Below are 72089 nucleotides of genomic sequence, written 5' to 3' on the forward strand. Positions count from 1 at the left end.
TTTTTGTTGATTCTGTGTTAGAGTCGTCTTCTATTTTCTGTATTTGTTCATAGACTGTGCTTTCTCGGGGAGGAATAATGGTATCTGGAGATGATTTTATTTGTTCTTGAGATATTGGTGTTTGAATATGAGCTACTACTGCAAATATGGCCCTTTTGTGTTTTAGAAGCTTTTCCTGATGTAACTTCTGATCCTGACGTTCCCGTGCCTTGCGGATTGTTTCCACTGATTCAAAGAGTGCTTCCTGCCAGGATTCTTCTTTGTACTTCATCTTTACTTTCCATTGAGGTTTTGTAATTAGGTGGGGTGGCCTTTTTAATAGGAAGGTGAGCTCACGACCCAATCCTGCTTTGTTTCTGTTGGGTTGTGAAGGAAGATTTATAGGTTCAGTGACCCCTTCCTTACATTTCCCAATAGGTCCTTTACCATCATATCCCATTTGCTGCATGATTAAGTATCCTTTTCCATACAAGTGTGTAGGTAGAACAATGTCCAGAGCAGCTGCTCTATTATCTTCTTTCTCATCTTTGTACAACCAGCTAAGAATATCTTTGTCTTTTGATTCATGTGCCAGAGTGCCCAATTGGATGAAGGTACCATCAAATTTGGTGATGGGCTGAGTGACCAGATGTGTTGATGTAGTAGGCAATCCATGAGATCTAGGTGATGTTGGCAATTTAGCCAAACATAAAGGCTCCAAAGAGTATTCTCCCATGCCCTGGTCTTTGATTTGCATCTTCTACTTGACGTCTCCCAATAAGGAGTTGGGCTTTGCTGTTTGTAGATCTGATGTCAAGGATCGCTGCTTTTCTCTATTATGAGGAACCAAACTGTCTTGGGCTGCCCCCATTGCATTGCAATGGATTGTGATCAGCAGATATGGATACTTCTTGTCTGTCATAAGGAAATTTTATACACTGGTGATATGTGGAAGGTACTGCTTGCATTTCATGTATCCAAGGTCACCCTAATAAAATATTATAGGTAAGGTCTATGTCTAAGACCTAACATACAGTTGGTCCCACTTGAATAGGTAATATCACAGTTCCTTTAGAGGATCTTTCCTCATCATCATATGCCTTTATGGTGATCTTTTTGCAGGGATCAATAGATTCTTCTGAGAAGCCTAATGCACGAATAAGCTTTAAAGTACATATATTAAGTCTGACTCCTCCATCTATTAAGACTCTTTTTACTCGGTGTTTGCAAACAATGACTTCAATATGGAGAGGAGTATTATGCGGATGACTCAAGGAAGTATTGTCATGCTTTGAGAAGGTGAGGTTATGAGGTCTTGTCATATGGGCGACCATAGCTTGAAATCTGTCTGTATCCAGATTTTGAGGTACATTTGTTTCCAATAGCGCTTGTTCTAATATGTCTTTGTGCTTTGGTGATAGTTTCAATAATTCCAGGATAGATATCTGAGCTGGAGTCTTGCGTAGTTAGCTAACCAAGTCATATTGGATTTTTGGTGTGGTAGTTGTAGGTGCAGTATGTCCCTTCAAGACATATTTCTAAGTTCGGGTTGTTACATTGACAGATTCATGATCATGCTTATCTCGGATGGTGATGACATTGACTTGATGATCTTTAGTTGATATGTGGTTGATGGTGTCGTTGTAGATGTGATTAATATGAGCTCCACGTGTATCATCCGAAGTTGATGCTCCATCTTTGTTGTAATTTGGGAGAAGATTTTTTAAGGCTCCGTGATCACCATTTGTTTTGAGACCATCCATCGTTAAGTCACCTCGATCAATCATGTCCTGTACTATGTGTTTCAATCTCATGCACTCGTTTGTTCTATGACCCTTGTTGTGATGGAAATCACAATAGTGTGAATCATTCCACCAAGGTGGTTTGATTGGGGGTTCATAGTTGTTGATTGGAGGCAAAGAAAGAATCTTGTTTGCCAAAAGTTCTCTGAATGCGGATTCTAATGATTGTCCCAGTGGTGTGAAGATACGCTTTTGGAAATTGTTGGGGTTGTTGCGTGAATTGTTGCTAGGCCCTGGATTCATGTTTTTGTTTTGAGTATCATTGGTGTTGTTTGTGTTGAGTTGTCCTTGATCAGTGTTTGGTGTATATGTGTTAGCACTGGGAGTAGCATTTTTAGGATTTTTCGTATTTTGAGGGTTTTCGGATAATGCAAGCACTAGTTGCTTAGATTTGGGATCATATGATTCTTTGTTGCCTTCGTTTTTGTTTTGAGTCCAAAATCGAGATTTGTCAAGGTTGGTGTTGTTCTGGTTATTGTAGTTTGATGAGTTTGTTCCCTCTTTGTAAAATTTGAGTGTTCCCTTTTTGACACATGCTTTCTCTACTTGAATGCCATTTTCAATCAATTTAGCGAAAGATTATGCATTGAAGTTTTAGTCTGTAACTCATTTCGCTATTCAAGTTATCGATGAAGATTTCCATTTTCTCCTTTTCGGGAATATCGTGAGGGTATCTGGATACCATACGTTGCCAGCGTTGAAGGAACACCATGAATGTTTCGTTGTTCTTTTGTTTGGTGTTGCAAACATCTAGCATGGTTATGGCATGTTGGATGTTGTAGGAATAGTGGGTTATGAATTTGTTAACCAACTCATCAAATGATCTCACAGGCAGTGTAATTTTGGATAACCATTCCATTGTTTGTCCTCCCAGGCTTCTTGGGAATAACCTCATCAGATAGGTGTCATCATGAGCAAATTCAAGACTCATGGTGCAAAATTCTCAAACATGATCCTGGGGATCACTTTTCCCATCATATTTATCAAATTTGGGAACGTCTAAGTTTGGAGGAAAAGGCATCATGTTCAATCTTCTATCAAATGGATAAGGACAGATTTCATTTAAAGAGTACCGTACTGTTGTCTCTTGTTGCATATCCTGTATTTGCCTTTGCAACATTTGCATTTGTTGGGTAAGGTCAACCAAAGGTATATTGTCTTGTTGAGGGAAAGTTCTTCCCTTGTATTTGTTCTCAGCTGAAAAGGTGTGGTAAATGGTATATTTTGCTCTGGTGTTTCTAGCTCAGGTATATGCATTTCTGGTATGCGTTGTTCTGGAATGTGTTGCTCAAGTATATGTTGTTCAAAGTTACGGGTTTCTTCTTCTCTTTGTTGTTCTTGATATGCATATTGTCGAGATCCAGTTTTAAAGATGTTTGGGTCTAAATCTTCAGAAAGTTTAACGCCTTTACTTGTAAGCATGAGCAGATATTTTTCTTTGTCATTTTCCATGAGATTTTCTACAAGCTTTTGGAATGAGGGTTTTCCTGACATTCCCGAAGAAGTGCTTCAGTAATTTTAGGTTCTTCTAAGGGTGGAACCTCAAAAGGATTTGACAGTCTGCGGTTCATACTAGACTCAGTGTGTGTCTCGCTTTGTTGGTTCTTTTGAGAGCGAGTAACAGGCATTTTAGTAGAAACTTTCAGTGATGAAAGGGGCAAAAGCCTCATTGATATGTTGTTTGGGGGTGGGTGGTTTTGGTCGAGATGTGTTATAAGTGATACACTCGTCGGGCAAGAATGTTGGATTGATTCTTCCGCTGCGGACAATGGTTTGATTAAAAGCAGACTTTTGACAGTATGCTCTTGTCTTCAAGGGTTCTTTGTCAAATTTGCTAGATTTGTTTTGGATATAACGTTTGACGTGATGAAGGAATACTCGATGAGATTTGAATAGTTGACGATTGATGTATAAAAACTTATTTCTCTTAATGAATTTGGAAAAACTAGGTTGTTGTTTCTTCAACGTGATGTTACGATAAAGGTTCTTTCTTCTCAGAATAAGGGGATTAGTCATGCATAAGTGATCAATGGTTTCCTTTGATTGGTTTGGATTCAGTTGATTCTTGTTTTTGAAAATTTCAAATCTTACTCTATCAAAATGAAGGTTTAGATGCCCCTTCACGACAGAGCATGTCAAATGATATGGATAGAAGCCTCCCGATATGGAAACTTGATTTGACAATTTGAAAATTTTAACAAGTGTTTTGAGATAAAAATCCGTAAGATGGTAAAGGATTATGTTGATACTGATGATGAGGTTTCCGGATTATGATAGGAAAGACATCTTTTATCACGCGATTCGCTTAGGATTCTGACAACTTTTGTTTTGACACAAATTTAGCTTGAGAAATAGTTTTAATGGTTTGTTTGTCACTCTGGTTTGATGAAAAATGATGTTGATGAAAAAAAGGCTTCTAAAAATGTTTTTGAAAATTTCAAAATTTTCCTCGGTTTTGCCCTCTATTTTTTTTGTTTTTGATCACGCGCTAGAACAGAGACTACATGTGCTACTAAAATGTCTCTATGCGCTAAAATGATAACCACACGCGCTAAGCTGCCCCCAGACACGCGCTAAAGTTTTTGGACTGTTAAAATTATTTTTCTAGCTGTTGAAAAAGCTATGCGCTATCTTGGGTCTGTGAAGTGCTAACTGTTGGTCTTTATGTGCTAATGTTTAGCTTTCACGCGCTAAACTGTTGCTTCTACGCGCTAGACTATTTTTCTGATGCGCTAAATGTGTCAACATTGATTTGACCTATGATAAAAATGCTACTGTTTGGACCTGACGCACTAACTAGATGTTTTATGCGCTAACAGAAGTACCCCACGCGCTAAGAAGTTGCTCTTATGCGCTAAACCGCCCTGATTTTTCCTTTGGTTGATTTTTTTTTTTTTTTTGTGAATTTTGAATTTTTGCTGTGAATTTTTCAAGTTTGATGGATGATTTTCTGAAGTAATGAATGCAAACACGGCATAAAAAGTACAACCATTTTGCCTAATCTAACAAAAAGTGTATGTTCTGCGAGGATGTGTTCAAATCTCCAATGTTTTAACAAGTTTGGATACAAATAATACACTTCAGAAAGACTCTTTAATCAAGGGTCATAAATAACATCATAGCCCACTAGTATCGATACTCTGTCAGCTCAAACAACCGTGTCACCCCCTAGAGGGCACCCATTTTTTTGTCTTTTGCCAGAAATTAACTCAAAGTGAATTGCTTCACAGTTGAATAGTTATCTTGGGAGATATATGGTGAGTAATCTTGGGGGCGGATTCTTCCCTACCCTTGCACTATGATGTTATAAATGTTTGGTTACTGACTCGGTTCAAAGTTTCTATTTCTATGGTTCGTAATCAGGCTTCTCGTTTGACCGTCAGTGATAAACTCTCTTAGGAGGCTTCCCAACCTTTAGAACAAAGGCTTTACGTATCTCAAAGATACTGGGGGAAGGCTAATCGTTGCGTGCAATCGTTGAAAAGAACTTTTGTCACTTTCCACATTTGATTATAGTGGGTTGGAATTCTTGGCGTCAAAGTCATTCCCCACTTAGGTCATTCCCTTCACACCGGCTATAAACGGCTTTAAAAGTTGATTCCAACTCTTCGGGAAGGCAGACCTGCTAAAGGATGTAAATGCTTGAAGTACAGAAAGATGTAAGAGTGGTCTGGATTTTTGATCACCCAGTTAAGGGGAGAGCATATTCCTTCCACTTTCGAGACAAAGCAATCAAGTTGGTTCTTTTTATTCTTTCAATTCAGTGATTTGTTAAAATCGATATGGAGATGTTGCTCCACGAAAACATGGTGTTTATTTTATCCTCTCAGGGCAATGATTTTCTGATCTATGAAAAGGAATTTTGGTCAACAAAGTAAATTCGATGTTTTGGTCAGCAAAAGAAATCGCTTAAAAGAAAATAGTCCGCTCCACCTGCAAGAAAATTGTTAGAGTCCTGCCAAAAGTCAATTGAATAGTTAGAAAATCTAGATTTTGGTGGACTTCTACAAGTCTAGATTTTATTTCGGTTACAATTGTAATTTTCTTGCTCACTGTCTGTGATGCGCTACAGAAAGGACTGTACACGCTAAAACAATATCTTTATGCACTAAAACAATATCTTAATGCACTGCATTGTGTTTCGGATGCGCTACTCTGTGCGTCGAAAGTGCTACTCTATTTTTCTCCCGCGTTGAGACTGCAGGAGAAGTACTGATTTGATGCGCTAAAAGATTGTTTTTACGCGCTGGTTGATGGACTTAAAGCGCTATATGGTAAATTGGATGCGCTATCTGACAGACCCGACGCGCCAATCTATTTTGCACATGCACTACTCTGTTTTTCGTCCACGCTGAGACCTACAGGAAAAGTTTAGTGGGGTTATGCGCTAAAGAAAGGACTGTATGCACTGAAGTAGAGACCCCATGTGCTTAACAGTGGACTAGATGCGCTACGCTGATTACTGGATGCGCTAAACAGTGATTTGAACGCGCTAATTCATTTTTCCCGCGTGCCTGCAAAAGTAGTTAGTTTCAAAAACCGATTTGATATTTGGGGTCGAGCTCCACGGTGGGCGCCAGAAATGTATGCGGGAAAAGTGGGCTGATAAAACTCAATATGTGAAAATATTGCTAAATGACTTGTCCACACACACACATAGGACTTCTTGGTGCAAGCTATAGAGTAACGACGTATTACTCAGCTTCCCAAGGTGGGTCCCATGGTTCTCTATCTTACAATGTCCCTCAAACCAATGTTTTTGCTCTTAGATCACTGAGCAAAATGGTTTAGGGATGGCAAGAACGAGGGATGCTTTGATGGATTTTAGTATGAAAAGTATGCTAAACTATGTATGATTTTAAAATGCAATAAACTAAATGATAAGATGACAAGATTAGTATGAGTACTATCCTAACATGATATATTTAGTCTATGATTGAGCTAAAATGATAAAGAAAGTATTCTAAACATGCATATTTAGACTAATTTCTATTCTAAAGAGAGGCTAAATGATGAGCATAAAAATGATATATGAAAGCTTGAATGTATTTGAGCATAAGTATGATACTACAAATTTGGAAGATGTTTAAAATGGAGGAATGAGAGCTCTATTTATAGTAAAAATAGGGGAATGGATGGTCAGGATTAAAAGATTTAATCAAGGGTTGAGTTTGAAAGTTGGGGATCCATGTTTGCAATTTGCACCAATGAAATGGTGACAAGTGTCAACATAGGGTTGGGTTGAGAGAAGGGGTTGGAGACATTAAATGCTTGAGAAGACCTCATGGTTATCTAGAGGGTAAGAGTCAAGCTTAAGTTAGGTTTACCCAATGGATTAAGACTTAATCCAAGGATAAACCTTTGTGCAAATGATTAAGAGATAATCATGGTCAAAGCATTAAAGGCCTGATGAGACCCTTGGGTTGGGTGAAGGTTGAGCTAAAACAAATTCTTAAACCATGTAAGAGGGTTTGAGTTAACCATTAATGGTTATTGAAGACTTTGGGGGATTAAGTGGTTGAAGGTTGGAAGCCTTTAATGGTTATCAAAGACTTTGAGGAATTAAGTGGTTGAAGACTTGAAGCCTTTAATGGTTATCAAAGACTTTGAGGTTTTGAGAAGTGACTTCCCTTTGCTTAGGGATGTGACAAATTTTAGAGGAGGGGTTAGGTTAATTAGAAGCGATTAGAAGATTCTAGAAGGGATTAGAAAGGGGTTTAGGATTTTGTAAGTGGATGGAGGGATAATAGGATAAAGTAATTTAATTCAATTTGGTTGCAATTTGGGGAAATTGAATAAATTAGATTTATTCAATTTTAGGATAACTATTTAATTAAATTTGAATTTAATTAAAAGTGGATATGGGGGATTTAATTGAATAAAATGATTTATTCATTAAATGGGTATAGTGAATTCTATTTAAATAAATTGAGTAATTTACTTAATAAAATAGAAGAATGTGGATAATTTAATTAAATTGGATTTAATCAAATAGAGAAATGAACATAAAATATTCATTTAGGAATATGGTCATTTTTATACGTCTACAGTGTCAGATCATGCAAGCCAAATATTTGGACAACAACCAACCATCCAAAGTTTTGATAATTTTGGATCCTCCAAAAGGGTAAGCTATATGGAATTTTATGATTGATTCAAGAAGTCTAGTAACTAAGTATATTACATGGGAAGTCAATAATGGTTTCAATGTTAACTTTTGGACAGACTCATGGTGTGGGCATCCTCCAATTGCTCAAATGGATAATATGGAAGATAATATGAATATAGCTATAGCTCACTGGGGTATAAAATTGAGTGACTATGTGTTAGTTGTAGAAATCTTTTCAGGTAAAACAATATGGAAAGACCCGACTCTTCTTCCTATATCCAATCAGCAATCCTCTTCCTTAGCAGATATATTCTTGAATAGAACAATTTTCATGTCTAATAGGGAAGATGTGATAATCTGGGCAGCTTCTAAATCAAGGCAATATTCAATTAAAGAAGGCTACAAAGCCACACAACAGGGATGTAGCAGTAAGGTGAGTAGTTGGACATACTCATTTTGATGGAATGATATTGTTTTGCCAAAAGCAGATTGTTTTGCATGGTTAACATTGAACAAAAGAATCCTAACATCAGATAGACTAGTAAAATTGGGCATCTCAGAAGTTTTCAATTGTGTGCTTTGTGGCTTAGAAGAAGAATCAGTGGATCACTTATTTTTACACTACACTTTTGCCTCTCAATATTGGTTCTTCATCATGAATAAACTCCAAGTTCTTATGCCCTTCCCGAAATCATTGTGGGATATGTTTAACTCTTGGCCTCTTCTATTTTCATCTTCAACTTTCTCAGGCATTTGGAAATGTGCCCCTTCTCTCACCATTTGGGCCATCTGGTGGGAGAGAAATAAAAGAATTTTCAAAAAAGAATCCTCCTCTCTGGATCAAGTTCTAGCCAAGTTAGAAAATTCGATTGTAGAAATCATAAATTCTTCTCTCTCTAATTCCAAGGATAATCATTCATTTACCAAGTGGGATAAGGTGATTGCAAAATCATGGAATGGTATTATTATACTAATTGGGATTCCTCCGAATTGGTCATCAGCTCATGTTAAAGATCGGTCTTCCATTAAATGGTTACCCCCTGCACCTAATTTCTTTAAGATCAACTTGAATGGCTCTTCCCATGGAAATCCAGGGAAGTTGGGAATTGGAGTTTGCATTTGAGATCATCACGAGAAAATGTGTTCTTTCCAAGCATCTCCCATCTCCTCGGGTACCAACAATTTGGCAGAGGCAAATGCTTTACTAGCCGGCCTAGTGTTAGCAAGGAAATGCGGTCTCTCCAACATACATTTAGAAGGGGATTCATTAGTTATCATCAATGAAATTACATCGAAAATGTCTAAGACATGGAACTTATTGTATGTTTTAAAGCGTATCTGGGATTTACTTGAGTCATTTTTAGATTACATTGTTAGCCATACATTAAGGGAAGGCAATTGTGTAGCTGACAAATTAGCAAACATGGGTTGTGATGGCATTTCCATTGAGTATGTTAACTCTCCCATCAAACTATCTTCATGCCCTAAATTTCTTGAATTAGTACAAAAGGAAATTATAGCACTTTAATGCCAAATTATACCTCAATGAGTACTCGCATGTATGCACTTAAAATGAAGCCTACGGATTGTATGAATGATAGGACACTCACATGTATGCACTTAAAATGAAGCCTGCAGATTGTATGAATGATAGGACAATGCAAGTACTCCGAGAGGTTGATGATGTCAGCTCACACGGGGAAAGGATATTTTTGGCTTCTCACACACTCCCTCAGCTGCACTAATGTCAGATGTTAGTGCAAGAAATTTTGAGTGTGGTTTTTAATAGTCTGACTAATTATTGCAACACAAAGATTGCCTTAATACAATCCTTCCGAAAACTATTTTTGGGCGACAAGGTATTTTTTGTTTATAAAAGGAAACTTGACTGCATTAGCTCACAATTATTAGTCGAAGTATTTGAAAGTTTTAGCAATTCATTGAGTGGCAAAATGGAGAATTTTTCTTGCAAAGCTTGCAGGCAATTGCACTGGGAGTACATGCCATGGAACGACCGAATGGAAGTGCGTATTGAAGAGCCCTCTGTGGCATTCCATGGCCACATTGATGATGGGGACCTCGACCAACTATTTCATCTGCAAAACTCGTGACTAAGGAGAGCAATTAAAGACTTCATTGGTGAGGAGATATTGTCCCCTCAAGCTAAAAGAATTTTATTTCCCTATCAAATTCTCAATTATTTTCTGTCCAATGCTTTTGATCTTTTGCAATCGATTACTCTGCTCGAAATAGTGTTTTTTAAGTTGGTAAGGCCTGATGTGCTTGAATCTACCAAGTTCTATGAAGCTTTGGCCAACTATAACTTGTGGCAGGGCTTGACTCTCCTAGGGGTTCTGTTTCCATGATATTTCATCCAAACTAGTCATGCATACATGGTGCTCTATGACCGAATAAAGCATGGCACAAAATTTCCGCCATGTGAAGAATGGCCTACAACAACTTGGTAGACAATTGGACGAGCACATTGTACACAGGGTCAGGATTAAAGTCGGGGCTCTTATAGTGATTTTGGAGCTAGAAAACATCGACTCCATACCACCAATATTGCAACCAAAGGAAAGGGGATGGACTCCAGAAAGGGTGCCAGACCTTAACGCAACTTTGCATGATGTGGCCTCGGGTTGGACAAATAGCTTTTCACAGTTTGAAATGGCAGAGGAGTGGGAGAATTTTGCATCGACTTCAATGGGGGAAGAAAGGTCTCGATAGCCCACATAGATAAATGTATGGGAGGTCATTCATCACCCACAAGAGGAAGCAGAGCTGGTGCAATGGGAGGATGACACTTCAAACCTCAATGCCCTTGAAAATCAAACCCTGGATAATTCTGCCATGGAAGAGTAAAAAGACAGTTTTTGTTTTTTGTTTTTTGGTACCAATAATATTTCCTTGATTCGATGTAAAAGGGAATTTGATGTCAGCCGATATGGCATGCTAATTTTGGCTTCTTTTTTGATATTTTTTATATTTTTATATATTATATCAAATTATACATAGCAACTATAGGCTTCCTAGAAAAATGTATATTTTGATGAAGCTTATTTTGTAAAATTGGGTGACTAGACCCTTTATAGCGTAGGTTTGGATTTTTGCATTTGTATTCAAGCTAGGATTCATAGTTTTCTTCCTAGTTCTTTCTCTGACGAGCTCTCGAACTAGGTTTTATAAATATTAATATATTAAGTGCTCGCCACTTTTTGTTTAAAAAAAAAAAAATCAACTTCATTTCCCTCTCATTCCAATTGTAACACATGTGGAAATTTCTAACTGCTATTGACCCTCAGTCAACCATCAATCACCTTTTCCTAACTAATTAGTTATCCCACTCTTTTTGAAATCACCTTTTTCTAACTAACTCATCTATTCGCTCATCATGTCAGTTAGATAATTGAATTTCTCAATCAAAGTTACATTGAGTGATTTTCTCCCACCAACTTGTCTAATCAAATCTCAATAGTTAGCCATGTTTGTTCTCAAATCAATCTTGATTGTTGAATCGAATTTCAAAAAATCTATAAATTTAAGCTCAATCTCCTTTTTCAACAACTATTATCTACGTATTATTGTGCATCTATATTGTAGCTTTTTCATAAGTGTGACTTTGAGAGCCATAATCCAACAGAAGGAGAAAAAAAAAAAAGACAATGGAGGCCAAGTGCTTGAGCATCAACATTGGGTTTATTTGTTTCATGATTGTTTCATTTTATTGATTTCTCTTAAGTATTGCTTCATTGTATGACAATTGGACTTTATTATTAGATTTAAGATTTAGTGGTTAAGTTATTTAGTCTAATTAACATGTTGATTTTCTCCTCGTTTACATCGGTAGACAAGAATGTTATAGGAACAAAATGGGTGTTTTGAAACAAATTGAATGAAGAAGGAGAAGTTGCAAGGAACAAAGCTAGGTTTTTTTTTCAAAGGATATTCTCAAGTGGGTGGTATTGATTTTAAGGAGACTTTTTCTCTGGTGGCTAGGACAGAGGCAATTAGAATGTTTCCTACATTTACAACTCACAAGAACTTTAAGGTGTATTAGATGGATGTCAATTGTCAAGTCAATATTATTGAAGGGATATTTAGAGGAAGAAGTCTACATAAAACAACCCGATGGCTTTCAGTTGATATAGGACCCAAACACGGTGTGCAGAATTAAAAATGCATTGTACGATCTCAAGAAAGCCCCTAAGACTTGGTATGCAAGGTTGGAAAAGTATTTACTTCAGAAAGGCTTCAAAAAAGGTACAACAAATAGCAATCTTTATTTTAAGGTTGAAGAAGATAAACTTTTAATAGCTTATGTATATGTTGATGACATTATTTTTGGTGGAGATGAAGGTGTATGTAAGAAATTTGTAGAAGAAATGCAAAATAATTTGAGATGTCAATGATTAGTGAGTTGTCTTTCTTTCTTGGACTTCGAGTTGCTCAGCTAGATGATGGCATCTTCATTTCTCAATATAAGTATGTTAAAGAGATGTTGAAGAAATTTGGTATGGAGAATTCTAAACCAATGAGTACTCCCATGGCTATTGATTGTCATTTGAGTAAGGATGATGAGTTTTGGGGAGTTTAGATCAGACTCTCTATAGGTCTATGATTGGAATATTGCTATACTTGACTGGTTCAAGACATGATATCATGCACGTAGTGTGTTTGGTTGCTAGATATCAAGCTAATCTTAAGCAATCTCATGAAAAAGTATTTAAAAGAATATTAAAACATTTAAAAAGGGACTCCAAATTATGGTTTGTGCTATAAGAAGGATAGTGATTTCTCTTTGAAGGCTTATCCTAATGCTGATTGAGTTTATTGTGTGGATGACAAAAGAAGTACTAATGGTAGTGCATTTTTCTTGAGACAAATTGATTTCCTAGAGTAGCATCGTAAATTGTACACCCTTGCTAGGGTGGTACAATTCCACGCTTGGTTTAGCACCCACCTTAGTGTGTTTTGCCTCTTACATTTCTAATCTCCTTTAAGTATTTAATTAATCAATTTAATTAAATCTAAATCTATGTTTCATCACTTTACACATCATAAAGTTGGGCCCTTTACCCTAAGTGTGCCCCTTTTCATTTTATTCCCTCAATTAATCATTAAACCATAAACCCTAATTATGTCATATTTTGATCTTTAAGGCTCAATTTTACATATCAAAATATCTCAGAATCAGTTGTAACTTTGGGATTCGCTCTAATATCATCAGATCTAACGACCCTGAAAATTTGGTGAAAAGTTGGTCAGACCGGGTGCACTTTTCACCTGGTCCCTGACGTTTTTCTCAAAATTTTGGGAGCACAATTCTATGATATTATAATGCTTAACCACAAAAAATTGGCAGTAAATTCAAATCCGAGGTCGACCTAAAGATGAAATTAAGATCTAGGGCTTCATACATAAGAGCTCTCTTTCTTCATTTAAAGGCCTGAAAGTTTCTGGCTAAGGGCTAGCGATCACAAGGAGCCTTCTATGTAGTGAAAGAATGGATCTTTGGAGTCTTCAACAAAATTAAACAACGCCTATCAAGAATTCATCAAGCATTCTTTCATCAATTGGGGGATTTTGAAGATATAGGAAAGCAATAGGAGATCACCGACTAAAGATTGGTTTGTACCTCTCCCTTGGGGTTGGGTATGGTTTCATGTTATTTCTATCTTTTGTATGAGCTTCATTACATCAATTTGATTTACATTCATGCTTTAGATCACTTTGCATCATTGATTTAGAGCATTTACTTTGTCAATTACAAGCATTTAGGGTTTACTCTTTAGGGTTGCTCTAGATTGTTTGCATTCATCCTAGGATCTTGCACACACACAAGATTCTTGTACACACTATTTTACTATATAGATATGCTATTTGTTGAGGTGGAAATCACCAAAATAGGTGTTTGACTAAGGCAAAACCCCATATAGCCACTCAAAACCCTATTTTCAGCTATAGGTGCAGATTCAAGATCCGAGCGTAGCTGCAAGTTTTAGGACCAATAGAGCACACAAAAACTATTTCGAGGGTCAGATTTGAACAAGCGTGGCACCCTGGTCCTCCTTGTTTTCAATAGAATTTGGCAGATCAACAGTTTAGAGTCCTTAGATCCCAGTCTGTTAGGTATAACTTCTAGTTTGCAGAATCAAGACAAGGGCATAGCACTCCTGTCTCAGACATTTTGGTTCAGATTTTTGGCACATGTGCACCTCTGAATTTGCCTTCTAATATGTACATTTTAGCAGTATATCAATTATTCTCAGTTCTGCATTTCCAGATTAGGGTTGTTTATGCATACTTGTATTCTAGGTTAAATCATTCAAATATGCACTTTGAATCACTTCTTCCCCTCATTTGCAACAAAGGAATAGAAACCCTAAAAGATAATCCTTGGCTCTCTCTTCCTCACAAGAAGTAGCCAAAGTGTGTTACCTCCCTAGGCTCTTTTGTATTCCATAGTGTGTACATGAGAGTGGGATTATGGCTTCTTTGCTTAGTCTCCCTTTTTCCCTTACACACCTAGTTCAGTAAGAAATAAAAAATAGCAGAGGTTAAGTATATTTTTGTAGCATCCTGCTACATTTAGGTGATTAGGAGAAGTCCCTAACAGTTATAATATGTGAATTAGGAGAGTGGAAATATATGGTGATTGTGGTAGTTGTCAAGTGTGTGCAGAAATGCTTTAAGCATACTTGAAGCAATGAGTTGAAGATATCTACATTTAGATAAATTCGAAAGTTGGCTAGAGGTAGTGAGCCAAAGACAACTGATGGTGCAAAAGTGTTGTGCTAGAAATTAATGAATCATTCATGATATTTTGAGGTTGTTGCCTTTGTTTTAAGTGTCTAATTTTTAGGGAGATGTACTTTCCTTGGTTTGTACCCTAAAATAAAGCTGTAAATCTCTTTTATTTTGTGAAGTTAGATTTGGACAATATCTCCAATCAACTCTTCTCACCATGATTTTTTCTCTATGGGGTTTTCAACATTTGCTTGGTGTTCTCTTGTGCACTTGGTTGATTTCTTGATCTCTCATTGGTGATAACTAAGTTTAAATATCTAATTAATAGTTGGAGCAAAAAAAATTAAGTTTTAAGGGATATTGATTCACCCCTCGCAATATCTGGTGTGTTCAACAATTGGTATCAGAGCCAAGTTCATTTGAAGTAGCTTAACCACTTGAAGAAGATTTGGGGTGGCTCAAAATGGATCTCACAAGGCACCTATGTTTGATGGAACAAACTATACTTTTTGCAGATTAAGAATAGAATCTTATCTAACCTCTCTAGGGATTGGATTTTTGCACTTATTTAAGGATGGTTATATTGCTTCTACTACTCCTCTAATTGATCCAACTAACATTAGGTTGTATGAGAACAATGCTAGGGCAAATAATGGCATTTTGAGTGGGATTGCTAATTTTGAATTTTTGAAAGTAATGAACAACTTATCTACTAAGGATGTCTGGGAAAATCTTAGCAACATTGAGGAAGGAGATAATAAAGTGAAGCAAATAAATATGCAAAACTTCAAGAGCAAATTTGATAACTTGAGAATGATAGAGGATGAATATATTGCTAGTTATATGCTCTAGAAAAGTATATGAAGTGGTTAATGGCATCAAAGGTCTTGGCCGAGAACTAAAATAGGATGATATTTTGTAAAAAGGTACTGAGATCTCTCCCTAAATCCTATAGTCTTAAGGTGTCTTCTATTGAGGAGTCTAAATATTTAGATAACTATGCAGTGCAATAATTATATGTTGCTCTCATTGGTTTTGAAATGAGACAATTTCACAAAGATGACCCAAAGAAAGAAGCTACTTTCAAAGTTAGTGAGAAGGTGTAGGATGAAGAACCTAATCAGATTGATGGATTTGATGAGGAATCAAACTTTGTAATAAGATTGAAAAAGGACATCGACAGACACAAAAATAGGTTACCCTTTATATGCTTAAATTGTGGAAGAATTGGTCATTTTGCTTTTAAATGTCTCGTTTGAGAATCAAAAGATAGCAAGAAACAAGAAAAGTTCAAAAGACTCTTCAAAAGATGAGGACCATGATGATTCAAATGATGAAACTCTCTTCATGACCTTGAAGGTTAGTAATAATGATGTTGATGTTGAAAAATGCAAGAAGTCTAGAACCTTGTAGACTAACAAGGACAATGAAAAATTAATGGCAGTGTAGATTGCTTATCATGCAAAAGAAGAAGAAAATGTTTGGGTGATTGATAGTGGTTGTTCCAATCACATGATTGGTGATAGGAAGAATTTCATCAACCTTGAGAAGTGAAACGATGGATTAGTCAAATTTGGAGACAAAGGCTCTACGCTAATTTATGAAAAAGGTATAATAACTATTGATGGAAAGAATAAGACTAGGGATGTTCTCTATGTCAAGAGGTTGAAGCATAATTTATTCAATGCCATTCAAATATTTAACAAAGGATATAATCTCATGTTTTATGATAAGGATGTGAAATCAAAAGGCAAACTATGAAAGACTAGTTGTAGAAGGATCTAAAACTGAAGGACCTACAATGGTTATCACCTAAAAGAGGCCAATGGGAGAAGGTGTCTATTGACTTATACTAGTGATAGCTAGTTGTGGCACAAAAGGATGGTGTGCATTAACTTTGAAAACCTTGTGAAGTTCAACACTACTCATGTGATGAGAGACCTACCTAAGATCATTAAGCTTGCTAACATATTGTATAAGGAATTTTAGATGAGAAAGAAAACAAGGACACTTTTCAAGAACAAGGAGTACTCATCTAAATGACCTTTGGAATTGATGCAAACTAACTTGTGCAGACCTATTACGACTCAGAGTCTTCAAGGTGAAAGGTATTTTATGTTGCTCATTGATGATTACTTTAGGATGACATTGGTTACATTTTTGAAAGAAAAATCAATAGCTCTTAATAAGTTTAAGATTTTCAAATCTATGATTGACAATGAAATGAATGATAAAATCAAATGTCTAATATCTAATAGAGGAGGTCAGTTTACTTCAAAAAAGTTTGAGAATTTTTGTGTAGACCATGTAATTAGGAGACATTTCTATGCTCCTATAACCCCTTAGAAAAGTGGGGTAGTGGAAAGGAAGAATAGAACTATTCGAGAAATGGCTAGGATAATGTTAAAAGATGCTAATCTACCTGATATATATTGGGAACAAGCAGTTCATACAACTGTCTATATTCTTTGCATGGGCCAACTAAGGGTCAATGACTCTAAGACTACTTACAAACTATGAAATGAAAGACTTGGTACTATAAATGTCATATTTGAATCCTAAATATTGCAAACCCTAGTTCTAGCCACAAAACCTTAGATCTACAATTAAGTCTAACAACACATCAATAAAGAACCATCAAGCATGAAAAATCATAATAATTATTCAAATGATACCTTCACACATTCAAATGGATTTGATCTTCATTATTTTCCTATCTCCATTGATATTGTTTTGATTGTCGCTCTTAGATTTATATGCTTTCACAATAGCTTGATGGGGAACTAATGTGGTTGTAATGGTGTAGGCTAAAATTGATTCGAGAGAATGTAAGTATGCTTGAATATTCAATTCCTAGAAAGAGGGGAAGAAGCCTCTTTTATAGAGAACATCTTAAAATTGGAGGGATAGGATCAAGAGGTGGTATAAAAGATGGTGGTCTAAGATTGAAGGGTAGGTAGAGGAAATAATAAAATAAAGGGAGTGGTTAGGATAAATGAGGGAAACAAGCTAAATGAATTAATTAAATATATTAAAGAACTTGTTTAATTAAGAGAGAGATGGCCACATTAATTAAATAAATAAAATATTTATTTAATTTGGGAAAAGGGGAATTTTTAAAATAAAAATATTTATTTAATTAGGTTAGGACAATTTTAGGTGTCTACAACTACTGTTAAGTATTTCAAAATTTTGGGTAGGGGATGTTACATCAAAATAAATGAAGAAGACTTGAGAAAGTTTGATTCAAAATTTGATGAAGAGATCTTTCTTGGTCATTTAAATAGAGGCAATACCTATAAATGCTACAAAAAAGGCTAAGGAAGATAGTTGAAAGTGCAAATGTTAGGGTAGATGAAGAAACAAGTCAAAATACACAAGAACTAGAGGATTGTGGATCAGGTGAATCATTTTGCATAAAAGAAGAAGAAGATATAAAATAGAAGGAGCAAACATAAAAAAAGGCTCCTAAGATTCTAGCCAAGTATGTTTAGAAGAATCATTCAAAAGATCAAATTATTGGAGATAAGAATCAAGAGTGTAGACTAGAAGGTGACTTGCAAAAGCAAGTGAGTAGGGTTTTTTTTTGTGTTTTGGCAGAGATAGAACCCAAGACCTTTGTTGATGCCAACAAAGATGAAGGATGAATACAAGTTATGGAAGAAAAAATAAATTAGATTGAGAAAAATAAAACATAGGAGATGGTTTCTAGACATACTGATAAAAATGTGATAGGAACAAAATGAGTATTTTAGAAAAAATTAAATGAAGATGGAGAGGTGGTTAGAAATAAAGCAAGATTGGTTTGAAATGGTTGTTTAAAAGTACAAGGAATTTATTTTGAGGAGACTTTTTCTCCAGTGGCTAGGACGGAAGCAATAAGAATGTTTCTTGCTTTTGTTGCTCACAAGAACTTCAAAGCTTATCAAATGGATGTCAAATATGCCTTCTTGAATGGAGACCTAGAAGAAGTCCACATAGAGTAGCCTAATGGGTTCTAGTTATTATAAGATTGGAAATGGTTTGCAAACTCAATAAATATTTGTATGGCTTTCAAACTCAATAAAAATTTGTGTGGCCTCAAACAAGATCCTAGGGTTTGGTATGCTAGATTAGACAAGTATCTACTTTAGCAAGGCTTCAAGAAAGGTACCATAGATAGTAATCTGTATATTAAAATTGACAAAGACATAGTTTTGATAGTTGTTGTATTTGTTGATGATATCATTTATGGTGGAGATGATGGAATGAGTAAAAAGTTTTTTGAGGAAAAGTAGAAGTAATTTGAGATGTCTATGTTAGGTGAATTATCTTTCTTCCTTGGACTTCAGATCACTCAACTAAATGATGATATATTTATCTCTTAAGCTAAGTATGTTATGAAGATGCTAAATAAATTTGGTATGGAAGATATCAAACTAATGAGTACTCCCATGACATCCGATTGCAAACTGAGCAATAATAATGAGTCACCTTGGCAAATCATACTTTATGTAGGTTCATGACAGGAGGATTATTGTACTTAACTACATCTAGACTAGACATTATGTATGCTATGTGTTTGGTTGCAAGGATTCAAGCTAAACCAAGAGAAAAAAATGTGAATGCAATAAAGAAGATCTTCAAATATTTGAAAGTCACTCCAAGCCATGGATTGTGGTACCAAAAGGATGATGAATTTTCCTTGAGTGCATATATTGATGTTGATTGGGTTGGTTGCATTGATGATAGAAGAAGAACAAGTAGTAGAGCTTTATTTTGTGGAAACAAGATCGTCTCATGGCTTAGCAAGAAGCATGATTCATACTCTTTATCAAATGTAGAAGTAGAATATATTGTTGCAACATCTTACTGCACTCAAGTGTTGTGGATGAAGTAGATCTTGAAGGATGTCAAGGTAATATATAATGAGCCCATTCCTATATTGTGTGATAGCACCAGTTCTATTAACATTTTAAAAAATACGGTGGTGAATTCTAAAACATAACATATATCTATTTGGTATCATTTTTTGAGAGAGAAGGTAGCAAATTAGGAAGTGAGATTGCAATATGTACATACAAAGGACAAAGTTGCTAACATACTTACAAAGGCACTTTCAAGGGATATATTTGAACATCTCAAGAAAAAGTTAGGGGTTGTTACCCCTCCCTCTTCTAACTAGATGAATATATGGTGCATATGTCCAAGGGGAGTGATTCAAGACTTATCTTTATCCTTAGACTAATGGTGTCTACCATTCGCAAGGAGTTGGTAGGTGGTTGATGTTGATAGGGGGAGCATGCAAAACAATGAAGATTCAAAAAAGGATCTTTTTCCCTTTGCCCTTGATAAAAAGGGGGAGAGAGAGTATAATGTGTGTTGGGCCATCAATGCTAAAGGGGGAGATTGTTGTAGATATGGTGTCATCATACTGTGTTGTCATTGATGTCATCCCTCAATGTGGTGTGATGTCTTTGATACTTGCACTTGTTTGTTGATGAGGTGTAGCGATGATAATGAAGTTAATGGTTAGTGGTATTGTGATGACATATTAATTAAGATGAGGATTGAATGCATTAAGATGAGGATTATAAGTATTAAGATTATGATTAGAAGTATTATGATGAGTTGGATAGAATGCTTAGCATGTTGTAAACTATTGATTGATATCTCTTGCTATTACTATGTAAGGAATTGGTGTTACAAAGATGTTCTAGTCTCCACATATTATTAAAATAATAAGAATATGAAAAGTTGTGTTGTTGACTATTTCAGAGAATGCTTCACATTTCTCTACAGTTGATGATATGGAATTATGGTTTGGAAATTAGCTTGTATGTGTTGAGAACACTATATCTATATCTTTTTAGGACATTCAAGTTGTCAAAAATGGTTTAGGTTATTGCAGTATGTAGGCAATTTTGTTGTACGATAGACAAGACTAGGAAATGCTCTACATTTATGTGTTTGCTCCCACAATTTGGTGGGAATGATTATGTTGTCTATGTAATGTATCAACTCAAGTTTCAAGTGTTGATATGTACCACAAGTATGATCGCTAAAATTCTATCTCAAGACTATGTTTTCAGACCTACTTGAAATGAAGTGTTTTGCATTTGCTTGTTTGCACCAGCTTAATCTTGTGTGACAATATGAAATAATGGTATAGAAGTTATTGTAAAAGACATATGATGTTGTCCTATTCCCTGCATTGGTGTTCTTGATCATTTTGAAACTATTTGGTTATTGGATTGAATGCATTGGAAGGATAAGTGGTTGTTTCGCCAAACTAGGATACTTGTGCTAATTGCATTGAGGTTTGTGCCAACATGGAGAATTGTGCTAAGGAGATACGAGTCCATTCTATCTCTTATCTTAGCCCACATTTACTTCCCTTCCATCGTGGAAGTGTTTGGGGTTGACCTCCTTGGGGGATGCATGTTTCATGCCTACACAGTTTATCCCTATTGACATGCAATATGTGTGGCACCTTTTGATGTTCTTGAAAGCATGAAGATATGTTATAAGATTGAATTAGGCTATATTTTTCTTCTAGATTGGACAGTAGTTGTCTCCTTTCTATGTTGATGTTGTTTGCTCCGACCTCTTAGATAGTGCATGTTTCACCATACTTGGCTAACTTGATGAAGATTATTGATGCTTGTATAGGATACAAATGAAATATCAAATTAGTTGCAATGTGTGGATTAGGAGAAGGGAAGTGTGTGTCAATTATCAAGTGTGCAGAGAAACACTTTAAGCATACTAGAAGTAGTGAGTTGAAGGTATCTAGATTCTAATAAGTCTAGAAGTTGGCCAGAGGCAACTTGAGATGAAGGTAGCTAATGGTGCATAAGTGTTGCGGTGGAAATTCATCAAGAATTCATGATATTTTGCGGTTGTTGCCTCTTTTGTAAGTGTGTAATTTTTAGGGAGTCATAGCTTCTTTGGGTTGTAGCCCTAAAGTTTAGTTGTAAATCTATTTTATTTTCTGAGGCCGGAATTTGATAGTAGCTCCGAGTAGCTCTTCTCACCATGTTTTTTTCCCCTATCAGGTTTTTGACATATATTTGGGGTTCTCTTGTGCATTTTTGTTTATTTCTTTATCTCTCATTGGTGCTAAGTAAGTTTAAAGATTTGATTAATAGTTGGAGCAACAAAGATTAAGTTTAAGGGATACTGATTCACCCCTCCTCAATATCTAACTTACATTCAACATTTATTTCCTTGTAATTTTATGACTATTTTTTTTTGGGGGGGGAAACCTCCTCTCACATACCTATACTTCCTTTTATGACTAGTACTTGTATTATATTTCTTAATCCTCAAGTTGCACACTACTTTCACCCATCCCTTTAACAACCTTTCTAACAATATTTCATTTAACTTCGAAGGTCACTATGTTTATAGTCATATTTCATTTAAAAATATAGGCAATGAACCTTCTCTATTTTTGTATATTTATTGGGTGGTGAAGGAAAAACAAATTTTACATTAGTGCAAATTGTTCACTAGGGAGTAGATTCTTTAAAAAATCTCTCATCCATTGTAGAAATCGATAGTGATGGAGTCTATTGATTCCCAAGGAAGGACAAATAATTTATAAAACATCTTAGGCCAGCCAAATGGAGGTTTTGGTTATAATTATGGTGACATCAAACAATCTATTTTGGGTATTTTTCTATGTTTTTGTATTTTTATTTTTAGGCCATTTAAATTAGAATGATATGATGAATAATAAGATTGTCAAACATGGGTTGTATTTTATTTTGACTAAGATTGCTTTGTTCATGCTCTAATCTTTCTAATATAATAAGAATCCAAAATTTGATTAACATGCTAGGATTTATGACCTTGTCAAGTAGGGATATCAAAGTCAAATAACTCTAGCAAGCTTTAATAATTTCAACTACCAAGGAGTACATAGGTCACTACCAAGTGCACTGACTGTTCGAATCTCCTAGAGCCTTAATTTACTACTTTTAATAAATTTTCAATTTCTTGTATTGAAAAAATTTAAAGTATGTAATCAAATTAGAAGGTATACATATATAGTTTGATTATTTTATATAAGCTCTCAATTAAAAAAAAGAATCTACTTTATTTTCTATTCAGTAGTATCAATCTTAGAATGTTTGAGTTTTTTCAATTATCGTCTATAATATATTAAGTTCCTCAAATGGTGCATTATACCATAATTACTAAATTAATTTAGATAAACAATAAGAATTATTATGATATTTAAATTAAAGCTTGACCAATAGTTTAAAGAGTATATTTCTTTGCTAATGATGTTTACCATTTTATCAAAATGAAGCAATCTCACTCAAGTCCTATAGGAGTAATAGAGGTATTATTGTGGACTTAATCATTGATAAGTTGTATAAATTGATATAAAGTAAATGAACTTTTATATAATATTAACATTTTTATTTAGTCACAATTTTTTTTACAATCTGATGGTTGGACACCATACATTATTAAGTTTGCTATGCTAATATTTTTTTTCCTTGATAAAAGGTTGAAGCCAAGATTTGACAAATATTTAAAAGGGAGTATTACACCTGCTTTCTAGATCAAAATACTCTAGACTATGATCCAAAACTACATCAGATGTAGTAGATTACATATATTTGCCAAACTCAAAAACTTTTGAGCAATAAACTAGAACTAATCATATAGCTATAGATAAAAAGATAGAGAAAGCCCGAATATCTATAAATAAAATGATGGAGAAAGTCTAGAAGCGGAAAGGAGAATTTGAAATTCCTAAAACTGGTCTGACCCAATTTGAACTCTATCCAGACAACCATTTCTCCAAACTACTATCAGCCATAGCTGGAAACATTGTAGAAAATTGCGAAAGATTTGGATCAAGGGTGGAATGGCTCTCCTTTTGAGCCTTCCTTTCCTTCTTTCTTCTAACTTCCTCCCAACCTCCCTCTTGGGAGGGATTCTCTTGTATTGAGCTCAAGGGGACCCCCGAGAGTCCCAAGCTCCTCACCACTTCCTTGTAACCTCACAGCTATCAATGGTGCCTGTTTTGGCCAAATTCTTTGGGGGCACTTCTATTTTGTTTGATTCTTCCATCATCCTAGGATTTGAAGGAGAAGAATATGCCCATTGCTTATCCTCCTTACCCTTGCAAACCTCCTTGTTCAAGACTTGCAAATATGGTTTCTCCTTACCACTCAATGAAGATTTATTGTTTGTGATCTCTTTTTGAGTGCTCCCCACATCCTTCTCGATTGAATAATGAAGAGGGAAAACCTCCCTCCACCAAGACGCCTTCGTCTTGATATTTTGTTTATCACATTTGGCTGCCAAATGCCCAGTTTGGAAGCATTTTTTGCTTCTGAAGGGAATACCTTCATAATCTACTAACTGAAACCACATCCCTTTATTGGATTGTAGAACTAATTATGTGAGAGGGACCTTAGATGAGTCCATTTCCACTAAGATGCATGCATAAGTGGTGTGAAAATAATCCAAAGAACCCTTATCCATCCCTAAAAATTTCCCCAAAGAATCACCCATAGCTTTGAAACAAGATTCGAACCAGAACTGTAATGGTAAATTAGGGAGTCTTACCCATATCGGGATCCGATCAAACGATTCAATAAATAGGTTAAAAGTTGGATACTAGGGTTTGAGCAGTAGAGTACATTTTCCCTCCCAGCTCCAGAATGATTTGTAGAAGATTTTGCTCCTATCCTCCAAGTTGTTAAAGATTACCATGAAGAAGCCTCGAGCACCTGGATAAATATGCAAATTCCCCTCCAAAACAGGGTCCCAGATCTCTGAGATCCACTTGTGAAGCTCACCAAGGCTTGGCCATAAACCTTGAAACCTTCCTATCAACCCCAACTTGACAAAGTATTGTTCACTTTCATAAACTTCCTTGGCAGTCTCTGCATCCAAATTTATAGTTGCCCTAGCAGCTGCTTTCTCTTCCCAGCACTCAGGAAAGTCCCTATTGTGGGCACCCCTAAAACCAAATAACTGTTGATTTCTTTCTTCTCTTTTTTCCCCCTTATCCAGAGGGGAAGCCATCGACCTATGACCCACTCTGCTCGCCTTCGAGAGGACCACTTTCCTCTTACTGCAAAAGGCATTTCCCCCTTTCTCATAACCCTCGAGCTGAATCTTCCTTGCTGCCTCAAATCATCTACGCCTAGAACCACCATCACACCGAGGGAAACGTGGGAAGGAGATAGATGATGACCCATGTTTCCATTCCCTCCCATCGAAAGAACTTGTCGAAACCCTGATAGACGCAGGGAGGTGTTGCAACAACATCGAAAAAGTTGTGTTAGTTTGCTATGCTAATATTAAAACATAATAATAAAGCTCCAATTTATAAATATTATGTAAAAGATTCTTTTAAAAATAATAATAATAATAAAAAAAAAAAAAAACTTAAAAATTAATCCATAATTTTTTATTAAATCTATGCCTTTTTTTATCACATGATTATTTATTTATGTATTGAATAACTATCCAAACTTGCACCTAAGACCTAATTAGAAATAATAATAATAATAATAAAGGTTCTTCTATAATATATGTATTAGAAGAATGCTAAAAATATAGCTAAAGTCTATCATGAAATGTCCAACATACGAGCTATAATATACATGTTAGTCGTGAAATTTATATTTTTTTAAAAGAATCGACGCTTTTTTATGGGAGGAAAAATATTTTATGATTATAAATTTAGTATATTTTGACATTTCAAGAGGTGGGTTAAGTTAGAAGTTAAGTTAATGTTTGAGAGCATTAATTTAACAAATTTATTGGGTTAGGATTTTGAAATCATTTTGCGTTTACATTGAGTAAAAATTGATCTTAATAGTTTTATTATAAATCATTCAATTTTATTAATAAATCGGAAGCTATTTGATGACATAAATTTTTTGAAACATAAACTTTTAGAATTTTTTTTTTAACCCATTTAATATGAAGGGAAACATGTTCATGAAGGAATTTATAAGGGTTTTAGAGACATTTCTCCCATTTTAGTTTACTCACATTTAGGTATAACAAATGTCACATAATGACAAGTCCTAATCATTGTGTTATAGTTGATAGTACCTAGTAAAAGGGCTAGTAGATTTGATTTTTCTAATATTTGCTATAAAATTTACTTACAAATTCAAGAAAAATGACTTTTAGAAGTTGATTTTATTAAATAATTTATTTTCTTAACAAATTTGAATGTTGACATGAAAGATCAAATTTGACACTCTAAGAACTAATATATTTGTTTAAATTATTATTTTTAATGAATCAGTATATTAGTCAATGTGATAAGATGAGATTGAATGATCAAAATGACAATGTAGGACTATACTTGATATAAGATCTAATTAGAATACGAGAAAATATCGAAAACAACAAAAAATAAAAGATATATTATATCTTATTATGGACAATAAGAATTTAAATAGTATATTTTACCTTTAATTCTAAGTTAAATAGTGTGAAAATAAAATAAAATAAAATACATATTATTTTTCTTATCCTAACACATCTTATTTATTTGTACAAATAAAACTCAAGACTTGAATATCACGAAACGAAAATAGAAATTTCCTTCTAAATTAAAGAGGACTATTAAACACAAAAAACCAAACAAATTCTACATTAGCTATTGTAAAGAAGATGAAGCCACTAAAACATGGCTTTGTCAAATCACAAGACAAAATACATACTTGTCATGAGCGTAAATGTGGTTAATGAAATGAATTTATCATTCTTGTTTAGAAAGTAGTGCCCATCCATTAAAAATGAAATATATGTTTAAATTTCCATAACACACATTTTGAGAAACATAGAAATAAGATACTCATTGATGAACTTATTTTACAATAATCAATTCTTCTTCAAAGCTCTGTTAATTGAATTAACATAATATAATGACAACAAAATAATATACCTGTTCCATAACAATATATTAAGACATGATAACCTACACACAACCACAACTTCTACCCATAATTCTGGATATATATGGGCATCTACTTTGCATGCAATACAATTGATTTGAAGTTGTGTGCGGGAAAAGTGGGGAGATGAAACGAAAAATGTAATTTCAAACTAGTCCGCACACCAATGGGACTCTTGGTGTAAGTTATGGAGTTATATTGAATAACTCAACTTCCCAAGGGATGTTCCATTGTTCTCTATCTCACAAGACCCCTCAAGCCAATGCCTTTGCTCTCAGATCACTGAGCAAAGTGACTTAGGGATTATAATCATGAAAACGAGGGATAATGATCAATCTAGCATGGATGCAATCCTAGTTATGCATGATACTAAGTCTAACATGATTTAAACTAGCATGGATATAATAATAAGATGAAAGGATCAGTAACAAAACTATCCTAGCATGCTATACTAGTCTACCATGATTATTATGTGATAATGCAAATTCCTATTTAAGATGCTATGAAGATTATTTCTATCAAAGAGAGGCTAAATGCTTGATTAAAATGATTTAGATTAGATGCTTAGTAAAATGTTTATAAGTTTGATATTAAAGACTTGGATATCAAAATGGAGGAATGGGGGCTCTATTTATAAGAAAAACAGGGCAATGAAGGGTCAAGATTGGATAATCTTATCAAGGGCCAAGATTGAAAGTTATCAGTCCATGTTTACAATTCTCACCAATGAAATGGTGACATCAACATAAGACTGCTTGAGAGGAGATGTAAGAAGCATTAAATGCTTGAGAAGACCTCATGGTTACCTTAGGAGGTAAGGATTAAGGTTAGGTTAAGGTTATCCATTGGATAAAGCTTTTACCCAAAGGATAAACTCTTGTGCAAGGGTTAAAGGAATAACCATGGTCAAAGCAATGAATGTTTGATGAGACCCTTGGGTTATATGAGGGTTGAGTTAGAGAGAAAGTCTCTAATCATGCAATAAGGTTGAGCTAACCATTAATGGTTTGGAAGAGTTTCAAGGTTAACTTGTTGGAGACATAAAGCCTTTAATGGTTTTCAAAGACTTTGAGGGTTTGAGAAGTGACTTCCCTTTGTTTGGGGATGTGACAATATTTAGGAGATGGGCTAGGCTAAATTAGAATTGATTAGAATAATCTAGAAGGGGGTTTAGAGAGGCAAGTGGGAGATGTAGGATTTTGCAAGTGGATGGAGGGTAATTTTAATTAAAATAAATTACTTTATTTCAACTAAAATAGATGCAACTTTCATAAATACAAGTGGGGGATTAAAATAAATAACTTAGATTTATTTACTTGCAAGGATCAATTTAATTAAATATAAAATTAATTAAAAGGGGAGAAAGGGGAATTAATTAAATAAAGTGATTTATTTTAATTAAAGGCTATGAAAGGCTTGGGTGAACTTAATTAAATAAATTGAGTAATTCATTTAATCAAATAGATGAATGTGAATAATTTAATTTAACATAATTTAATTAAATAGAGGAATGAGGTTAAAATGAATATTAAATATTCACTTAGGAAAGTGGTCATTTTTATATGTCTACATTTTGCCCCTCTTTGAAGTGACATGTGTGCACGTGTTGATTCAAAGAAAATTGTTGGATATGTCGTCAAAATTTTATCGATATGATGCCCCAGATTTGATGAACGATATTGATGATGCCCCAGATATGAAGAATTGATTTGATATGAAAATTTGATATGAAATTGATGTCGATGTGAAACTGATATGAAATTGATGTCGAGATTTGATATGATAATGCCCCCTTGGGAGATCATTCATGCACAAAAGGCATGAATGATCTGTCAAAAGAAGAATAATGCTATTTGAAATATATAAGAGTGGATAGTGACGACATGCATGGGTTTGATAAGATTGATTAGATTGATTGGATTGAGATTAAGATTGATTAGATTGAGATCAAGTCTGGTTTCAGGTATGACACCTCATGTATAAGACAAAGATGATCAAAACGTCTGGTTTCAGGAATGACACCGCCTGTATAAGACAAAGATGATCAAAGCGTCTAGTTTCAGGAATGACACCGCCTGTATAAGACAAAGATTATCGAAGTGTCTGGTTTCAGGAACGATATATCCTATATAAGAGCTGAACAAAACGTTTGGTTTCAGGAAAGATACATCTTGTATAAGAGATAATCAAAATGTCTGGTTTCAAGAACGATATATCTTGTATAAGAGCTGATCAAAACATCTAGTTTCAGAAAAGATACATCCTGTATAAGACATGATAGAAGATAGTTTGGAATAATGATGAAGATATGAAAGTGAAAAAAGATTCCATGATGATATGATAGATATGCATGTTTCTATGATGATGATGTAATGCTTTAGATAATAATGCTCTTGACTTTGATTATGATGTATGAGCCATGATGAGATGAAAATGTGATGATGTATTGCATTGATTACTTTGATTTGTATGATAATGATAATGATGTGAGAAGTATCTTGAAAATGAGAAGTATGATAATGATATGAGATGTAAGAATGACATGCCGATGATAATGATAATGAAATGATACTAATGCAAGATTAAAATGATATGCCACCTAATGCAAGTTTAAAATGATATGCAACTAAGTGATCACCCTCATTTTCTCATTGTCATTCATGTGTAGTCACATGTTTTTGCTCTATTTTGGTTTTTCATCATTGAGCTTTCACTATGTTGGAAGTTTATACAAGCATAATGGTATAATTGAACCATAATGTCCTGAGAAAAACTTACATGGATTTTGATATTGCAAGACAACACAAGCGTCGAGGTATAATTAAACCAAGACGACCTGAGTTTTGCTTTCGTATAGACAAGATTGAACCATTTGTATGCGCAAAGTGGAACAATGTCTTTAGTGATATGTTTCTAATCACGTCTCAAGACAAAATTTGTATAGTACAAGTGATCACCTCACAGATAGAAAACCAAAAAAATATCAAACTCTCCTGCTAGTTTCTCTAGCTCGATGCATCATTGAGAAATCAAGGAGATCCAATGATTCAAAATTTGAAGTGCAAAATAGTCAAAACTTCATACAAGATGTAAACAAATTATATTTCAAAAAATCATCCATCATGTGTGTTGAAGTTGTTAACTAGATCAATGTTTTATTTTCTCGGCTGTTGAGCTTTTGCTTGACAGGATTTTCTTGGCGTGTTGCGATTCTTGTTTGCTTGTTGTTGGAATGCTTGAAGTTGGATGAATGTTGCCCCTAGTTATAGATATCGATCGATGTGGATATTTACAGTGATTACCAAGCCATGGTGGGATATAATGAATTGATCTTCAGATAAGCAAGGACAATAGCTACACTAAGTATGTCTGGGATAATGTTGCATATAAAGTGTTGGGCGATGGCCATTAGTCGTGACTTCAGATGCAAAAGATATGAGTAATGATAGATAGAGGAGTTGTTCCCTCACAAATAGCACCTGTTTCCAGGTTTTCACCACTTGTTTTTATTGCACCTTTTTGTTTTTTTTGTTTTTTTATTTTGCATTTTTCTAATTTTTTAATTTTTTTGTATTTTTTACTTTTTCCGTGCATTAGACCACTCAAGTATAGAATTTCTTCACATGGATATTGTTGGTTGGTTCATCGAGAACATCGCCTTCTGAAGTTGTAAGTTGATAGGCACTCGATTGATAGGCTGATATAATGACATAGGGACCCAACCAGTTAGGTTCAAACTTCCCCTTCTTTTCTCTATCATGTTGATTTCTAGGATTTTCTTTGAGTACGAGATCACCGACTTTGAAAATCCTAGGGATAACTTTATGGTTGTAGCTTCTGTACATGCGTTGCTGGTATGCTTTGAGGTGATTATAGGCATGTTGTCATTTTTCATCCAAAAGCTCTAGTTCTTGCAATTTGTTGACCTGATACTCCTCATCTGGAATGAGGCCTTTTAAAGATACTCCGAGTGATGGAATTTCTACCTCAAGATTTAAATTTTCTTCTGATCCATACACAAATGAATATGGTTTAGCTCCTGTAGGTGTCCGGATGCTAGTCCTGTATGCCCAAAGTGCCGGATTGAGTTGCACATGCCAATCCTTTCCTGCATCATTTACTGTCTTCTTTAGGATTTTCAATATTGTTTTATTTGATGCATCTACTTGACCATTCCCCTATGGGTAGTAAGATGTAGAAAAATGATGTTGGATTTTGAATCATTCACATAATTCTTGTACATCTTGATTTTTTAAGGGACGCCCGTTGTCTGTGATAATAGAACTCGGGGTGCCATATCTGCAAATTAGATAATTGAGAATAAAAGAGGCAATTTTCTTTCCATTTACCGTGGTCATTGGGGCTACTTCAATCCATTTTGTGAGTTACTATGTTGCAGTGATAATGAACTTGTGTCCATTTGAAGAGGAAGGGTAGATTTTCCCTACTAAATCAAGTCCCCACTGACAGAAAGGCCAAGATATTTTAAATGACTGCAATTCCTGTGCTGGTGCATGGATAAGATTGCCATGGATTTGGAATTTAGGACATTTCTTTGCAAATTAATAAGAGTCTTTCTCCATTGTCGGCCAGTAATATCCCATTCTCAGAAGATTTTTAACAAGAGTAGGACCACTTGAATGTGTGCCATAGATACCCTCGTGAAGCTCATGTAAAGCAGAGTCAGATTCATTACGATCAAGGCAACTAAGAAGAGTACCATCTAGACCTCGATGATAAAGGGTATCAACAGTTAAGGTATAACGGGCGGCTTGCTAGATAAAGTTGCATATTTTATTTCGAGATAGGTCAATGCGTAGGGTATTGGTTTTAAGATACTCATAGATTGTCTCGTATAAAGGAGAGTCTGAACTGATTAAGGTATAGATAACATGGGATACAAAATTGTCATAGGCTGGGGAAAACAGTTGCTCTACCAGAAACTCATAACGACTTTGTTGCTCTAGAAGTTGCATCGACTGCTCTATTGTCCAACCTTGGTATTTGCTCGAAGGTGATGTGTACAAAATACTATTTGAAGTCATCCACCATTCTTTTGTATGGCAGTAGCTTGTCATCCTTTGTCTGATATTCATTGGTGATCTGATTTATAACCAATTCGGAATCTCCATAGACCTTCAATTATGTGATTCTCCATTCTACGACCATTTTGATTCCTGTGACCAGTGCTTCATACTCAACGATGTTATTTGTGCATGGAAACATGAGTCTATATGATCTTGGAATGGTGTGCCCTTCAGGAGTGACGAACAAGATGCCAGCACCTAAGCCATGTTGAGTGTAGGAACCATCAAAGTACATGGTCCATTGCTTGGGGGTAACAGTAAGGACATCCCAATTTAGAAATTTGACCTTCATTGGTTTCTTATCTGGTAGTGGTGCTTCAGCTAATTGATCTGCAATTACTTGTCCCTTGATAGCCTGACACTCTGTGTATTGGATATCAAACTCACTGCGAATCATGACCCATTTAGCCAATCGGCCTGTAAGAGCTACTTTTTTGAGTAAATACTTGAGAGGATCAATTTTTGCTACTAGCTTGATTGTGTGAGCTAGCATGTAATGTCGGAACTTTTGAGAGGTGAATACCATAGCTAGACAAGCCTTCTCAATGAATGTATAATTTAGCTCATATCCATTTAATGTTCCGCTAATGTAATAGATAGCTCATTCCTTGCCTTCTTGATCTTCTTGTGCTAACAGTGCCCCCAATGATATGTAGAGAATAAGTGGCTTCCCTGCTATTGGTGGTACCAGAACTAGTGGGTTCATTAGATATTGCTTGATTTGATAGAACGATTCTGCACACTTGGCTTCCCATCTGAATGGTATGTTTTTATGTAGCAAATGATTGAATGGTAAAATTTTATCTGGTAATTGTGCTATGAATCGCCTAATAGACTATAGTCGTCCTTGTAGAGATTTGAGTTGGCTAATGTTCTTGGGAGGTGGCATCTCCATGATAGCCCGTACCTTCATTGGATCTACTTCAATGCCCTTTGCTGACACAATGTAGCCTAATAATTTTCCAAATGTCACCCCAAAGACACACTTCTTAGGGTTTAGCCTGACTTGGAATTTCTCCAATCTTTGAAATATTTTATTAAATATGCCCAGATGTTCTGCTCAGGTAAATGACTTAGCCAATAAATCATCCACATAGTCCTCCATGAAGGTATGCATCATATCATGAAAGATTGTTGTCATTGCTCTTTGATAAGTTGCCCCGACATTCTTCAAGCCAAAAGGCATGACATTCCAACAATATGGTCCCCAAGGATAGGTGAATGTTGTTTTATCTTGATCCTCTGGAGCTATCTTGATTTGATTATAGCTAGAGAAACCGTCCATTAATGATAGCATTGCATGGCCTGTTGTGAGGTCTACAATTATGTCTATGTTGGGCAAAGGAAAGTCATCCTTTGGACAGGCTTTGTTAACATCTCTAAAATTTGTGCATATCCTGATGCTTCCATCTAGTTTTGAAACTGGCACAATGTTTGAAATCCATTAAGCATAGTCTATAGGTCAAATAAATCCGATGTCTAATAACTTCTTTAGTTCAGCTTTGACCATTAATGCTACATGCATATTCATCTTTCTTAACTTTTGCTTGACTGGCTTAGCTCCTGGACCAATAGATTTTGATGCATGATAAGTTTTGGATCTATTCCGGGTATATCTGCATAGGACCAAGCAATATTGATTTGAATTTCTTTGAAGAATCTGATAAACTCTGTTTTTTATTCTTCTGTCAGAGATTTTGCTAGGTGTATGTTTTTAGCTGCTTCTTCTGTACCAATGTTGATTGATTGAGTGGGCTCAATCAATATGGGTGATCGGTCCTGATAGTGTTCAGGAAGAGTGTCAAGTCTCCCATCCTTAGGTGCCTTAAAAAGGTTTTCACCCTCAGATACATCTTTTATTTTTACTTTTTTGTGATCTAGTGCTGCCATTGATTGATTTTCAGCATTAGATCCTTTACTTCTTTCATTTTTGCAACTAAGAGACTTGGCACCCTCCCGATTGCAGATATCATTATTTTGTTTGCTGGTAGAGTTTGTTTCCAGGTTGACAGTACATAGGTAATGGACAATGGATTCATAATCTAGAAAAATAGGTATGTCATGGTGTTCAGGTTCATCCCAGTCTATGAGATCAAGAAATATGAGTGGTAAAGAGTCATTTGGTGGGTCAAGGTCGGCTGCGGTAAGTGTCATGATAGAGGTATCGTTAAGGTTGTCTGGGATATTGGGTAAGTTAATGATATTGTCAAGGTCTTCTATGGTATCATCTTCCATGTAGACTTGCTCGTAGTGTCACTGCTCATTTTCCTTAGCTTTGTAGATATGTTGTGGACCAAATTCAAGTAATCTAGACTTTGTGCCTTGTCCTTCTTGAGAAAGGGGTGTATGAATAACACCTTCAGGGATATCTTTAGTAATATTTGAACAACTACCCCATTCATAGTCATTAGAATTAGTTTCATAAGTATTGTCCTAGAGTCTTTCAGTGCTGTTGACAGGTATGTTGCAAGGTGAAAAGAGATCCCTCATAATTGATACCAATCTGGTAGTTTTCTCTGATTCTGTATCAAAACTTGCTTGTACTCTTTGCATCTATTCATATACTTTTTCTCCTTGGGGAGTAGTGATTTATTCAAGAGGTGATTTTGCCTTGTTTTGAATAGGTTCATGAATGTGGTGTACTTCCTCAGAAGAGGCTTCTTCTCTTTGAATGGCCAACTCCTCTTGTTGTTTCTCTATTTCTTGGTGTTCTCGCTCTTTCCTTATTGTTTTTGCTGCTTGGTGTAGTGCCTCCTACCATGAGTACTCGTTGCATTTCTTCTTTTCTTTCCAATGAGGTTTTTGATATTTATTTTGCTTCTGCCTTGGGGGTAGGCTGTGTCCATATCCCAGTCTTGTTTTGTCTTGAGAAAACTGTGAAGGAGGGTCCAATGGTTCTGTAATGCCTTCTTGACGCTTTCCTATAGGTCCTTTGCCCTTGTATCCCATCTGTTCCATGATCAGGAATCCTTTTCCATAATGTTGTGTTGGTATGGATACCTCCATAGTAGCAGCTTTGTCTTCTCCCTCATCTTTGTATAGCCAGCTAAGGATGTCTTTTTCTTCTGATTCATGTGCTAGTGTACCTAATTGAATAAACTTGCCTTCAAATTTGGTGATGGGTTGTGTTGCTTGATGTGTCGATGCAAAAGGTTGTCCATGAGATTTTGGTGATGCTGGTAATTTGGTTAGACACATGGGATCGAAAGAGTATTCTCCCATGCCTTGCTCTTTGATTTTCATCTTTTGTTTGAAATTCATGGATAAAGATTTGAGCTTTTCTTGATGATGATCTAATGTTGAGGAAGTTTGAGCTTCCCTGTTATGTGGAACCAAGCTGTCTTGGGCTACCCCCATAGCATTGCAATGTTGAAAGGGGTTATTATTAGTAGAGATGGAAATCTCCTGTCCATTATATGGGAATTTGACACGCTGATGGTAAGTTGATGGTACTGCTTGCATTTCATGTATCCAAGGACGACCCAATAAAATATTGTATGTTAGGTCTATGTCTAAGACTTGGCACATAGTGTCTCTTTGTATCGGTCCTACCTGAATAGGTAGTATCATTGTTCCCTTGGATGATTGCTCTTCGTCATCATATGCCTTGATGGTGATCTTTTTGTGTGGATCAATAGACTGCTCAAAGAAGCCTAATGCATGGATAAGTTTTAAGGTACAGATATTGAGGCCAACTCTTAAAACTCTTTTAACTTGATGTTTGTAGACTAAGACTTCAATATGAAGGGGAGTATTATGTGGATGACTCAAAGAGATATTATCATGTTCGGAAAAGGTGAGATTATGAGGCCCTGTCATGTGAGCCACCATGACTTGAAATTTGTCAATATCTAGATCTTGAGGTACATTAGTTTCAACTAGCACTTGTTCCAATATATCCTTATGTTTTGGTGAGAGTTTGAGCAACTTGAGTATGGATATCTGAGCAAGAGTTCTCTGCAGTTGACTTACCAAATCATATTGAGTCTTGGGGATAGTGGTTGATGTTGATGTATGCCCTTTCAAGACATATTTTTGAGTTCGATTTGTCACATTGATTGATGTATGGTCTTGTTTGTCTTTGATCCTTATGATGTTTATCTAGTTATCCTCTGTAGATATGTGATTAATAGTGTTGTTGTAGAGATGATTTATGCAAGCTCCCTGTGTATCGTTTGATGATGAAGCTCCTTCCTTGTTGTAATTTGGAAGAGGATTTTTAAAGGCGTCATGATCACCATTCATTTTGAGACCATCAACCGTTAAATCACCTCTATCGATCATATCTTGAACAAGGTTTTTAAGCCTCATGCAATCATTTGTGTGATGTCCTTTGTTTCGATGAAAATCACAGAAATGCGAATCATTCCACCAAGGTGGTTTGATCTAGGGTTCGAAATTATTTATGGCTGGCAATGTGATAATCTTGTTTGCCATGAGTTCACGGAATGTTGATTCTAAGGATTTCCCCAAGGGTGTGTAAATGCGTCTATTTGAGAAATTATTGGTGTTACCCCTGGGATTTAGATTAGTTCCTCAATTTGTGTTGTTGCCTTGGGTATTGTTGTTGGTGTTTGCATTTGAAGGTCCCTAATTGGTATTTGGTGGATAAGTGTTAGTGCCTTGGTTAACACCCTTTTGATTCTTGGTAGCCTGAGGATTACCTGATAAAGCCAATACTGGTTGTTTGGACTTTATATCATTAGCATCAGTTCCTCCCTCATTAACATCATTTTTGTTTCTGGTCCAGAATCTAGATTTGTCAAAGGTGTTGTTGTTGTTGTTCTGGTTGTTAAAGTGAGAGTTGGATGAATTAGTTCCTTCTTTGAAGAACTTTAATGTCCCTTTTTTTATGCATGCTTCCTCTACTTGGATTCCATTTTCGATTAACTTGGCAAAAAATGGTATGCATTGGAGCTTGAGTATATAACTCATCTCACTATTTATATTATCGATGAAAATTTCCATCTTTTCCTTTTCAGGCACATCTCGAGGATATCTTGAAACCATACGTCTCCAACGTTGAAGAAACACCATGAATGTTTCATTATTTTTCTGTTTGGTATTACATACATCCAGCATGGTGATTGTGTGTTGAATATTGTAGGAGTATTGTGTGATAAATTTATTGACCAACTCATCAAAGGATCTGATGGGAGGTGTAAGTTTAGACAACCACTCCATTGTTTTTCCTCCCAAACTTCTTGGGAATAGCCTCATCAAATAAGTCTCATCGTGAGCAAATTCAAGGTTCATGGTACAAAACTCCCAAACATGATCGCAGGGAACACTCTTACCATCATACTTATCATATTTGGGTAAATCTGAATTCAGGGGAAAAGGTATCATGTTTAATCTCCTATCAAAGGGGTAAGGACAAATTTCATTTAAGGAATATCGTCCTGTGGTCCCCTGTTGCATGTCCTACATTTGTCTTTGCAGCATTTGAATTTGTTGTGTAAGAGTAACCATGGGTGCATTTGTTTGGCGAGGAAAAGGTTCTTCTCTTTCGTTATCCCTAGTTTAGGCATGGGTGTGTTCTGGTATGTTATGTTGTTCAGGTATGTTTTCAGGGTCACGTGTTTCCTCTTCTCTCTATTGTTCTTGATAAGTGTAAATTTGAGACCTTGTCCTAAAGATTTCAGTATCGAAATCTTTAGGAAGTCTAACTCCTTTGCTTGTTAGCATGAGCATATATTTTTCTTTGTCAGCTTCTATGAGTCTTTCCATAAGTTTTTGGAATGAGGGGTTTCCTTGACATTCTTGAAGGAGCTCCTCAATGATTTCTATTTCCCCTAGATCAATATAATCGAACGGGTTTGATAATCTTCGACCCATACTAGACTCTGGTTGTGGTTCGCTTTGCTTGTTTCATTGAGAGCGAGTTACACCGGGCATCTAGTAGAAACTTTTCATGACAAAGAGGACAAACTCCTCTTCTTCTTATTGTTCGAGGGTTGGTGGTTCAAATCGAGCTATGTTATAAGTGATGCAAACTTCTAGGAAGAAAGCAGGGTTGATCTTTCCTCCATGATTCAAGCGTTGACTGAATGCTGATTTTTGGCAAAAGGCTCTACTTTTCAATGGTTCTTCATCAAATTTGTTTGACTTGTCTTGAAGATACAATCACATATGATGGAGAAAGGTGTGATGTGATTTGAAGAGTTGACGATTTATGTAGAGAAATTTGTTTTGTTTGACAAGTGTTTTGGAACTAGGTTGTCGTTTCTTCAACTTAGTGTTGTGATGAAGACTTTTTCTTCTCAAAATATGAGGAGTGGTCATACATGAGTGATCAATGGTTTCCTTTGATTTGTTTGGATTAGGGTACTTCGTTTGAAAACTTAAGCCTACTTTTATCGAGTAGAGGTTTAGATTCGCCTCTACGACAAAGTGCGTCAAATGATATGGATAAGAGTTTCCTGATATGGAGACTTGATTTGACGACTTAAGTTTAAACTATGTATGTTTGGTTGATGGAATCTATTTAGATGGCGGACCTTTTGATCAATGTGATGGTGTTACCTGATTTTGATTGGAGAAAGTTTTATCTCTAGCTAGTTTTGGATTCGATAATTGTTATTCTAAGGATGCTTGCTGGATTGTTTGGAATATTTTCTCTAATGTTCTAGTTCAAGTTTTGATTGGCGAGTTCGACTGAGGATCCAAAAGGGTATTCAAGACTGACGATAAATTTTTTCAAAACTGCTCAGTTTACTCTATTTTTCTAAGTTTTACCTATGTGCTAGGACACAGACTGGATGCGCTACTATGTGATCTAGATGCGCTATTTGAAGCCACCTATGCGCTAAGCTGCCTGTGCTACGCGCTAACTCAAAGTTTTCAAATTTATTTTGATAGGGATGATCAAGTGTTATTATGTCCTGACTATGCGCTAAAATTTTGACTCAAAGTGCTAAGGTTTGCCCCCAATGCGCTAGACTGATGCTTGAAAGCGCTAATATGGTCTCCCAAAGCTAGCGAAATGTTTATCAGGAGAAAAAGTGTTATGCGCTAACTTGGTGGATAAAAGCGCAAAAGTTGGGTTGGTACGTGCTAGACAATGCTCCCAATGCGCTAAGAAGTTGTTCTTATGCGCTAAACTATCGTGATTGCTCTGTTTTGGGTCTTTTGGTAATTTTTAACACTTGTTTGATTTTTGATGGATGATTTTCTGAGAATATAAACTGAAAACGCAACATTAAAAAGACAACCAATTTTGCCTATGCTAAACAGATAGTGTATGTTCTACGAGGATGTGTTCAAATCCCCAATGTTTTCAGAAGTTTGGATACAAAGAATACAAATCAGACAGACTCTTTATTCAAGGGTCATCAACAATATCATAGTCCACTAGTCTCGATACTCCATCAGCTCAAACAATCATGTCACCCCTTAGGGGGTGCTCGTTTTTTTGCTTTTTGCCAGAAATTAACCCAAAGTGAATTGCTTCACAATTGGGTAGTTATATTCGGAGATATATGGTGAGTAATCTTGGGGGCAGATTCTTCCCCGCCCTTGCACTATGATATTGAGGATGTTTGGATACTGACTCGGCTAAAGGTTTCTATTGCTAAAGTTTTTAATCAGGCTTTCGTTCGGTCTTCAATGATAAACTCCCTTGGGAGGCTTCCCAACCTTTAGAACAAAGACTTTACGTATTGTAAAGATACCGGGGGAAGGTTAATCGCTGAGCAAAACCATTGAAGGGACTTTCGTCATCCTCCACTTTTGATTATAGTGGGTTGGAACGCTTAGCGATAAAGTCATTTCCCACTTAGTTTGTTCCTCTCTCACCAACCATTTAAATGGCACTCTAAGAGTAACTCGGGAGGGCAAACCTGCTAAAGGTTTTAAGTACTTGAAATACAAAAAACATAAGAGTGGTTTGACTTTTTGGTCACCTAGTTAAGGGGAGAGCATATACCTTCCACTTTTGAGACGAAGCAATCAAGTTCTTTTTATCCTTTCAATTCAGTGATTTGCTAAAGTCTATTTGGAGATGTTGCTCCAAAAAAGCATGGTTTTTCTTTTAACCTCCAAATCAATGATTTTTTATCTAAGTAAAGAAGTCTTGGTCAACAAAGCAAATTTGCGATATTAGGTCAACAAAATGTAAATTCGAAAGGGGAAAGATTTCCCTCTTTTTGCTTAAACTTTTGAAAGTGAGGTTCTTTTACTAGCACAAAGAAAAATGGATCCTTTTAAACACCAAAGGATGGTGAGGTTTGTTTTAAACTTTGCAAGAAATAAACATTGTCTTATTCTTTTTATAGCTTCCCAAAACGAAATGTTTTCTCTCTAAGAAAGCAAGAAAATGGTATTTTGTTGTTCTTTTTACTTTGCAAAGATTTGATTAATTTTAAGCCCAAAGGAAAGATTTGATTAATTTTAAGCCCAAAAGAAATATTTAATTAATTTTAAGCCAAACAGAAAGATGTGTTCTTTTTATCCAACTTTTAAAAAGCCTAAAAAAAATTAAAATTTCTAATTCTAACTCCTTCAACCTACAAGAAATGGTTAAAACCTTCAACAAAAAGAAGTTAGTGAAAAGTTAAAATCTAAGGTGGGCTTCTACAAGCCTAAAATGTATTTCTCTGTTACAAAATATTTCTTTTGTTCAATCAGTCATATGCACTAAAGTTTGGCCTGAGTGCGCTACAGAAAGGAATGGATGCACTGACAAACGAACTGGATGCGCTAAGCTGTTGCTTGGATGCACTAAATTGATGCTTCAAAGCGCTAAAATTTATCAGTTACCAGTGGAATAGTTATGCGCTAATAGGACTGCAAGATGCGCTAAGTTTTGGGTCTGAAGCACTAAACAGTAAGTAGGATGCACTGACAGACAACCTGGATGTGCTAAAGGCACCGACACGCTAACTCAGCTTTTCCGCGTACCTACAATGTTAGTCCTGCATTAAAAATGATGTTATAAATGGAGTTATGCCCCACGGTGGGCGCCAAAAATGTGTGCGAGAAAAGTGGGGGGATGAAACAGAAAAGTGTGATTTCAAACTAGTCCACACACCAATGGGACTCTTGGTGTAAGTTATGGAGTTATATTGAATAACTCAACTTCCCAAGGGACGTTCCATTGTTCTCTATCTCACAAGACCCCTCAAGCCAATGCCTTTGCTCTTAGATCACTGAGCAAAATGACTTAGGGATGACAATCATGAAAATGAGGGATATTGATCAATCTAACATGGATGCATTCCCAGTTATGCATGATACTAAGTCTAACATGATTTAAACTAGCATGGATATGATAATAAGATGAAAGGATTAGTAACAAAACTATCCTACCATGCTATACCAGTCTACCATGATTATTATGTGATAATGCAAATGCCTATTTAAGATGCTATGAAGATTATTTCTATCAAAGAGAGGCTAAATGCTTGATTAGAATGATTTATATTAAATGCTTAGTAAAATGTCTATAAGTTTGATACTAAAGACTTGGATATCAAAATGGAGGAATGAGGGCTCTATTTATAGGAAAAGCAGGGCAATGAAGGGTCAAGATTTGATAATCTTATCAAGGGCCAGGATTGAAAGTTATCAATACATGTTTACAATTCTCACCAATGAAATGGTGACAATTGTCAACATAAGACTGCTTGAGAGGAGATGTAAGAAACATTAAATGCTTGAGAAGACCTCATGGTTACCTTAGGAGGTAAGGGTTAAGGTTATCCATTGGATAAAGCTTTTACCCAAAAGATAAACTCTTGTGCAAGGGTTAAAGGAATAACCATGGTCAAAGCAATGAATGTTTGATGAGACCCTTGGGTTAGATGAGGGTTGAGTTAGAGAGAAAGTCTCTAATCATGCAATAAGGTTGAGTTAACCATTAATAGTTTGGAAGACTTTCAAGGTTAACTTGTTGGAGACATAAAGCCTTTAATGGTTTTCAAAGACTTTGAGGGGTTGAGAAGTGACTTCCCTTTGTTTAGGGATGTGACAATATTTAGGAGATGGGTTAGGCTAAATTAGAATTGATTAGAAGAATCTAGAAGGGGGTTTACAGAGGCAAGTGGGAGATGTAGGATTTTGCAAGTGGATGGAGGGTAATTTTAATTAAAATAAATTACTTTATTTCAACTAAAATAGATGCAACTTGCATAAATACAAGTGGGGGATTAAAATAAATAAATTAGATTTATTTACTTGCAAGGATCAATTTAATTAAAAGGGGAGAAAGGGGGATTAATTAAATAAAGTGATTTATTATAATTAAAGGCTATGAAAGGCTTAGGTGAACTTAATTAAATAAATTGAGTAATTCATTTAATCAAATAGATGAATGTGAATAATTTAATTAAACAAAATGTAATTAAATAGAGGAATGAGGTTAAAATGAATATTAAATATTCACTTAGGAAAGTGGTCATTTTTATACGTCTACAAAAGTCATCAAACATGTCCCAAACATTGATTGACAAGCATTTGACTTAGTTTGGTAGCAACAAGGATCACCAAAAGCTTCATTTGTTGATTGCAAGCCACATGGTAATCATAACTAACATCATTAAAGTATAAAAACATATTATTTCCTTCAATCTATTAATCAATACCCATGAGTGTTACATCATTATGGTAGCATTCACTAAAGGCTTGAGATTTTTTTTTTTTTTTTTTGTGTGTATGCTTTCATCTTTCTCTATCTTGTCAACACTATTCAATATATGGCTACAATAAGAAAAAACATGTGAGAACTATTATATAAACACAAACAAATCTTCTTGTTATTGTTTCTGGATTCAATTATGTGCCATTTTTTGCATCTTGCATTGTGGATTGTGGAAAATTGGTATCTTTAACAAACAAATCTTGTAGCTTGCATAAATGTGGAAGAAAAATCTTGAGTTAGTAGAATACACAAGCTTTCTATTGTAGGCTTATTGATTATAATGAAACCAATTTATGTGACGATAAAAAAGAAACTCACATTTTTATGCTCTTGAAAAACAAGTTAAAAAAATCCTTTACATAGTTGCTTATGATGACAAATTTAACAAGGCCTCGCCACATGATAATCAAGAATGATAAAATAAGATTAGGGACCTTGGAGATGTATTGTAGTAGTACACTTAATATCTAAAAGGATGTATATTACAATTAATGTATTTTATTTTTAAATATCTACACAATATATAATTATATCCAATCTACAAAATCATTGTAGTTATATGTAAATATTTAATACTAAATTTGTTGACACACATCAACCTTGATTGTATTTTATATTCATATACATAGTAATTGGGAGGGGATGTTGAGTACATTGGGAGGGGATATTAAGTACATTGTTGACATCAATTGAAATAAATGAAAGCAAGTACCAAAAGTGTTTATATTAGATGAGTTGCAAAGTTCATTACAAAAGACAATATACAAGCATTTAAACCACATTAAATTTGTAAAAACTACGACACTTTGTAAGTACATTCACATAATACAAAATATTTCTACACTAAGACAACATTGTCTTTTCATTATTCAACAAGAAATTAAATATTAATAATTCTTTTTGACTTTTTAATTCCAATATGAATACTACAAACTATTATTGAAACTTCATTATGCTTTGATTGATCTATTAAAACAAACAACTTTTTTCACATTGAAGACATCAAACTTCCACAATCCATATTATTGAACATTGTAATTTCTGGATTTTATAGTGTAAATTTTTTGGCATCAATATTTTAGATCACACTTTTGTGATTCACCGTCACAATAATAATGAGTCAAGGAAGCAAAAACTATAAAATTAAGGCTCCTTGTGTTAGCTCACTTGATCTTAGTTGTTGCTTTAGGCAACCCGAATCATGGGTTTGACTCCCAGTTTAAATGCAACAAGTAGGGCGTGCTCCATTAGACATTGTCTTAAAGATTACAAAGAAGGCTCATACTCTAAAAAAGCTAAGCTTTCACAATTCGACTAACCTATCTATAATTAAAAAATAAAATTATAAAAGCTGTTTAAATTGATTACAATCAAAAGAGTACTATAAGAGCAATTAATAAATATGTGTAAAATGGAGCCCTCTAGGTATCTAAGATTTTAGAAAATGTTCCTTGTTTGGTGGAGTTATAATTAGAAGAGGCTAATCTCCATACAAAATGACACTCCAAATTTTATTTTTAACAAAATGACACTCCAAATTTTATTTTCAGATCTGCAAAATATAATGTCTTTCTATCAGATTTTTTGAGATTTAATGACAATGAGATGCAGCGCATGAAGATTTAACTCCTGAAAATTTTCACAGAAATCTGTTGTATTTTACGATTTTTGAAAACTCTACAACATTACCGTTTGGTGTGTATAGTTTAGCCACTTCCTAATTGATAACATTAGGGTAAGGCATTACGCAGCACCGCCCTTGCGATGGGATATGCCCCACCCCGGGAAGCAGCTAACGTTAATAAATGCCGTCTTATCTGAGCGAAAGAGTAAAAACATAGAAGGAGGAAGCCACGTGTTCTCCCCGTTTGTTAAGCGGAACACAGAAGAAGATTTGCTTTGGGTTCCCGATGACATTCGGTAAAGTGTGAGGAAATTCCGTTTGATTGGGGGGCATTGGCGGAACACTTGTGTCTTGGTCAAGGGCTTCCGCCTCCGCCATAGCGGGAAGTTGAAAAACATAAGTATTTGGAACGCACTTGTAGGTATGCCCAGCAAATGTTTGGATCCCATCATTTTCGCTCTTCGCTTCGATCTGACGAGGGAGAAATATGGCCGCTCGCTTACACAGGTATGTGTGTTTTTGTTTTTGTTTTTATGGGGTCTCTGGCTTCCCCGAGGGTTACAACTTAGGGTCTTAGGGTTTCTTGCTCTCTTTCCTCCCTGTTTTGCCGACTTCATCATTGAGGTAGGGGAGATTAGTTCTTAAGATTCTGAGGTAGGGTTACAAGATGAGGAAGGGAAAGGATTTGCAGAGAAGGGTACTTTGGTTTTTAATTTCATTTTTTTAAAGTTTTTTGGTGTGGTTTTTTAATTACGAAGAGTGTTGTTAAATCTTTGTGTCTTTTTTGGGTAAGTTATTTTCGCAAATTTGTATGGAAACAACTGTGTTGTTACTTGTTTTTTTGATGGATGGCTTCTCGAGTGGCTCAGGTTCGAGTCTCGGAATTTTAAGTAATTGAAAGAGGAAAAGGGCTTTCAGAGTAGAAGATCTTGTTTCCATGCTCGAGGAAGTCTTGTGAAGGGTTTGGATAATGATATCGGGTAGGAGCGTGGGTTAGACAGTAAAAGTTTGGAAGGAAGGGTGCGCCTGTACGTGATTTTATACCATGGAGGAGATGAGTGGTGATCCAGTTTGCAGTGAGAGTGAGAAAGTTTTTGAAGAACAGGATGGGTTGCCGAAGTTCTCTGCTGAGCGAGTCGGTGAAGTTGCAGAGAACAACGAGAGTGATGGAAATGAAACTATTGATGCAAGGTGTTCCATCGGTTCAGAATTAGAGGTTAAGATGGAGCAGGGCGATACGGAGGCAGACGTCTCAAAGGAAGGCTTGGTTTCAGGTATCAAAGATGATAGTTCTGTTAGTGATGGAGGAAATGTTAGCAGGGAGGGAGACCGATTCCAGGAGCAAGAGATGGCAGAAGGTCTTAATGATGTTTTGAATTTGTGCTTAAACATGACAGTGAATACTCAAGGGCTAGAATTGGGAGGTAATCTTTACGTTAGTGACACATTGCCACAGTCCTGTTATGCAGTTAACGACAACAATATACAAGATGATGCTCTGATTGGAAATGCAAGCAGGGAAGGCTATGCTATACCCAATGAATCAGTAAACGCAGATGCTGAGATTCAGAAGTTGGTAGTCCAGGAGGAAACAGAAATAGAGGTGACCACAGTTCAAGATGGTCATATGTTGGTTAATGGATCAAACAGGAAAAATGAGGAAGATGAATCTGAAGATGTCCCATCTTTGGAACATCCGGAAAACAATTTTCTGCAAAAAAGTGCCAGAGGGTCTGATGCACCGGAAGAAATAACGCTACTTCAGGAGGGGGTTTCAGTCACTGGGGAGGTGAGTGGTCTCAATTTTTTTGCAGAATCAGTTGCTGTTGGGTTGGGGGAGAGAGATGTACATGACTATAGTGATGGACAAGGCATTGAAGAACAAGCTAGAACAGGAGTTGAAGATATGGAAACCAAGTCAGAAGTTCGAGACGGAGACTATAGTCGAGTTGGACTTGGAGATGGATGTACTATAAATGCCCCCAAGGCTTCTGTGGAGCAACACTGTGATGATGTTACTTCTGCAAAAGAACACCATTCAGTAGCAGACAGTTTAGTTGTGGCACCTCATATTGTACATTCAGCCAATGAACGAGCAGAAAAGAGCAGTGGAGATGCAGTGTTCGACGTAAACGAAATTCCCAATGACATCTCAAATCCACTGGTAAGAGAAGATGAGACTTGCAAGCGTGATGACCCAGTAGTGGAAAATTCAAGTTCACTTGAAGATCTACCAAAGGGACACTGTTTAGATGCATTTCGTCTATCAGAGGATGCAAAAAAGGAAGAGCATGTTAAAGGGAATCTACAGGCTGATCACAATGAAGAACCTTTAGTAGATGTGTTTTCTGCGACAAGTTTAGATGCAACAATGCAGTTAAGAGATAAAGTTTTGACCTCTTTTGCAGACAAAAGAACTTATATGGAAGTTAAGATTGTTCAGGATGAAGAAGACATTCCATTAAGGGACCTGATACAAACCAAAGGGAGAAAATGTGAAAGATCTATGCCTGCTGTTGGTTTCATTTCTGAGACTGAAAATATAGAATTTACAAATTCTGAGGCATCTGTATCTAGGAAAGCAGATATGGATCCTAACACTATTGAGCATGCCAAATTACAGAAACAATTGACAGATGCAGCTGCGTCCAATCACAACTTCAAAACAAAGGCGTTTGAAGCTACTTCTGCCGGTACTAGGAAGTTCCTTGAACTGCTTGAAGAAGAGGAGAAGAATATGCAGAGTCGGTTGTCGATTTCACCTTCATCACAGCATACCAGAAAATTTCGCCACAAAAGGTCCTCTGCTGAAAAATCAAATAGTGACAAGATTAGTCTTCGTTATTGTCTTCCAGAACACAAATTTTCTGTTGGGGACTTGGTCTGGGGCAAAGTCCGGAGTCATCCCTGGTGGCCTGGGCAGATTTTTGATCCCTCAGATGCATCAGAAAGTGCCAGCAAACTTTTCCAAAGGTTTCGAAAGGACCGCTTGTTAGTGGCATTTTTTGGTGATGCCACCTTTAATGTGTGTGATGAATCTCAATTGATGCCTTTTCAATCTAATTTCTCTGAGATGGCAAAACAGACGACTGCCAAGGCATTTCAAAATGCAGTAATGAATGCATTGGATGAACTTGCTAGGCGGGTGGAATTGGGTTTAACTTGTTCTTGTCAGGTTGAAGAAACTCGTCACATACTTGAGACCAAAGCAATGGATAATTTTGGAATACGCCAAGGTGCAGTTGTCAATGATCATAAAGACATTTTGCAGGCTGCCAATACATTTGATCCCTTAAAGTTTCTCTCTGCTATCCAAGCTTTTGCTAGATTTCCTCATATGGAACGTGACCTGGAAATCACTGTAGCTTGCGCTCAAGCATCTGCATTCCTTACTTTTAAAGGGCTTGTGTTTTCTGGTAAGATTTCATTGGGGACTTCAGATAATCAAATGGTTTCCATAGAAAAGCAAGGTTCTGCAGGGTTAGGTCCCTCTTCACAAACTCGTCATATCTCTTCAGGGAAGCATAAGCGCAAAGCAGAGGAAAAACATCCAAGGAGGACAAAAAAGAGGAAAATTAATGATTTGATTGCAGAATGTGAACCATCACATGAAGCAGAAGATGACTTGAATGCTGATGATTTAACACTACTTGAAATTGCAGGAAGGATTAAAAAAAGAAAGCTCAAAGACTTGATTGCAGAGCATGAACCATCAAAGGAAGAAGCAGAAGAGGACATAAATGACTGCGATGAAAAACTGCTCGACTTTGCAGGTGCAGGTTCTTATGTGAAGTTTTCAAAAGGAATTCGAGCAAACCGTCAGAAATGCCAGGAAAGTGACCCGACTTCAACAAAGTCAGGAGAAGATGCAAAAATGACAAGCATCATGATCGATAAAGCTAAATTATTGGTCTCACACATTTTAAATAATGATTCTAAGGACCTAAAAGCAAACAAAGAATTTAACTCTATATCTCCTGGATTTGGTCCAGGTGTAAAAAGGACTTTCAAGTCTTTTAAGTCTGGAGAATCCATTAGAAATGTTGCAAGTGACGTGGCATCCATTCCTACAGATTCAAAGAGCAGCAGTGCAGCAAATGGCCAGAAACATTTTGAACATGATAGCAAGTCACCTAAGAAAGCCAATATGAATATTAGTAGTTCATGGTCCACTCAAAAAGGAACTACCAGCACCATGGAAGAGAGTACTTCTACACATGAACTGTTGTCTAAACTTTTAATAGTTGCTCGGGATCCTTTATTTTGGGTAAAGAAGAAAAAGATGCCTTCCGGTTTAATAAATTCTTTCTTGCAGTTTAGAAATGCTGTATTCGAGAAAAGTTCTACAAACTCAGATGTGGCCAAGGCTTCTGTGCTTAATTCTGTGAATGAATCCAATGAACAAAAGCCTCTTAAATCTTCCAGCAAATTTCCTGGTTCCTCTTGTACTGCAGATTCCAAAGATGTAAATTGGACTGACAAAAAATCATCTTTGAGGTCAACGAGTCGTGTGGGGCAGGCAAAGTTGAACAGAAAAGCTGATTTTTCTATTAAAGGTTCTCGAAAGAGGACAAAGCGCACTGTCAGATTACCTAGCCCACCATGGTCAAGCAAGGGTTTAAAAAATGAACCCCAAGATAAGACAGGTGATCGCTATGGGAAACGCTATTCAAGGAGGTTATCTGTGGGATCTTTGACTGGTTGTTCCACTGGCAATAATTCTGACCAAAAACCTGCAGCTCTTTTTATGAGATTTCCCAAGGGCTTTGCATTGCCTTCAGAAATAGAATTGAAAGCAAAATTTGCCCGTTTTGGCCCTCTAGAGATATCTGAAACTAAGGTATTTAGACGTTCTGGCTGTGCTCAGGTTGTATATAAAACATCATCTGCTGCAGAAGCAGCATTCAACTTTGTATCAGAAAATAAAGTTTTTGGATCTGGAAGAGTTAGCTTTAGGCTTAGATATTTTTCCTCTGGAACACGGGCAGATGCAATTGAGAAGAAAGATCATGGGGAACAGAGAAGTATTCAACAGGATGGTGCACAATGCCCTTCATCGAAGGATACATTAAGAGATGCAGATGGGCGTCAAGCTACCATACCGCAGCCCTCAGATTCACTCATGCTATCTACAGAGAGACTGAGCACATGTAGACCAAACACATCTGGGGAACCTCAACTTTTGCTGATTCAACAGAATTTGGAAATGCTGACTTCTATGCTTTCTCGCACAGATTGTACATCAACATCAGTCACTGCAACATCAGACAACATGACACCAGACTCCAAACGAGACATAATGGATGAAATGATGTCTCTCCTACAAAAAGTCAGTGCACTTGTTGCCTCTCCTCCCTAGGAGCATTTGAATAGTAACAGACAATTTCAAGATCATAAGAATCGATTAGTGTATTTTTGTTGTTTGTATATGTAGATCTGTTATCAGTGGAGAATTGATAGAGGTATGCCAAATATCTTGAATTTAGTCTCTGATTTTTGTCTATAGAACGCATATGCCTCTTTTTTTTGGGCAACTTTACTAGACTGCTACAAATGATGTATTATGTTGGTAGTGAGTAATCATATTAGAGATTGATTACAATCTGGAGTCTGGACGATAGCTGGAAGATTTCAAACTTCATCCATGTGAGCATGCTCTGATTATTTTTTCTTTTTCTAATTCCAATTTGAACATATGATATCCTTTCTGTCTGTCTTTCATAATGACTTGCATTTCTGCTCCCTTTGATAAAATAGATTTGAGTTACTGCGTGTGTGATTAGGGCAGGATTGTCAGCATTAGTAATTCCCTTTTTAAATGAAAACAAATCTCACAAGGGAAGTATTAGGTCAAGGATTCTTTAAATACCAGAAAATTACAAATTAGAATTTTTCTATCCTATCTAAGCTTCCTTTAAAAGATGATTTGGACTATTTGAGAAATTCTTTTATAATAACAGGCCAATCGCAGCTTCTTTCATTGGAAAACATCCTTCAGGATAAGTTTGCAGGTTTCTACAAAGAGTTTATCGGTTGGAATCATATCAGACAGAACAGAGTATTGACATTTGATTACATTGCCCTATATATATTGTAAACCTATATGGAGGAAGGGATGCTTAATAGCTGTCATCTGCCATTGGGGGTGTCGGAATATTTGATCAGCCTTTAATGTATAGAATCTAGATTATTATTCCTTGCTTAAGTAGGTATGACTTATCCAAATGTATTCAATATTGTTACAGTACTTATATATTTGGTATGGCTCCTTATGGTCTTGCACTTATACTTTCCCTATTGATTCTTGAAGTGCAGTTGGTCTTTGACTCTTTGCATTGCAATAATTGAATTTTTTTCATTTAAAATCATTTCTTGCATCTTTTTTTTTAATAATCTTCATCTGTGATAGGAAACAGCGGCTGTCTATCTACAAGTAGATTTTAGATAAACCTATTATCTATATTTTTGGTTAAATATGACATGCAATTAAAGTACATTTAAAAAGTCAAACTTGAGTGCATTGCACACGACAGGATATAAGAGGTAATCTGCAGAGTGGAGAATAACAAGGTTCATGGAAGGAAAGAACAATTTAATTCAGGAACTGAACATAATTGGGCTATTCGTCTGTTATGTATTCTTTAACCGACCTTGTTATTAATATTTTTGGTCTTATTGCACTGACCATCTATATATTTTTTTTATCTCCTCTGGATAACTGCTATACATATATTGTTACTTCCTTTTATTTATAGGGGAGAAATTAATCCACAGGCGTCCATGTCACATCCTTCTGATAAGGTGTGAGTGGTAGCTTTTTCATATGAAAACTCACTCCAAGCTGACAAGGTCAGAGGGATAACTTCCATGAAATTTTTTTGTTGAAGTCTGCCCTGGATTTGTTCCAGGGTTCGGTATGTCTGGACCTCAAGGCGTACAGCAATAATCAAACCGCAGTGAGTTTTTAAATGAGGCAAGTATCTTCACTAATGAAGTCCTACACATCCTTACCATGATCAGTATACGTGGGCATATGTGTTGTCATGATAATTTATTTTGAATAACTTATCTTTCATTTCTGTCATGGGTGTTTGCAAGGTTCATGCCCTGAAAAATCCCTTCTGGGGTTTGATGTCCTTGAGAAGGTGGGTATGGTAAATTGTACGAGTAGTCTAGAAGATACTAGAAAGATGGTACGTTGTAGGAGTACTCTACAGTGTACTAGAAAGATGGTGCGTTGTATGAGTACTCTACAGGATACTAGAAAAATGACACTTCTTATATCTGGGTCCTTGGAGAGCTGTATCATTGTGCTGCAGAAAACAAACAAAAAAGACAGAGGGGAGCTAGAGGTTTTGGGCTTCCATAAATATAGCAACGAATAAGATAGAAATTAGTAACATCTATATGTCCATTTGCAGCTACATTTAAAATTTTGGTTTGGCTACATTTTCCATGTAAATGAAAGGGAAAGAAAGTTTTGCTTTGGCTACATTTCCGACTTTGCAATTATAGGGTCTGTACTAACCAGCAGACCAGATCAATTGTAATATTCAATGTTGATCTTCTCAAAACTAGTTGAGGTATTAGGGTGCCAGATGCACCCTAAGTTCATCGCTCGTTTTGTTTATCTCTGCATGTTTCGGTTCCTACTATCTTTGGGGCAGCGGATTTAATGACAAGTCCAGGGACGTTGGGAATTCAATCCATGTGAGTGGTAGGAGCAATGAGTCGAAAGGAGTCCCATTAAATTAAAAGGAGAAGTACTATAGGGAGAGGTTTGCTAGCCTTGGTATGGTTTCAAGATTAAATAATTCTTCAATAGGGACCTTTCTTGCGAAAAAAGAGCTTTGTCCATGGGGCTGAGTGCAGTAGTTGAGAAGGGGTGCCGTCGTGCAATGCAGTTAGTTTTGAGTCTCGTGCAATGCAGTTAGTATTGAGTCTCGCTGGCTGAGAACCCCTTAACTACTTGAGAGCAAAAGCTTATCCATCTAATTAATTGGAATAAAAGAAGTTGCTGCTGAACTTATTACCAAGTTGACAAAGGAAGGTCTTACTAAAATTTTGTAATTGTAACTGCATACCTATGGCCATTTCTTATTTAGTTTAGTGAAAATTTTGATATGATGTTTTAATACACATACATGACAAATAATCCAATATTGTGCAAAGCTGACATATTCTTCTAGCATCTTTATCCATTTACATACACATATCTCTACATATTTAATCCTTCTCATATTCATTTACATGCATACTCGTGCATTTGTCCTACCCACTTGTTTATTGCACCTATCTGTTCAACTAAGGTTTTTTGCCGTTATTGCATTCCAAGACAAGCCAATGGAGACATGGGGACAAGTTTGTGGTTGGAAACTTGCTTCTTGCCAATTTAAAACTAGCTGACTAGCCCCCTTCACTCTTGTACCTTAAGTTGATTAAGCACACTTCTGGAACAATTTAATGTTGTGCTGGTATATAAAGAGATTGTATTAATTCTAATTTTCTTCTAATTCAACAATCAAGATTTCAATCATTCTAGAGAGCAATCAATAGCAACACATTTTAGGTTGGTGCAATAAAATAGCAATGTCTTTAGGCACTGGCTTCTTGTTTTGATATTTGTTTGATTTCCACCAAAATTCTCACCTCCAGATCCTAAATAGGATTTTTTTGAGGGCAAGGGGCATTTCTAACTTAGTTAAGTAATGAAGTAAGATTATTATAGGACCTTTGATACTTGAATATTAGAAAGTATAATATAAAATGTTGCAATATTTTGGATATGAATGGAAGCAGTTTTAGAAACATCATTAGGAAAATTTCCATCATTTAATAATTATTAATATGAGTAAAGTTTATCAAAGCCTAGATAAGCACAAAGCACAAAGTAGACTACTTGGGTCTAAGCTATCGAAAATAGTAGGTGAAGAAAGAAAATGTATTATAAAGTGATACTCGTGTAGTACTTCATGAAAGGGCCCTAGGGAAACTGTGTTTGCCATTATATCTGCATTCCAATTATCGTTATGTTGTATGGTGTAATTAGTGGATGATAAGAAATTTTAGAAAACATAAGGCTAAATCATGTTATTTAGATAATTTATCTTATTTAGCTTTGTAATATCTTGCAATTTATTTTATTATTAATTGATAGACACCATATATCTAAAAGTATTTTATATCTAATGATAATACAACATGTAAGCCAGCAAGGACTTCGTACTCAAAATATTATTTGTGCATGAGAATTATAAGTGTGTGCAAGATCATGGAGGTCAAAAAGTGGTGATGTGAAAAAATGTTTTTTTCATTTGCCCAAAAATGTAAAAATCCATTGACTTTTTACTTGGATTGGGTAATGGTACATGCAACCATGAGAACAATCAAAGCGGTAGATATTCGTTCCAAATGGATATCAATTGCGAGTTGAAATTTGTAATTTGAAGACATTAAGTTTCCACAATCCATTAGATTCAGAAGAGCAGTTTATGGATTAGATTGCGTATTAGTTTTTGCATCCATTATGTCAAGAGTTAAAAAAAAAAAAAGAATATATATATATATATATATATATATATATATATATATATACATGGTGGAGAAATTAGGGGTTTCACCAATAAGGATAGTAAGACCACTGACCTTCCTTAGGGACCACTACATTGAAAGAGGGGCGAACCTAATAGATCTAGCCACAATCCAAATAAGTAAAGAGTTGAGATTCTAATTAGATTCATTGGTTATTTGTTTGCCCCCTCTTTGTAGTTGAAGATTGGATGATAACTGTGAAATTAGAGTAAAACAATGAATAGTTGAAGTAAATTGTCGAAAACAGACTGTTACAAATATTTCATGGAGCTACAAACTGAGATTTAGGCAAAATAAGATATTTAGAACCTGTTTTTCGAAGTTCGACTTGATTTTTCGAGACTAGGTAGTACATATGTTGATAGTTCTAACCCTGTTTATGAAAAAACCCCTGTTGCAACTATAACCCCAAACACAAGAAGTTGTAAGAGGGCAGTAGCAAGAAAGGAAAAGGTTGTTGGTAAAAAGAAGCTAAAGTTCAGAATCTTGTATCTAGAAAGAGAAAAGCCAAGGAGGTGACACAACCTGTAGCAACTAAGAAAGCAAATAAATCTCCCATCAAGGTTGTAAGGAGAAGCCACAGGCTTAGAAAAATGCCCAAAAAAAAGGAGATACCCCTAAGAAAACCTTTGTCTCGATTCCTCTTGATTTTGAGCATACCTCGGGGTCCCCCTCGATCTATCTATCGCCCCCATATATAGAAAAAGGTTTTAGGGGGTGCCAATTGGAACGAACTCTATATAGCCTAGCCTATATAGCTGCCCTCGACTATATATGGTTAAGTCCAAATGCCCTATACCCAATTCCGGGTGACTAGAGTATTAGAAGGGTTGGGGACTAGACTAAATGATACCCCATGCATGGTAGGGAAACTAGGCAAGCCGATCCTACTCCTACTATAGATAGGGGCCCCAGACTGCTCTCTACTATACTATACACAGCTAGCTCTCGACCGACCTAGTGTAGAGGAAAGAATGGTGTTCGACCATCTCCAATTCTACAAACACCCTCTTCATCTTCCAATAATGTTGTAGGAAATAAATTGATAGAGGTAGATTCAACAAAGGAGATTGAAGAGGTTTCAGTATATGATGGAGGGCTCTTGATTGGTGAAAATGATGCTATAGGAGAAGAAGTCAATTAAGAGTAGGAGAAACAAGAAAAAGAAATAAACCAAGAGAAACAAGATGACAAAGAACCACATACTAGTGGTTTGGAAAACCTTGCAACAACAGCTGAGCAAGCAATCGAAGATTACCTAAAGGAGGTAGAATTGGCATGCATAGACCTACTTCATTCTCATGGGCCTCAACGACATTGGACTTATGAAAGGTTATGAAGGAATTAGAAGAAGCATGGCAGAAGTAAAAGAAACAACTACATGCGGAACTCAGAAAATAAGATGTAGAGATTATTGGGTTGCAAAAATAAAGTAGAAAATGAAATGAATTTAGTTTCACAAATTATTTGGTGCAGGCCACCACCTAGAGTTTATCCATTGCATTTAAGAGAGATACGTTTCTCCTATCAGTGGTCAAGGGTTTTGTCTGGGATGAATCCATCTCTTGTAACTTCTTAAGACTTTTTCTTAGCATACGAGTCATCCCCTCCTAGAATTAAAAAATTTCTCTGTGAACTTTACTTGCATAATTATGTTGTTCCTTATGACTCACAATGGAACCCATTGCTCTATTTAGGAGATATCCATTTGAAAGCCCTTATGTCTTATATTCATAATGAAAATAGTTGGGGTGAGCAGTCTAGGACTTACAAACAATTAGAAAATACCATTTCATTACCTTTACGAGCTGAGGCAGGGGATCCAGATTGTATTTTTTATGAATGGAATCAAAAGAATAATGACCTTGTTCTAAATAATGAAATCATTGTAGTTAGAGGAAATGTCTACCAGGAATATTAACATGTAGCCAATACTTTAGCAAGAATAGTTTTTGGGTACTTGGCTCAGAGATGAAATGGGTTGCCAGATGAATTAAAGCAAAGAGAGCCACACTCTCTACAAAACTATCATGCAACAATAAGGAGAGAAGACAAGAATGTACACTTGGGCAGAACACTACAGGAAAGGTGGATACCCTTGATTTTTCAGTCATCGATTCTTTGGTGGCTAGTGTCACATTGAAAAGAATACAAGCCCTAAGACCATAATGCAAAGAAGCCTAGATGGGACAGATTAACAAAGAATCAAGAGTTCTATTGGAGTCCTACCAACAATAGTACAGGAGAAGCTAGTGTGGGGGATTTTAAAACAAAGGCTTGGCATCAAAACTAGTTACCTCCTGCTTGAGGACAAGCAAAAGATTAAGTTGGGGGGAAAGATGAGTCCCATTTTTAGTCCTTTTTATTTAAACCTTTTTGTTGATAAGACAACTTTCCTTGTTTTAAAAAGACATGATACCTTTTTTAGCATTATGCTATATGTTGTCATTGATGTCAAGTCCTGCGGTTCGGTTAGGTCCAGATGTGGTATATTGAACAACAGTGGAAGATTGGTATGTATGTGATGTTGTTGGTCATTTGGTGATTTTCCTGAAGACTTGGCTTCTCAGAAGATGTGTTGCTGATGCTACTCAGTGCTATTTTTGGGTCTAGCTTGATCCGGAAGTCGAGTGTATATAACGATTTTTTTTTGGATTCGGCATTGGTAATATATGTAACATCGTGATGTGGTCTACTTCTCATTCCTTCATGTAGTCACATAAATCTATCCATTTAATTAAATGAATATTTACTATTTATTTGATTAATAAACCTTGAATAATCAGTTAATTAAATTAACATTTAATTAATTCCTCCTCAACCATTCTCCTATTAATTAAATAAATTATTCAATTTATTTCAATTAATTCATTAAACCAAATTCACAATCAATTAAATGAATAAATCCTATTTATTTAATTTAATTCTTTCTTCTTTTAAATAAATAATTAAAACATTTATTTAAACCATTAAACTCCCCCCCCAGCTCCCCCCCACACTTGCATTCTCCTACAAATGCAAGTTGCTACCATAATTGAAATAAATTAATTTTATTTTGATTTAAATTCTATTTTCCTTCACCCACCAAACCCACTTGCAATCCTAAATCCTCTTCTAGACTCTTCTAAACCATTCCTAATTAGCCTAATCCATCCCCTAAATATTGTCACATTCCTAAGCAACTTGGAGTCACTTCTCAAAGCCTTCAAAGTCTTTGAAAAATATTTAATGTTTTGTGTGTTCAACAAGCTAACCCATAAAGTCTTCCAAACCACTAATGGCTCTTACATGACCATTAATGGCTCTTACATAACCATTTATGGCTAAATCCACTTGCCCCATGGTTAGAGACTTTACCTCTAACTCAACCTCCATTTGACTCATGGGTCTCTTCAAACATTTATTGCTTTGACCATGCTTATCCTCACTAACTCTTGCACAAGAGTCTTTATCCATTGGATAAAGACATTATTTATTGGATAATGGCTTTATTCTTTCAACTCAACATTAACCTTACCTCCCAAGTTAAACCTCAAGTCATGTCAAGCATTTAATGCTTCTTCCGTCTCCCCTCAACCCATCTCATGTTGACATTTGTCATCCTGGGATTGGGTTGAAAGCTCTCACATAGATCATAAACCCCTCAATCCTGACCCTTGTTGAGATTACTCAATCTCAACCCTCCATTGCTCCATTTTACCTATAAATAGAGCTCACATTCCTCATTTTCAAATCCTCAAGCATTCTCAAGCACATCTATAATCCTGAAATCTTGTATGCATCTAATTTATAGTGAATTTTAGAGAGCATTTAGCATAATCATCCACATTTGTCTTATTTGACTAAAATTAACATTAGATAATTAGATAATATCTTGTTTTAGCTTGTTCACATTTGCATTCTCATAATCATCCATTTTACAATCTTGAACCTCCATAAGACATCCAGAATAGTGCAAAAAGTTACTGAGAGCTACACTCATTTGAGAACTTGGAGAGGAGAGGAACAAGGGAGGAGTAGCTACAAGCATGGTGGAGGGCATTTTGAGATGCCTTGTTGCATTTCTTAGATTTATCAAGCTTTCTATTTTATGTGTTGTGTCTCTCTTGATATGCTTGCTTAGGATAGTGTTTGATTTGTAATTTCTAACACTAACACTTGTTTGTTGCTTGTTATTTTGTGTTCGTCTTGACAATATCCTAACCATCCCTTTTTGCAGAGCATCATTTGGTGAACCCGACATGAATCGAACACGCAACCTTTTGATATCAATTTTTGAAACTACTAACTTTTCATGTTTTAATTGACACACAGGTCGCCCTTTAGCGCCATTGTTCACACTCTAGCACCTTCGAAAGTTGGTGATTTAACGCTATTGTTCGTAATAGTAGCGCTACTGTCTCCCAATTGACGCTATCGTCCTTCTTATAGCGCTATTAACCATCAAATAGCGCTATTGTGTCTAGTTTTAGCGCTTTTAGCTCACTGTTTGACATAATTTATTTTGTCTGACACAATCTTTTAGCGCTTATGTCTCTTTTTTATAGCGTTTTTGCACTTCTTTTAGCACAGTTGTTTGTTATTTACATTTTCGTGTTAAATAGCGCTTCTGTTTTCACACAGAGTAGTGCTATTGTAACAAAGAGTTGAAAAAACACCTTTGTAACCGAAAAACCAAAAAAATTTAGGCTTGTAGAAGCCCACCAAAAATTCGGATTTTACTAACTAGTTTCTTTTTTTGCAGGTTTTGACTAAAATCTCATTGCAGGATTGGAGGACTTAGATTAGAAAGTTTTTATTCATCTTTTTACTAACTTTGTTAAAGTTAGGATAAAATGAATTCACTTTCTTTTATTGATTAAAAATCAACTTCACTTCAATTTGGGTTTTTTAAATTAATCACACTTTTCAGTTTGGAGCTCTAAAAAGAACATCATTTTGCAAACTAAAAAGAACCACAAAAAACTCAAACAAATTTGTTTTTTGCAAGTTAGGAGCAATTTTTATTTAGTGCTTAAAATCAACAAGACAATTTTTGTTTCTTGCATCAAATTAAAAATCACAATCGACACTTCGTTTTGGGCAAGTTTTAAAAAAACAAACCATTTGTCCCTTCAAGTTCAAATCGACTTACTTCAAGCAAAACGTGTTTCAAAATTCAGTTGACCAGGATTTCAAGTTCCTAGATTACAAAACATTTTGCCATTGAAGTTAAAAAGAACACCATTTTTGTTGGAGCAACATCTCCAAATAGTTAGATCACATTGCTATAAAATTGGTTAAAAAGAACAAGTGTTCTTGGTGATTGGCACACTTGTGCAAAGTTTGTCGAGTGGTCCTACTTCTAACACACACTATCCTCTCCCTTGGCTTTTGTGGTCCTAGGTGCAAGAGAAAAGTGTTAGTAACATTCAAAATTTTATCTTTTTAAGAGAGGTCTGCCAAGAGACACATCACTCTTGGGAACAACCTCATGCTGTAAATCCTTCGAGCTACTATAGAAATCAGGTGTGAGTGAAAGCTGTAGCCTTGGGTATAGTTGTTCCTACAATGTAACTTACCGAAAGGACATATGGGTCGCACCACAAGTTACAAGGCTCTTAAGTGAGTCACTGCAGAATGAACTTATATCCAAAAACATCGAACATTACTAGACACCTTTCTATATAGAAACCCACCCGTTCTATTGATTGAGGATATTTGTGATAAGTTCAGTGCAAGAGCATAGATGGTTTTGCTCCCAAGATACTCACCATACATATTTCCTTGAGTAGAAACAGGGCTTTTTGAAAGGCTACTTGTAGCTTGATAAAAGTGGTGACTCCCCCATCATAGGGATCATCTATTTGTTATGCTCGCGCAAGACTTAGTATATCACATCCTTACCTGGTACGGTGGGATTCATAAGGTATGTAGTACCAAAGTTGAAGAAAGATCAAGATGTGGGCTGAAATTATCGCAAATGGCCATTGGACCTTAGGGATAAAGTGTGTTTGAAGTGTCTTCGTTTTGTGTCAGACCGGTGATAAATTGAGTCGACTTTAGGCTTTTGGAAAAACAAACAAAAACATTTGAAAAAGGGTCAAAAACTTCAAAGATTGGGTTGATTTAGACCCACACCTTTTTGTGCCTTTTAAGGCAAAATTATTGTGCTTGTGTGCTTGCTCTGTTTTCTTGTCAAAGAAATTCAAAACAAATTTAAACCAAGTATTCATCCAACACAATTTTCCATCAAACATTTGACCAACAAACAAACATGAAACAAAGTGCAAACAAGATATCACATTATATGACTATCATTCAAATCTTGAGAAAAAAAGAATCTTCATCAACATATCAACTTGAAGAAAAGACCATTGAGTTCAAAAGCTTTTGTCAAAAGAAGGAAATTTTTCTATCTCAATAGACAAATTTTTATCTCACACAGAGCCTTCTTGCATCATATGCGCCTATATCTTCAAGGGAAATCCAATGAGTTCGATAAAGAACCTTTGAAAAACAAAACTGTAACTCAGTATAGAGCTTTGAGTTATCACAAAAACAAAGGAGGCAAAATCAACCCTGCTTTCTTTCCAAACATTTGCATTACATATAACATAGCTCGGGAAGAACCACCAACCCCCGAGAGAGAAGAGGAAGAATTTGTCCCATATGTAACATAGTTTTTATTGAAGTTCCCATCCACTCTCACATTCATACATCATCAATCCATTTCAACTCTCAAAACATAAAAAGGTCTTGTCCTAAGTTCTTTTTAGATATTGCTTAAATCAAAACAACACATCACTTTTTAGAGTGTCTCTACATCTAGGATAAACTCATCCTAAGAGGCATTGCTATGCAAATTAAAACTAGTCTAGGAGTGCATCCTCTCATTACTAGGTAGCTTGGTTTGTAACACATCTCAGACTTTGCTATACCTTATCATATCAACCTTGTTAACAAACACAACAAGCAATTCATAAAAGGACTTTGGTAACATCAAACCTTCAGTGTTAGAGATCCGTATGCTAAAAACTTCACAAAACATTTATCTTTCATTCCATCACCAACTCATCATCACTTTCACCAAACTTCAAAAAGAACTTTCAAACAAAATGACTCAAACCAGATTAAGGACTAGACAACTAGAGGTCGAAGAGGAGGAGGATGAAAATCTCAATGAATTTCAAGAAGCCCTTGGAGGAAATGCAAATGATGAAAATCCTAATACTCCCACTCCTGAAGCAATAGAAAGGGCACAACACAACCCCCTCTTCAATTGACTTTTTAATGAAATCCTCAAAAACAACGTCGATGCTCATTTTTTGAGAGTTGCTCAAGAGGGAGCCAAACTACCCTCTGATTTTGATATTGCACAATTATGGCAAACATTGGAACACCATAGTCGTAATGAGGGTGAAAGAGGTTGAGATAACTTCAAATATGACCTTAATCAAGGAAATCCCCCACCTCCTCCTCCTCCTCCTAATGACATTGACATGTTGAGGCAACAGGTCGAAAATCTAGCCCAACAACTCCACAGTGGTATGAAAACTACCCAGTTTTCATTTAATGATATTTGTCCATATCCCTTTGATAGGAATCTGCATATGCCACCTTTTCCACGAGGGTTTGAAACACCTAAGTTCGAAAAGTATCGGGGAAAAGGAGACCCTAGAGATCATGTCAGGGAATTTCACTCAGCTTGCCTAGAAGTGGCATATGAAGACACATATCTAATGCGCCTCTTTCCTCAGAGTTTGGGAGGGACAACCACACAATGGTTTTCCCGATTAACAGGTGGCATTAGAACATTTGAGGAACTTATCCAAAAGTTCATTGCACATTATTCACACAACATAGAACACGATGTTACCATGGCGGATCTGTGTAATACGAAGCAAAAACCAGGGGAGCTATTTTAAACTTTCCTGCAACGATGGAGACAACTATCTAGTAGACGTTCTCTTCATCTACCTGAACGAGAGCTAGTGGACATATTTATTTCCAACTTGAACGATGAAATGGAATTCCACCTCGACATGAAGGGCACAAAGTCCTATAATGACATGATCACCCAGGGATTAAAATGTGAATGAGCCCTTATCAAAAAGGGGCTTATAAAGATATACATTGAACCAAAAGATGGCCCTCATCTGCATTTTAACAGTGATAAACCCAACTTCTAGAATAAAAACAAAAACATTGTCAATGACTGGGTTGTAGATGCGAGAACCATAAAGAGTGCACACCCTGTGGTCCGATTTGCAGGACAAAATCCCCCTCCTAAAAACAACATGGTTGCTCCTCCACAAAATCAAGGTCGCAATGCACCACAACGAGACAATGACAACAAAATTATAAATCAAAACGTGCATACACTCCCTTAGGGGAACCTATCGAAACAATGTTGTGTCAATTGGTCTCTTCATATCTGGTGACCTTACCCAAGATATCTAACTATGAACCTCAAGTCAAATCTCCATGGTGGAGAGATAATGAACATTGCGAATTCCACCAAGGGAAAGAGCATAAAACAAGTAACTGTCATAGATTGAAAGGTCTTGTTCAAGATCTTATTGACCGAGGAGAGATTGAAATTGAAGGACACGACCCAAAAACCTCAAATAATGATCATCTCATGTTTAAGAATTCGCTTCCATCACAAGATCAAAAGGGTCCTTCCACCTCAGGGCGAAACACAGATACAACTGATTATAAACGAGCCGCCTATAATTACACTATGAATCACCTATATGATGCCAATGAACAAATTGAAACCATCACCATCAAAGATCCAAACCCTACCCACACTTATATCCATCTTAGAGCTTTTGCGCCTATCCCCGTCTCATAAAACAATCTTGGATCAAGCTCTCCAAGAGGTGTCAGTCCCTACCAATCTAAATACAGATCAATTTCAAGCTATGGTTGGTAATCTGAGGTCATCACCATGTCTCACTTTCTCTAAAAGCGACAATACATCTTTCCAACAACCTCATAATGCCTCACTTCATATTGAAGGATTTATCAACCAACATAGGATCAAGCGAGTCTTGATTGACAATGGTACCGGTCTAAATATATGTACATTATAGTTGGTCACCACATTGGGATATGTAGTTGAATTAGTGGACCCCCGCAAAAAGATAACCATAAAAGCCTATGATGATGCGAAGCATTCCTCCAAAGGAGCAGTTGTGTTACCGATCCAAGTGGGCCCAGTGGTGAAGCACATCATATGTCAAGTTTTGGACCTTCCTTTACCATATAATTTGTTGTTAGGAAGACCTTGGATACACACCATGCAAGTTGTTCCATTCACCTATCACCAGTGTATCAAGTTTCCTCATAACGGTGTAGAAATTTCAATCCTTGGTGATGCAAATCCATTTGCATATTGTAACAATATCAACCATCAACCAGAGATTACCTTTCCCAACAATAGAGAAGCTATCCCATCCACATCATATATTAGTCCAACCTCTCTTTCGAGTTCAAACACCACTATACCAAAGCAAGAGAAGCTAAAAATGAAAATGGTAGAGGAAGGTCCCGGGGAATACAATCTAAGCCAACTCTTTTGTGTTGGGTACCCACTTCCCCTATAACTCATGGTAAGCCTCAAAGGTTACTTCAAACACCATTGGTCAAGCTAGCATGCACTTTGACACCTTTTATCCTTGGGAAGAGTCAGGAAGAGGAGACCAAAGATGAGGACTTAGCAGAATGGATCTATAAAGACCTTATCATCACGTAAATCCCACAAGCTAAGCTTCCCACAGATGAATATGGCAAAGGCCTTACCATTATGCAAAGAATGGGCTATGATGGTTAGAGTGCTTTGGGACCTTGCAAGCAAGGATGACACAAGCCGTTGGAGCTTGAATTAAAGCCTAAAGATAACACTAGATTAGGTTTTCAAAAGGAGGCTCTTCCTAAGCTCAGATTCAAAGGGAAACCCAGCAAACCTCTATATCATCCTAATACTCTAAAGAGGCCACCCTTGATTATATCAGCAGCATCAAGAACCGCACCAACTGCCCCAATGAGGCTAAGAATCCCATCAATACCATCCACAACACCAATCATACCACCAATCAAACCAACAACCCCATCAACAACAACAACCACATCAACAACACCATTAGCAGTATCAGACCCCCCAGCAACATCGACAACACTAACAATCCCATCAAAAACAACAGATTCAACAACACTGATACTCCCAGTATCAGATTCAATGATACCAATAATCCTCCCCACAACACCAACCATTCCATCTCCAAAAGTACATCAGCCGACTACACCTGCAATATTCAACTCAAAAGATATCCTAGTTTGGTATAGTAATCAGATACTAGAAAGCGACTCAGAGTCCGACTCACATGAGTGGGAATTTGATTCCATACATCTCAATACTTCAGATGAGGAAGACGCCTCTCCACCTCCACCTTGCAAAGAAATCCCTATTTACAGAGAAGCACATATTAAAACCTCTTGGGTTCTTGAACTAGAAACACCTTCCATAGACCCTATGTCACATCATACGCCTGATTCTGACAGGGAGAGTACCATCAACGACCTTCACCACAATGTCTTAACCCTCACTGACACATCTTATGAACTTAACTTGATCGATGAGGTAATGCCCATTATCCATCCTGAACTCATCGAATGGAACCAACGTAATCCCCCATGCCTTGATCAATTCCAAAATGATGAGGCGATCATTGACTTTTTGGAACTACAGGATAACATACCAAGCAGGGATCACAAGGCTGGATTCGCCATCGAACTTAATAGCGCAACATACTTTGGGGCAAATGCCAAACCTTTCAGCTGCAAAAATATCACAATAAAACATGGATCTTCCAGTGAAAACCACTTTGTGGCACTGTTTGATCCCAAAAAAGTAAAAAGAAAGAGCGTATCCAACGGTGAAAACCTCTCTGAGGCACCTATGAATGAAAGGTTTGACATCCTCCCCTCCAGTACAAATCAGGAACGATCATTGATCCTCATCGAGGAAATAAAAGATTTCAACGTGGGGACCCCTGAGACTCCTCACCAAATACATCTAGCATCTCTTTTAACTCTAGAGGAACAACCTAAATTTGTAGAATTCTTCTAGAAGCATCAGATCAACTTCACATGGTCATATGCAGACATGCTTGGTTTTGATCCCGATTTGGTCATGCATCACCTCACCATGGTCGAAGGAGCTAAACCAGTAAAACAGAATCTTTGCAAGATGCACCCCCAGACTGCGGTACTAGTCAAAGCAGAACTTAAGAAACTCCTGGATGTTGGTTTCATCCAACCAATCGATTATGCAGATTGGATCTCCAACATTGTACCTGTCGGCAAACCAAATGGAGGCTTTTGTATCTGTACTGACTTCATATATCTCAACAAGGCATGTCCTAAAGATGACTTCCCCCTACCAAACATTGACATGATCGTGGACCTAACAGCAGGACATGCCATGCTTTCTCTTATGGATGGCTTTTCAGGGTACAACCAGATAAAGATCACACCATAAGATCAACATAAGACTGCCTTCACATGTCCATGGGGAACATACTGTTGGAATGTAATGCCTTTTGGTCTAAAGATTGCAGGGGCGACCTATCAAAGAGCTATGACCACCATCTTTCATGATATGATGCATACCATAATGGAGGATTATGTCGATGACTTATTGGCAAAATCATTAACAAGAGAAGGTCATCTGGAAATATTAGATAAAATCTTTGACAGACTAGAACAATATCATGTTCGACTCAACCCAAAGAAATGTGTCTTTGGAATAACCTCAGGGAAGCTTTTAGGATACATTGTCTCAAGCAAAGGCATTGAGGTCGACCCGACAAAGGTCAAAGCAATCATGGACATGCCACCTCCAAGGAACATCAGTCAGCTAAGGACATTACAAGGGCGGCTACAATCCATCCAAAGATTCATTGCACAACTAGCAGATGAGTGTCATCCCTTCACACATATGTTACACAAAAACATCCGCTTTCAATGGGATGCCAGATGCCAACAAGAATTCCATATGCTTAAGGACTATCTTATGAATACACCGTTGCTGATCCCACCAGATCCAAGTAGACCTCTATTGCTCTATATTTTAGCTACCAATACGGCATTAGGAGTACTGCTAGCACAACACAACACAAAAGGGAAAGAGTGTGTTGTTTACTACATCTCTCGCACACTGGTCGGCTATGAACTCAATTACACACCTATTGAGCGAGCTTTCCTAGCAGTAATCTTGGCAACCACTAAACTAAGGCACTACCTATTAACACATAAAGTACAACTCATTGCAAAGATCGATCCACTAAAGTACCTACTTAGCAAAGTAGTATTGACATGCCGCTTGGCCAAATGGGTGATGATTCTAAGTGAATTTGACATTGAGTATGTGGACCGCAAGAATATTAAGGGCCAAGTTATTGCAGATTAGTTGGCCGATGCACCCCTCATAGGTGATCATCCTCTTGTTTCCAATTTTTCAGATGAAGAGATTTTCATGATCACAACAACACAACCATGGAAACTATACTTTGATGGTTCATATACTAGGCATGGCTCAAGGGCAGACATTTTTCTTATCACACCTCAAGGTGATAGCATCCCGAAGTCTTACAGGCTAACTTTTCCATGTACAAACAACATAGCAGAATATGAGGCCCTGATCATTGGACTTAGACTAGCCATACAATGGAAATTGAAAGAGATACATATATATGGCGAATCCCAACTAGTCATTCGACAAGTCGCAGACGAATATCGGACCAAGGATGATAAACTCATGTTGTACAAGCAAATGGTGGACAGTTTAAAAGTATCATTTACGACTATCACCTTTGAGAAGATACCCAAAGATCAGAATCGAGCTGCTGACGCCATGGCTACCATTGCATCTCTCCTAGATCTTCCATAGAATTCAACATGCTACGAGTTCTTGGTAGAACAACTTTGGATTCCTGCTTATGATATCCCCGAATTCGAGATGATATGTTGCCTTGTCGGTTATGAATCCCCATGGTGCGGTGAGTTCTACACCTACCTACACGATCACACACTTCCTCCTAACCAATCGAATAACCAACACAAAACCTTCATCGCTAAACTACTCGATAGACCATCATTGTTGAAACCCTATACCGACGTAGTCTTGATGGTACTCTCCTTCGATGTTTGGAACATGATGAGACAACAAAGGCCTTGGAAGAGGTACATGAAGCAATTTGTGGGACTCACTCAAGCGGTCCTTCCTTAGCAAAGAAGATCATGCGCGTTGGATACTATTGGCCATCCATGGAAAAAGACTCCTACTATTTTGTCAAAAAATGCAAGAAGTGCCAAGCTCACGGAGACTTGATACATGCACCAGCACAGGAATTGCAACCAATCACAACACCATGGCCCTTTTGTCAATGGGGACTTGACCTTGTGGGTAAAATTCATCCGTCTTCATCCAACGACCACAAATTCATCATTACCGCCACCGAATACTTCACAAAGTGGATCGAATTTCTTCCACTTACCCAAGTCACCGACAAGTAGATCGCCTCATTCATCCTTAATTACATCATCTGTTGGTATGGTGTACCCATGTCCATCATCATAGATAATGGACTTCCTTTCAAAAATCAGGATGTCTGTGAGCTCTGTGAGAAGTTTCACATCCAACACCGCTTTTCCACTCCCTATTACCCACAAGGCAATGGTCAGGCTGAAGCATCGAACAAGAACATATTGAGAATCCTCAAGAAGATAGTCAATGATGTTGGTCATGATTGGCATGTTCAATTAAATCCAGCACTGTGGGCATATCGAACTAGCATTCGAACCCCTACAGGCGCAACTCCCTACTCACTGGTGTATGGCGCAGAAGCCATCCTTCCTATTGAGGTCGAGATACCATCTCTACGGGTTTCCTTGCATAATCTAATAGATGATGAAGCATATTGAGTCTCTCATCTTCAATACTTGGAACTACTTGATGAAAGGCAACAATCTGCATACAACCACCTCAAAGCCTATCAGCAGCTTATGAGCAGAAGCTATAATCACTGGGTTAGATCTCGAATATTTGAGGTAGGTGATCTTGTTCTTAGAGAGAATCCTCGTAATCAACCAAATAGAGAACATCAGGGAAAGTTTGAATCAAACTGGTTGGGTCCATATGTTATCACTACTGTATTTGGGTTTGGGGCATATTAGTTGGCTACTTCAGAAGGAGACCCGCTAGCGGATCCAATCAACAACATGCACCTCAAACAATTTCATACATAAGTTGTACAGAGCATCAGGCTCCAATACATACTAGAAAAACACCAAAAACATTCAGATAAATGTCTTGAAGAAAATACAAAAAAATCAAAATAGTAAAGACAAATCATGCATCCAAACGGTGAACAACCACTCTGGTGGCACCTTGGGTAAGTGCGATTGTGAAAACCTGGCAAACAGGTACCACTCATAAAGGCTATGGCTCCATTGTCTTTCAGACTTTTTGCGATAGTATCCATTGCATCCACTCATCCATCAGTCAAACCATGGCTTGTTATTGCAATCAGAGAGAGTACTTCATGCGTCTGGCATTCTGCTTTTCATAGTAATATCTAAATTGGGGGCAATGCTCTTAACCTATTGATGGAAGTGGATTCTAGATTACTTGTGATTCATTGAGTTCTTCATTCAAAATTGTCTCAAAATTCAAAAAACATTCAAAAACAACTCACAAAATCCACAAATATTCCAAAACACTCACAAAATTCAAAAACACCATAAAACATCAAAAATCAACCAAAAACATGGCAATGCATAATGTCCTTTGTACATGCACATCAAAACAAACATCAAACAAACATTTTGAGATACTCAAACAATGATCACTTTTCAAATCAACCAAACAATCAACGTCGACACACAACTGTCTTAACAAGGATGCATCCTTCCTTACCAAAACAAAGACATGATAACATTTTCTTTGACAAGAAAATTATGTTTAAGCTATCAAGTACTTGGTCGGTTTGATAAGTTATTTATTCATTTATATAAGGTTCCTATGCTACTCTGGGATATCCACAAGTGATTAGAGTAGCCGGGATGGTTCCTAAGTATCTTTTTTTTATTGTCTGCGAATTGTTCCAATGAAGTTCTGGGGCATGTACTAATGGTGTCTATGTGGGAAGTTCACTAGGCTACGTGATCATATGCAAAAATCAAGTCATGGATCACTATGGCTTACTAACTACAGCGTATACCTCGACCCTCTACACGTGAACCCGAATGGAGGGTCCATAATTTTTTATCTATACTGCTTACTTACAGGTGCAATGCTCCAAACTTGGTTCCTACTACCTCGTCCAAGATTGATACTACCATTTCTCAATGATGAAAAATAAAGCAATATGGATCGTCATTTCATCTCATCTGTATATATTTCTTTCCATTGCATTCCACCCATCCATACAACTACATATCATGCATACATAGTCATAACAATCCATACTCTATTTTACTCATCTTCTTTCATAGGACTCGGTCCTAGGTCCTCCATATCTTCTATCTAACATGGAATCCCCCCCTCACCCTCCCTATCTAGGTCATCATCATAAATCCCTTCATCATATCCCATCAACCCAATCAAGCCACGTTCATCACCGTTCATCTCTATTAGGAGGGGTTGCATTTCCCATCCTAAGTCATTCAACCCAATCAAGCCAGTTACTCTGTCTACACAGGCACATCGACTCTAACACACCTAGACTATCAACAAATACTCTGATCAAGTATCTTCTAGTCTCAATAGGTAATCGATTATGGAAAACCTAGACTACAATAGGTATTTATCATAATGACCTAGTCTCAACGTGGCTGCTATGATTCATCACAACCAACCTACAACGTGTTGGGTGAATATTTTGTCACCAACGTACTAATGACAAAATATATAATTCACACAAAGCTATGCTGAGAAATTAATCTCTTCTCTCATCAAGGGGAGGTTCCCTATGAAATTTCTCCTCTAATTAATAAGAAATTAAATTTGTTGGTTGGTGTTGGGCATATAACTCTTTTTTTTCCAGAGTTTATGTATTCTCCCTTCACCTGGTTACAATTTCTCTATCTCTTTAGATACTTAAAGAAAAGAACTATGAATATAACAAACTACACCAAGAGTTACTATTAAGCAGCACAAAGTCTCCTTGAAGGTAGCACTAACTTAAGCTAATTATTACAAATCAAACAATTAGAAACTTAGCTTGTAGCTCAAAGTCTTCAAGTATAAATTTCTAATCCTTTAAACTAAAAGTAACCGAAGCAATACTACGATTACCACTAGTTACTTAATTTATCAGAAGGTTTCCCAAATACATTAAGAGCACACAATCTACTTACACGATTCAGGAGCTCTTTAACTCACATAACAATATCTTCAAGATCAAAGAAATAAAAAACATATATATTCAATGGACATAGGAACATTGAATTATATCAACAATTTTCTTGATACACCACAAAGTTTGAGATCAACAAAATTGTTTTCTTTATTTGCTTAATAGAATTTCCATCACAAAAGCCCAAAGTCTTAGTTGGGATAAAAATTCTGCAGAGTTTTGCTAAGCATGAAAAAGATGAATATTTACAAATGAGGTCCTCCTTATATAGGAAAAGAAGTTGAGAAAAAGGTGGGCACAATTGACTTATTCAACTGCATAGTCCCATTTTACTACAACTACAACATAAAGAAAACGTGCAACTGCATAAAAATTGACAGCATCTATCGGCGCAACTGCTTAAAGAAAAGGTGCCAAAAGGGGGCACTTCATTCTTCATTCTCCTCCTCATTGGATTTCTGAAAATCTTCGAACTAGGCAAGGATAGATTTCATCTCTGCTTTGTTCGGCATCGGGGTAGAACTTGTGATCACTTGGATGTGGGAAATTGCATCTCCAATCTTTACCTGTTTCTTTTTAACATCCTTCAGCATGGATGCGAGGACTTCCAAACTGACCTGGATCTCTAACAGCTTATCAAATGTATCAAGTGAGAAATCTTGTCTCGTGCAGTGATCCATCAAGGAAAGGAATTCCTCCATGACAACTTCAGCAGTGACGAGATTCTGATCGCCATCATATAAATAACAAGGAAGATCAACAACTTTGGCAAAAATGAGATCAACCTCATCATCACCTTCTTTCTTCTCCTGGTCCAGTTCTGCAATTATTAACCTTATTGTCTCCTGCTTATGAGACAATAAAGACAAGATCTGGATGTACTTCTCCCTTGTGGGAATTACCTTATTTTAAACAAGGACATCTATCATGAAGTCCTCCATTTTTCTCCAAAAGGTAGTACTTTTCGCAACTTCCTCAATCTTTTGTGATAAAGACGTTTTGAGTCCTTGCATCTAACTCTGGATTACTTCATAATCTGACAATAGTTCCACTGTTGAACTCAGAAGATGAGAGCCTTCTGACCTTAGCCATGAAATCCACTCATCCATCACTCGGCCTTTAGCTCCCACCTGTTCAATCTTCTTTAGAGCTTTGGTATCTATTGAGGATCCTATGGGCTCAATTTCTTGAGAAGATTGTGTGACCTTTAGAAGAACATTGGTCAATTGTTCACACTTCTGCTTCAAGATATTTTTCTTGTCCCTCTCCTGATCCAATCTCCTCAACAAAGAATTAAAGGCTGTCTGAGAATCCAATTTAACACTCTCATGGGTTTCCACCCCAAGCTCTACGACCTGCATGGTATAATCTTTAGATCGTACGTTGCCTTTGTCCTTATCTGACGATGGCACCATAGCCTCAGCATACTTTCTCTTAGAAGTCAGGTCTACTACCACCCGAGATACTATCTTTGGCTTCTTTGTTCGCTTAGGCTTTGGAGGAACCAAAAGCTCAAAGTCAAACTCATCTAGAGAAATTACCTATTTTTTCCTCTTAGGGGCCACTACTTCCATCCAAGGGCGTAATTCTGGATTGGCCGATGGAGTAGTAGCTCCTTGCTGATTTTGAGTTGAACTTTTAGGAGTAGGTTGACTGGAGCTCAGAGTAGTTATTAGTGTTATTGATGGCACCGATGTTGAAGTATCTAGTGGAACATTTGTTGCCGCTGACACCTCTTTAGTTACAGATGGGAGAGTTGAAGGCACTGTGAATGCAACTTCAGTACTTACCAATGGTGGAATTTCTGTGGTGGTGGTGGTAGTGACAGGTAAGTCTACTAAAACCTATTTTGCAAGTGCCTCTTCCAAGGCTTCATTAAAATCCATCATCGTGGATTCAATAGGAGATGAAGGGATATCATCTAGATTGGAGAAGTTGGTTATTGTGAAAAACTGATTAGTGGCTTCCGATTGCGCCATGCCCATACTTAGATCCCCATCTTGAAAAACCTCATCCTCTTGGTCAGAGTCAGAGTCAATAGAGTGGACGATTACCTCTGAAGTAATCAGGGCATCAACTTCAGCTGGGTGTGATGTTTCTTCAGCCTGTACTTCCTCTTGTTGAGGAATTTCACCTTCTTCAATTTCCTTGGCAGGCGGCTGTTCTGGCTCT

At 36.5% G+C, this 72089-nt stretch overlaps 1 protein-coding gene across 1 annotated transcript; it reads left to right on the forward strand.

Moving 5' to 3' along the window:
* Nucleotides 1-44077: 44077 nt before the first annotated feature.
* LOC131072208 (uncharacterized) lies at nucleotides 44078-49628 on the forward strand. Its single transcript, XM_058008293.2, has 2 exons — nucleotides 44078-44427; nucleotides 44790-49628. The coding sequence occupies exon 2, from the start codon at nucleotides 44966-44968 to the stop codon at nucleotides 49277-49279; it is 4314 nt and encodes a 1437-aa protein (XP_057864276.2). The 5' UTR covers nucleotides 44078-44427; nucleotides 44790-44965; the 3' UTR covers nucleotides 49280-49628.
* The last annotated feature ends 22461 nt before the right edge of the window (nucleotides 49629-72089 follow it).

This window comes from Cryptomeria japonica, chromosome 6 (assembly GCF_030272615.1).
Source record: "Cryptomeria japonica chromosome 6, Sugi_1.0, whole genome shotgun sequence".
Taxonomy (NCBI): domain Eukaryota; kingdom Viridiplantae; phylum Streptophyta; class Pinopsida; order Cupressales; family Cupressaceae; genus Cryptomeria; species Cryptomeria japonica.

Bases quoted from the DNA above. Each gene is read 5' to 3' on its own strand.
- LOC131072208 (XM_058008293.2), top strand. From the start codon at position 44,966: ATGGAGGAGATGAGTGGTGATCCAGTTTGCAGTGAGAGTGAGAAAGTT.